Genomic DNA, 70,181 nt, shown 5'->3' with positions numbered 1-70,181 from the left:
GGGGTGCCACCACTGCAGTCTCTCAAACACAGTGAGGCAGCATGGCAGAGCGGATAGAAGCACTGGGTTGGTGGCAGCAGGAACAAGCATACACATCCATACCTGCCGCTACCAATCCAGTGCTCTCCCACCCTTGCTGCTGCACTGACTTGCACAGTCCTGGGCCCAGCAAGCACATCATACAGCACAACTGGTTCCAGGTAAAAAAAAAAAAAAAGGTCCCAAATTGTTGGAAATCGTGAAACAAAAGCTTAAAGTTTTCCAGATAAAATTAGTACTGTATTACCAAGAGGCAAAAGCAAGTTTTAAATTTCCATCATCCAATGCTAATACTGAGTGGAAGCAAGATGGTTTGTAGAAATGATGGCAGGTGGGTGGCAAACTCTCCACTGGAAGGAATATTTGAAAAGTAGGATCAAGAGATTGCAAGCCTTCCTTTCACCCCCAGTATATTTACACTGCCCTCGCCCTGCTTGTCATGCTACCCCACCTCACCTGTTTAATTCTGTTGTATTTTGTTCTTTCAAATGCAGGTGTCCAGTTGCACAGCACCCCCTACAGACTTTCCTCCAGCCCAGCGCTCTTTCCACCCTGCCCCCACCAGCCTGTTCTTCTCTGTCCCTCCTTACACTGGCTTTGTTGACTCTCCTCCTGATCAGGAACAGCCTCTCCAATACAAACCCAATAAAAGGTGAGAAAGGAGGAAGACCACCCCTTTCTCCTTTCAGGACTAGGCTTTCCTTCTAATGAAGATAAGTCAGCATAGAAATGCCTACTGTCTTCCTTTGTATACTTCTCTGTGTGTTTTGTGTATAAATGAAACAACTAAAAGATTATGCATCTCTAATCCACCCACGTCTGTGATTTTCTCTGTATTTTTAATTAAGGATATGGGGGCTGTTTTTAAGGGTGCATCTGCATGAGGTTTTGGTGGTGGCAGGATTGGATGTACTTACCCATCTGCACAGCAGAGGGTAGTTATAGTCTGCTCTGCCTGCAACTGACCATATAAACTAAAACACAGCATCAGTTAATATTTTCTTTCCACAGACTATACCACACCACAAGGAGAGCTTTCTCCTGACCTTCCCATTGGCAGCAGAACACCAAAATGTGTTCAGAATAACTGTTTGTACATATGATCCCTAAAAATGTAATTATTCTGCCATGATTATCTAGAGTCTTCCTTGTTGTGTGTGTCTGTCCATGTCAATCACTACAAGATTAAAGACATTCACACATGCATGGCACATTAGTCTATCAATAGCTGTTAACTGGAACATCCTATATTCAGAGACTGCCTCATTAGCAAATGCTGAGGACACTGCCTTTGGCTTTGTTTATGCATTGGAGAGGATATAACAGAGGCACCTTTTTAGTCCTAAAAAAATAAATTCAAAAATCCGCCGTAAAACCAGACTGCCTCTATTAAAGTAGGCTGATAGGATCATGTTTCTAATTCTTTCTCTCAGTCAATTTCAGTGTGATTACTTTATATTGGAAGTCATGTACTTGAAGTGCTTGTGAAATGCAAAAAAAAAACCCAAAAAAACCCAAAAAAAATTGCTGAAACATTCACCCTCTTCCTTTAGAATTAGTGCCCCATCCACCCTTTTGAAGTGATCAATTCTGCAAGTCTTCCCTCTTTAATCTTTAAGGGATCACCACTGGATAATATTTTAGTGTATTATATTTTAGTGATGTCAAGGGATGCCAACAATAACAAGAAGAAGGTTCTCTCTGCGACTGCAAGAGTCATTCCCCTCTGAAAATTCTAAGCATCTTGGTAACATCTGCTAAATTAGCATTTTAAAGTGGTTCTGTCCCTACCTCCTAGAAACTGTTCTGGTCAGTACCCCAGAGGTTAATCCTTTCCCACTCATCTAGAATCTCTTTGAAAAAGAAATGTCAGCATTTGCCTATTTCCTTTAGGTAGGAAATGCTGGCTGTCATGGTACCAGCAGGGATGTATGTAAGAGGCCACCCTGGCTTAGTAAAGTCTAAGTTTTAGAATTGGCTAAGACCAATACCAATAAATGTAGGCTACCAAGAAGTAACATCTTCTATTTTTGTTTCTTTAGAAGCTGCTTGCTCTCTTTGATGTTTCCTTCCGTATGTGCTCATCAATAAGTGCATCCCTGTGTTTGTGGGCTCTAAAACTGGTGCGAATCTATAGGACGCCTTCTTTTTTTAAAACCATTGTACTGTGCCTAGTTATTTTAGCAACTTAACAAAATATGTCTCTCCCACATCTCTACAGCCACAAGAGAAGTTGCAACCTTCCAACAGTTTGGCTTCACCTCCAAAGGTGCATTCCTCCACTGTCTCCCGAGACAAATGAATGCCAACAAAAATTAATACATAATATGGAAAACAAATAATTGCACACGAGCTACTTTCATATTCATGCCCCAAATGTCTCCTAGATCAGAGAGCGATAAAACAAAGAGGGAAATGATTCTGAAGCAACTTCACATAAACAGTATAACAAGAGAAGCAGCCCCCAAGCTTCTTCTGTGTCTTTTTCTTCATTCAGTAGCCATAAAGCTATTGCCCTATTTTGTTCCACATCAACATGGCTTCTACTATAGTTGAGAATCTTACTTGTATTGGGCCTCATTCAGTTTTATTCCCAATATTGTGGTGATTACTTTCAGTGCCTAATATTTTCAATGGCAATTTTGTCGAGAATGTCCTACTAAAAAAGGGAGGTGCAACACCATTGCTCACTCCAGATACAGAAAAGGAGTAGGGATGGAGTACTTGACCAAAGATATCAGGTAGAAAGATTCCATTCAGCTTTCTGTCATCCTTTTAGACTACCTCAGTCTCCAGCTTGTGGTGGTCGACTTATTATTTGGTATGAGCCTATTTTAGTTTTGCATGTTGCAGAGTTGTCCTGTAGCTTGCTAATGAAATACACATGATTCACCAGATCCTCCCAAGGGGAACCTTCATGCATATAAATTAAAATCAGCAAAAGTATTTTTCCTTCCTATGTCCTTTCTGATTTGTCACATATTACTTACTCTTACCCTTATATAATCAACTACCTTTAACATTCCTTCTCTGCTCCCCTAACACCCAACTGGGCAGTATATATGGTTCTTCAAGAAACCCTTCTTGCCTTTGTGCTGCAGTATGCTCACAAGCATCAACCTTCCCCTCTTTTTCCATTTCCCCCATCTCTCCCTTTTACCTTCCTGGCTGTAGCACTGGCAGCACCCAGAAACAGAAACCAAAGGCTTCTCCATACCTTCCTAGGTAAATACGAAGTATAGTTTGGATTTTCCTTTGCAGGGGTATATTTCTCTCCACATTCTGCTGTCGCAATAGAAATTGGCAATGAGACAATTGCTCTACTTGACTTTAATAGCCAGATATACAGTATATCAATATACAGTGGATCAATTGCTCTCTACTTTTCTTGTAACCCAGCTTTATTGCTTAATCTAGCAAGGTTCTGATTTGGTGGGGAACTGCCATTTTGCTGTTCAAGAAGGGGAAAGGTGCTGCTTGCTGTTGAAGGACAGGGGCAACAGCTGAAGAGCAGTGGGTTAATAAGCCTCTGATTATTTCAGGAAATTTGAAGCAGTGCTCGAGTGGCCACAATCCCAGCAGAATGAAAGAAGACAATTAGGGTTCATCCTTGATAGAGTAAAAGGCGCCCCACCGGGAGATGGGGCTGTACGGCTAACTGGTTACCATCAGAAAACTGGTCAGGTATGGAACATGTGTGGCTCTGTCAATAGCCCCAGTGTCATAGTTGGTGTTCAGCTAGCACCCTGGTTCAGCATTCTAGCAGAACCATCCTGGAGTTCTTTATTATTTTAGGAAGAAACACCAAGAAAGCTTAAAAAGGAAGTTGGACCATGTGTTACATTTTTCTCAAACTTGATTTCAGGTGATTGCCACCAAGGACTCGGGACTGAATTACTGCACCGATTCCATGAGATCCAATATTAAACATGGCTACTTCGTGTTTGGAGAACAGGAGGTATAGAATGGTGCTTTGGCAGGAGAGTGTTAGGCTTGGAGATGGACTTAGGTTTACATCCCAGTCCAGCTGGGAAGTTCACAGAGTGTCCTCAGACAGGTTATTATCCTTGCACTGATTGGATGGTTACTTAGCACTACCATTGCTGCAAGCGCTAGAATACTGTACAGTGGTATCTTGGGTTACAGACGCTTCAGGTTACAGACTCCGCTAACCCAGAAATAGCACCTCGGGTTAAGAACTTTGCTTCAGGATGAGAACAGAAATCATGTGGCAGTGGTGCAGCGGAAGGACCCATTAGCTAAAGTGGTGCTTCAGGTTAAGAACAGTTTCAGGTTAAGAACAGACCTCCAGAATGAATCAAATTCTTAACCCGAGGTACCACTGTATTTGTTTCTCAGAGGCCAAGTTTGCTCAGACCTCACCACAACTCAGTCACCTGTTAGCAGAAATGGTAGACCAGTTCTCTGATGCTAGATAAGTATTTACATTGGTTTAGAGTATTTACTTTCCCCAATCCTGGGGATAATTCTTGTGGATGCCCATGCTTAACTATAAAAGAAGCACTCATGTTGCTTGTTTGCAAAATATGGGCTTTGGGTTTTCTTGCCAATGGTGTAAAAGCAGTTCTGAGCTCCGAGAAAAACATGCTCATTCCTAATCCATGAAAACAGTTAGGTGGTTTTTGAGTATGGTGTATGGCAGAGGGAATTGAAGGGTAGAAGGTGCTGGAAATTATAGCACTACTCTTGGCTCACCTGAACTGCTTCTTTTTGTTTCCTTCAGGAAACCTTCTGGGATGTTGAGCCACAGCAGGACATGATCCTTATTGCTCGCTTTTACCACTGGCCCAGTGGGAGGGTGGCACCCACCCCCTGGGACAAAGGATTCAAGCCTCAACACCAGCCACTACTAAGGAGTGATGAATGGCTGGCTGCCTGGGCTGTGCTCAGACTGACCAAGATGTATGAATCCCATAAAGTGATGGTTACAGGTATGCTGCAGGCATTTCTGGTTGCCTGGTGCTATGATTCCCCACAGGAATTAAGGTTTTCCTATTACTAGTCTAGGAATTAAGTTTTCTGCATTCTGCTTTCACAGGTGCAATGAAGAAAGGGGAACCTGGGATGCCTGTCTGGAACACAGGGACTCATACACTGACTCTGTATCATGGCCCTGTGCCACCTGTTGTAGCTCTGTCAGTGATGGTAAGTCCACTCCTGTAAAGCAAACCAAGGTTAACCAGGTAGGTAAAGTACGCCAATATTAATACCAGCAAAAGGCTGAAGAGATGTTAAGCATCTAATGACTCGTTCAGTCTTGCTGCTCTTATTGATGCAACACTCCTTACTGGCTTACTCTAGTAAAGACTTACAACTGTAATCTTCATAGAGCAATATTTTATATGGAAGCAACAGTATGTAATACTTAAGAGGACTGAATCATTGGTTAAGCCTCCATTCTGTTGTGTGTTGATTCCTTGGACCATATCCAGTGCTGCAGCTCTACTGGAATAAAACACTGCTATGCATGCAGTAGAAGCACATGGGGGCAGAAGAAATGGAATTTCTGTTGTGCCAGTGAAGCTATGTGCACAGAGCACTGGATAAAGCCCCATGTTTAAAGCTGTGCCTTATTATGCTTTCCTCTTGTTTCATTCCCATCTGCACATAATGCTTTGCTCCTAGTCAATGGAAGAGAATCATCAGGACTTCAAGATATATGGTGATGCTACTTTAAGACTGCACGTCTTCAGCACCCAGAAACCTGAGCAGCCTTTCCCACCAGAGTCACCACCTCCACTTGACCCAGCAAAAACCTGGCCTCATGTGAGTGCTGGGCAAGGACGGTTTTACAGTCCCTACAGGGCTTGGGATAATTGGGACAGACCTTCCACCTCCACTCAGTACACAATCTGGCTGCATACGTATTATACCTTTAAAGTGTATCTGAAGAACCTCCTTTCCTTCAAAGAATTCTGGGCACTGCAATTTACAGTTCTTTTATCTGTCCTGGATCTTCCAAAATTCAGCTTCATTGGATCTTCAGGAGTTCTGGTGTTATGAGAGAGGAAGAACAACTTTTCTCTATATACTCTGTGCCATGCTTAATGTTATAAACATATGTCACATCTCATGCACATTTTCTTTAAACTAAAAAGTCCCAAATCTGCAAGCTTCCTTCACAGGGGAGTTGCTCCATTTTCTTGATCATTTTGGTTGCCCTTTTGTGAACCTTTTCCAACACGACAATATCCTTTTTGAGGTGAGGTGACCAGAACGGTACACAGAATTCCAAATGCAGTCACACCATAGATTTGTATAAAAGCATTATGGTATCAACAGTTTTATTCTCAGTTCTTTTCCTAGTGATCCCTAGCATGGATTTTGCCTTTCTCACACTTCCTGTACACTAGATCAACATCTTAATTGAGCTAACTACTATGGCCCCCAGGTCTTGTTCCTGGTCAATCACTGCTACTTCAGACCCCATTGAGAGTATATGCGGCATTAAGATTTTTGCACCAGCATGCATTTCTCTACATTTGTTTACAACGAATTGCATTTATGTTTGCTCATGATAATAAACTGTTCGGGATTGTTAAAACAAAAGGACCTTTAAACTGAGTGAAAGTGCAGTAAAATGACCATTTAGTATCATCACAACTTTTCCCCCCACAGGAAGCTTTTATTCATCATTCCAGGGAGACCCTTCCTGTAGAGCCTTTCAGAGCTGGAGATGGCTTTGATCTATACATTGATGGAGCCCGCTTCCTGCCTGATGGTGTCACTGTTACCAGGGTCACTGCTCGCATCTTCACCAGTGGTTTCATGCAGTAAGGAGGAACAGTTCTCTGGGTTTTTCTTCCCTAAAATGCCATATTTCCTCTGCTTCTCCCAGGCTGCATACGTGCTATGGGTGGAATTCAATGGGGCACTCTCACAATTGTTCTGTCTGTGCAAGCCTTCCAGACAGAATGACCCTGTCTCCTACCCCTGATTTTAATGTTTCTATGGTTATGTCCTGAAGCACGCAAAGGGTTTTGCTTCAGTTCAAGGTGCCACAACAACAGAGGAGCTTAACAATGCCCTCTTATGGAAAACATCTAGCTGAAGGTTGTTTCTGCTTCTTCCTTTCAGAATTGGGCCAGACATTTGCACTGGGATTGACCTGAATAGCAGCATATTTGATCCACTTTACAACTACTCAGTTGAAATCAGAGAGCCAGTGATAGCGCCTTGTGCAACTCTTCTATTAAAGGTTTGTGTTGGTATGGGTAAAGGGCGAGCAAAAAATGCTGCCAATGAATGAAGCATGTCCTGTTGGGGGTCAAGAGTTAGGAAGTTAAGGATCTTTCCTTTCCTGGAATGGAGCTGGAACAACTCCCCTGTGTGGAAAAGTTACATCATTTGGGGCTTTTTAGTTTAGAAAAAAGAGTAAGGAGGCAAATGACGGAGCTGTATAAAATTATGCATGCTGAGGATAAACTGAGTAGAGAGACATTTTTCTCCTCCTCTCATCATATTAGAATTGGGTGCTATTGATGGCTCCAGTGGCAGAGGCATTATACCTCCGAATACCAGTTGCTGGGGAACACAAGTGGGAAGAGTATTGTTGGGGTTAGGTCCTGCTATTTATTTACTGTTTAATGCCAAAATAGGCTTCTAAGCAACCTACAAAATATAAGAGCTGCACAAACATTAAAATATAAACACCCATAATTAAAATGCAACAAAACAGGTGTATACAAAAACAAAGTAGTAGTTAAAACTGGAGACTCAGGTCAAGAGATTAAGAGAATGCCTGTGTAAGCAGGCTGAGGCGTATCTTCAAAAGACAGCAGAATGCTTGCAGGCTTCTTATAGGCATCTAGTTGGCCACTATGAGAACAGCATGCTGGACTAGGTGGGCCTTTGGTCTGATTCTGCAGGGCTATTAATATATTCTTCATGAAGGACATTAACGCAACATCTTCCTGACCTCCAACACAAAACAGAACTATGGGTCTAGCTGCCGGGGTGGGGGATGAACTAATGTCTCTTAGTATTTTACAGGTTTATTCCATCAATCGCTTAACCTCTGAGCTCATCCAAATCGGTTGGGCAGCTCTCAATGTTTTTGTGCAATGTGGAACACACACAGCCCCTGAACCAGAGGCCAAGGGGATGCAGGTGAATTAACTGAAGGGGAGTTCAGGGGAAGCAGCCTCAGTTCTGAAAATGAAGTTAGGACATGGTTTATAATGCTGATAGGCTCCAGTAGGAAAATGCCTTCTTTCTTCATGGGTATTTCAGGAACTCTCTTTTGCTGTCAACCAAAGTGCTACAAGAATGTTTCACATTCCCACTAGATCTCACAGGATAGGTTTTTACTATTAATGCTCATGCTTTCTAGTGCCATGCCAAAAATCCCATCCCACCATAACTCCTGTGTGACCTGGAGCCCTACCCAAAAATCTTGCTGTTTCTCCACAGTTCAGATGCAAATGGTAGGAGGGAAAAACAATATATTTCCCATTACCTGTTTCCCAAGGAGGAGGAAAAAGGGTCTGTGGATAGATGTTGATTACTGTTTTCCTCAGGTCTCCCTCAATGATGGTGCTCATCAGCTCCGTATTTTTCACAACAGTCCCTGCCCAGATCAGCCCTTCTCTACCAGCTCTCTGACATCAATAGGACGGTGAGCCCCTCTCACTTACATCATTTCCAATTCCTTCCCCATCTTATCATCATACAACCTTCCTAATATCTGTCTTCTCACTTTCCCTGTAGGTATGTGCCCTGTGCAACCCTGCTAGTGAGGCTTATCAAGGCGCCTGTAAATTCCAGCCATAAAACTTTACAAAGAAGCATGGTCCCTCAGACAAACTGGGCCAAAGTGGGCCTCTTTCAGTCCAGGCCTGACTATTCTGATGGTGTCTATTATTCAGACTCGGCCAAGCCTACTGCAGGAGAAAGTTGCTTCTATGAAGCCATGACCAACAGGTAAACTGAGTTTCTGTCTCCTCAGTGGCTGTAGGATGGATGGAAGTAAAAAAGGTGGAATCATAGCAATTGTGGAAAAGTCTCCCTTAAGAGGATTGCCAACTATTACTTTTAAGAATTTTTGGTGTCACTGTAGTCACATATATAAAAGCTGAGTCATTATAGTGTGTTCTATGGTGGACTATGTATTTGATGAGCCTATTGATTGGAATTTTTTTTTAATCAAAGGGCAGAAGGAACCTTACAAAACGTTAACAGTCCATCTTACATTCAAATCAGATTAACAGAAGGGTGAGCCAAGCATCTCGCCCCATGCATCAACACACTTTGGTAGGAAATGATAGAATTCCGTAACTGTGGGCTACAGCAAAAACAGCTTTTTGTTTCACACAGGTCTGTTGTTTCAGTGCGGGAAATAGTTCACCAGCTTGAAGGTTCTAAGAGTTTAAGCACAGATGAGGAGATTGTCACCTGGATCCATCAGAAACTAACCCGGGTGCCAGGCAGCAGTCCACAGCCTTTCAGCCTCACCTATGTCTCCAGATACATTCCCACCTACGGCATCAAGGTGAATAGCTATCGCACTCACAGAAATGCTGTTTAGCACAAAATTTTATACATGGCTGGGATAGAATACTATAGAGATGGAAGTAAGCTGTGTTTAACTCAGTAGTCACATCGATAGGAATGCTGGCTGCTTATAACCAGTCTTGAGTAATTTCTGCACTTGAAAATAGTTATCAACCTTTAACCTGGTCTCTGTTGCTGTGCCCTTAGCTACATGTTGATTAACAGGCATTTATCAACTTCTGAAGACAACCACTAGTATTCTTAATTTTCTAAACAAGTTGACTTTCTCAGCTGTATTACTTCATATTGCTAAGGACAAAAATTCCCTGCTCACAGAAAACTGGCATGTCAGAGTAATTTGAAATGGTATAGTTGAGAAACAAATTTAGTATTTAATGTTTGTGAGCAAACTAAGCCTTGGCTGTGTGTGTGTGTGTGTGTGTGTGTGTGTGTACAGTGCTCTTATCCAGACTGACATCTAATCTCTGTGGTATTCCAGTTTGCATTGGACAGAGGCATGAACTTACCATGGTCTGGCTTGACAATCGCCCAATTCTGCTTCAATCCACCTGGGGCATGTTACTTTGGGGCGCAATGGCTGAAGTATGATTACCCCATCTTTGTTGAGGAGCTTGACAAAAACAGCTACCAGCAATGGCCTGTGTGGCTTGATGGCTTCAAGGTATCACATCCTTTATTTGTTGTTCGTCACTCTGTAAGCCACCCTTCAGTCACAGGACTCTGAGAATGGCCTACAACTAAAAAAAGGATGACACTGGGTGTTCCACTCAGCAAAGGATAGGCCGTTGCCTTTCAGTAAGATGGGTCCCATGCTGTAAGAAGGAACCAATCTGTATTTCAACACTGGTTTATCTGGTATTTTTCACAAGTAATCTGCCTTATTCAGCAGAGTCTACAGCAAAGTGGCTAAATGCCTCCTGAGCCTAGTAACCAGTTAACTAAGATGCACTGTGTGGAAGGTAACTAGGTGGAGTTTTAAGCAGAATTATTAGCTCCAGAAAAGTTCAGCAAAGTAGAAACATTCTCTCTAGTGAATTAGTATTGCTATAATTAGGCTGATTCCCTACCACCTATGCCTACTAAATCTAGCCTATATTTTGATACCCTACTGGGGTTCAAACATTTTTGCTAGCAGTGAGGCTCAGGGTTCTTAATTTCTGTTCCACATAAAGGAAGTGTGTGCATTCCTTTCATAAATCCATTGCTGCCCAATTTTTTTACAGAGAAACATGTCATATCACCAGCATTTACTCACTGCCTTATACCAGGGGGCTCCGGGTATGTGAAATTTAATTCTGTGTTAAGGAGATCTGGCATGATTTTGAATGAGGCAGTCTGCCCATGGTGGAGTACAGTGTAAGCTTTCTTACTGATGACCATATTTATTTCCAAACTCATATTTGTGAACATGTACACAACAGGTGGCTAAGCCTTTCCTTTCAGAACCTGCAACTTGTTTTTCAGACCTGTCCCCACAGAGTTTACCATGAATATACAGCCATTATTATTCACCTGTACCAAGGTGTGGTGAATCCTGCCCAATGTGCCTCGGGTGAAAAAGAATGCCAAGCAGCACAAAGAAGAGTCATGCTAAAAGGGGAACAGTTACATTACACTCAGAAAAGTGGGGCATGGACAGCTCTTCAAGTGTTTTCCAGAGGTTACTGCAACACTGGCATTTACCAACTGCCCTTATACCAGGGGGCTCCCAGTCAGGTATAGTTAACCAACCAGCTAAAAGTTAGACATACATGCCAATTTTCTTGCAAAAACAATCAAATTCCAGCAGCTGGGCAGGGGCATGCACTTATTAGCGTGCTCACACACACATATTCTGTACAATGTTTCCCTGCATCACCTGTATATCACCATCTGTCAAGCTGAAAGTTATCCACTTCCCCACTTTTGAGCTTTATGTGAATGCAGCATCAGTTAAGAACTGATGGCTCATCCCCACAGAATTCAGTACTTTCTGAAGTCCCTACTTGTGTACGCTTAATGCCTGCAAATATCTTAGCAAAGACAAAGGGTACAAATGACAACTAGTTCTCCCAGCTTTTGGAGGTGGTGATGGTGCAAATCAATGAACCAGTGCCTATAACTGCTAAGCATTCCCCACCCCATCTTTGGCTTAAGTGTCACCAGCTCTTGACCCACTTGTTTTTATACACTACTATAATTTAGTCCAAAGTCAGCAATCAGTTTCTAATTTCAAGCTGTTGTTTGGGGTGTGTACAAAATTAGTAAGCTTTACAATGTTACTTTGTATTGTTTTGGGAACACTTCTCACTATTTCTCTCACTTAAGGAATCTCTTGCAGTAGTCTACTAACAGAGTGCTGCAAAAAAACAGTAGGTGGTTTGTTCTTTTCTGGTTCAAGGTTTGTTCTTTCCTTAACAGATCATCCTGGCTTCCTTATCTGAAGGGAAATGCAGCAGCATTATGAAGAGCATGCTCCAAAAGAAAGAGGTATGAGACTAGTTAAGCATAGAGCAGTAGCTTCACAAAGCTTATCCAAGAAGTAAAACGGTGAAGTAAGGGGAGCACTTGCAATCCTTTTCTAGATCGTATTATACAGGGTAGTAACAAAAACTGATGCAAAAGATAGACCACACAAATCCCAATTTTCTCAAACACTACTGCAAGTGCAGAAAGTTCCAAGGAGCATGGCTGGCAAAGATTTTTGGGAGCAAGACAGGTGGTTTGCAACATCAGCCCCACCATCATACAAATGGATTCCAAAATGTGTGTTTGTGCTGCAGAGAGATCCTCCCTGAAGACTGCCAAGTCAGATAAACCAATGTACAAGACTATGTTTCTTTATAATGTAATCTTTAAATTGAAAATTTACCTGAACCAGTGGTTCTAAAATGTTTTTCTTTCGGCCACACTTCCAGAATAAAAACTTGCTCACGCCATACCAAATTGTTTGGTAAGAAATACATTGAGAGAAAAGAAACTCAAATTAGTGTTTTTTTGTAAATATATTTATCCATAGTCTGCAAATACATTTTTTTTATACTACTGTATACTACACTGAAATGTTTAAATATTTGATTGTCCTTGAATCTTCTTGCCACACCCTTTGAGAACCACTGCTTTACAGATTCATTTGGGTGCAACGGGGAACATTTATGTGGTCTACTAACCCTGGAGTAGAAGGCTCCAGTATAGAGTAAGGAGGCACTTGGATATTCTGTAATTATATGAAAACCTCAACAGCCTCAGGTATGACAGGCGCCTGCAATCTATGTAAGCCCTACTTTATCCCCAATGTTTCACCATTATTCTTGTTCAACAATCACACATATAAAAGAATGTACTTAATGCTATAGTTTGAAACTTCCAGATCCAGTTGGTGCCAGGTGCATCTGTGGTTGTGCGCATAGCAGATGGAAGATGGGATGAACTCAGATATACATCAGGGGTACGTATACTAGCTAAGTGAATCTAATCATCACAAACTTTTCATTCCACCCAGGAAAACAAAAGGATGAGCATACTAATTAACCATCCACTGGAGAAAACCAAAAGCAACCTCACTTTCTTGTTTACCATTTATCAATTTTCTGTGCAGCCAAATTGTAAAACAGAGCCAGGTGACTTGTTTATAGTGGATTGTCAGAAATCACGTATACTAAAAAGGTTACCAGTAACTGTTCAGAGCACAAACTAACCACACATTAGATCATCACATCCTAGCTGACCTTGTCATTTGTTTCAGAGTATTGATCAATCTTATCTGCCAGAGACAACAGATCTGTACAATAAGGAACCCTCTGGAAGAAAAATTGCAGAATTAATGTTGCAGGAGACTTCAAGAAAACAGGTAAAATTGGGCTATAGCCCTACTTATGAATGGAACAATTTGTCAACTAGCAACAGCCACAGTGCAGCTCTCCTATGACATAAATGAAATTATAATTTAACTGCAAGGTTTGAAGTAACCCATTCTAGTGAGATCAGAACAAATGGAACTTGCTACATACATTTCCTGACCGAAAGCTTTGCTCCATTCTCCATACTGATGAACCTATGCTGCCAATTCTTGTAGACCAGCAAGAAGCAAGCAGCATATAAGCGGCACACAAAGCACTACCAAACCATTCTACATTCTAAATCTTATATTAATAATCCAAAAATTGAGAGAACAAGGTACAAGATCTACTACAGAAGCCACAAACAGAAAACTCATTCAAATTGTGTCCAAAAGTAAGATTCAGGAGCCTGGCTAAAGGAACTTTAAAGACTGAATCTTCCTTTAGGACAAAATTTAAATGAGTTTTCTGTTTGTGGCTTCTGTCTCAATTTTTGGATTATTAATATAAGATTTAGAACGTAGAATGGTTTGGTGGTGCTTTGTGTGCCGCTTATGTGCTGCTTACTTCTTACTGGTCCACATTCTCCATAAGCAGTGCAGGTTTAATTGTGACTTGCATGTTTTTCTTTCAGACAAAGTTAAAGGCACTGGAACAAATTTAATAAGAAGGAACAAGACATCTTAGGCTACATACTAGCTTACTCTACTGGCAATCATTGCAAGACTTTATTAAGTTTATGAAGAATGTCCATCCTGTAGCCTAATACCTCAAGTGGCCACCTGTGTTTTATTAGTGGTTATGGTAAAGTATATTAATGTGGCTGACATCTTGGCAGTGAATGAGGGATGAAGCAGCCATGCTATTTTGCTTTTTTTAAAAAAAAACCCAGGTGTCACTTCCTTACTTGGAAACTGCACAAACATTGGCTGCTGTGCACCTAAACCTGCATCAGTTCTCCGGACTGAGTATTTTCCATATCTTCTTTATACCATTCCTAAGTAGTGGTTTAATTCTAGCACCCATGAGCCTCTCACCCTTATATCATCTCTCCCCAACAGAATCCTACTTTAACCTGGGCTCTTCTTCCAGCTGAGTTAATGTAATGTGTCTGACACACAAATGAGAACATTTTGCATCAAACACAAGCCTGATTCAATTTTTTAGTTTGTCAAAGCAGATCTATTTTAAGTTCCACCCTTTGTCTTCCCTCCTATTTGCAGCTACTCTAGCCTGCACTCTGCTTGACTCCCACAAAATTTGCTAGGAGGCTCATCCTCTCAAAACTATTTCCAGTCTGACACAGTAGACATAAATGGTTTAGTGCAGGGGTCAGCAAACTTTTTCAGCAGGGGGCCAGTCCACTGTTCCTCAGACCTTGTGGGGGGCTGGACTATACATTTTTTTGGGGGTGATGAACGAATTCCTATGCCGCACAAATAACCCAGAGCTGCATTTTAAATTAAAAGGACACATTCTACTCATGTAAAAACACGCTGATTTCTGGACCGTCCGCAGGCCAGATTTAAGTGAATGGGCCGGATCCGGCCCCCGGGCCTTAGTTTGCTTACCCATGGTTTAGTGCTTCCTCAGACTTGCAGTTTCAAACTAAATCCAGGAAGAAATGCCACCAACATTTAGGCCCCATATCTGCTCAGTATCTAGGCCACAATTTTCTAACCACAAAAAAATGCTACTTTGCTTCCTAAACCCTTACAAACCAGACATTTACAAGTCAGTACATCAACTGAAAGCCAGCCTGGCACTGCTGTTGTAGAACTGGCTAGGAGGCAGATGCAACCATCTTTAGGTCTGCTGATGGAGACAATAGGTATTTATGCATGAATACGGCTGAATTTTATCAAAAGGCAGTGTTAAATGTTTGAGTAATCTTTATTGAATACAAAAGTTGCCAAAAGTGAAAAAATACATTATATACAAAACCCACTGGCCTTGGGAGGGAGTGTCCAATATTAAAACTATATCATACAGCACTTTGAACTGTTTCAACTTGTGGCCTTTCCTCTGCCTGTAAAAAAAAAAAAAAAGTAATTTAGGACATGCATTTGTTTTATCTGACCAGTTAAATACAGCTCTTGAAAGCATTCAACACACTTATGTACAATTGATTACACTTAGATAATCTGTCTTAAATCTCTTTCTCTACTTCTGATCATGTAAAGAATTAGGACTCCTACATAAATAGTACTTTAAGCAAAGTTGCTATTTCAAAGCATCCAAGAGATACATACTGCATTCTGCAAGTATACAGAACTAGTCTAGCAGGTTTAGTTTAGACAGATTCCAACATGCATTTTGACACAAGCAAATTTCCAACTTTAAGTGGTCTGGGAGAGAAGACCAACAAGCAATTAAAGGCAGGCAGGAAAGATGAGCCTGGGAAATGGAAAATATACAAAAGACTCCTGACTCGACAGCCCACCTCCTCTTCCTTTTTCTCTGCAACCTCATTTCCACTGGGGGTAGCATCACCACCACCATTGACAGCCGGTTCTGGTTTAGATTTCTTAGCTTCATTATCTCCCTGTTGAGTTTCTTCCTCGGGTTTCCTCTGAAGACAAAATTGTTTAGTCTTCACCAAGTACAATTTCAAATGTAAAGTATTAATAAAGAATATCTAGTGCTATTATGCATTTACTATTAATAAGCTGCCAACTGAACTGTGCTTTAAAACTGTTCTGGGCTACAGCAAAGGTTACAAGGTGCATATTGCTGCTTCAGCTATTGGAAAGTTGTCCTCCAATACTGAAAGCAATCTAGTTCTGGGTTACCTAACAGTCTACACATAGCTCTCAAAATCAGAAGGCAGACTGTAGAAGAAAGAGATCAAATATATGGAGAGATTTTGTTAAGAGGGTATCTTTATTTTTGCCATTCTGTTAACATTGTATCTTTTCTCCTTTCCAATTAGATGCTATCAATAGGGCAGCCATTTTGCATATAAAAAGATTTCTCTTATATTTTTCGGAATGTCTCTACCCAAGATTCCTAACAGAAAGGCTTCTGGTTTCTTTAAAAATGTTAATTTGAATGTTTTTTCATCTCATCATAAATATTCCAAAAATTTTGGACTTTTCTGCATGTCCACCACGTATGATAAAAATCTCCCATTTTTTCTCCACACTTCCAACACTTATTCAAACTATTTTTATACATTTGAGATTTTTGATGGTGTAAGGTACCACCAAAACTGCATTTTCATCGTATTTTCTTTGATGGTGTGACATGCAGTAAAGTTCATGTTAATTTTCCAGAGCGATTCCCATTCTCTCATCATAATGGGACATCCGATATCCTGCGCCCATCTAATCATGACCACCTTCACCTTCTCGACTTCCCAGTCAAGGAGGAGTCAGTACATCCTTGTGATAATCTTGGTGTCATTATTTAACAGCACTATTTCAAATTTAGAGGGCTCATTGGCAAATTCATTTTATTTGTCCTGTCTGAATGTCTCAAAAAGTTGATGATACACAGACTATGTGGAAATGGCTCAATTAACAAATAGGTTAAGAGGTAACACCAAACAACGATTTTCTCAAAAATGGGAAATGTTTAAGAGATACTTACAAAAAAATAACAGTGACATATTATCTATGGTAGTATTTGAATGACCCTTGTGTACATAAAATATTAAGAAATAAAGGAAAATTGGTATGCTAGGTTGTAAGAAAGTATTAATAAAAATATTGTATCAATTGTAAGTACATTCAATATCACAAATGTCAACTATATTGGGAAATCTATATTTTACTTTAATTTGTTGTTGTTTTACTTTATTTTATGTACCATTATATGATTTTAGCTTAGCTGATACCTAAGTGGAATTAGGTTAAATTAACATTCTAAGTTAAACAAATTTAAGAATATGTATATATTGTATGTATGTGTGTGTGTGAAGTTAAATTTGTAATGACATTAATGAATTTCAATAAAGAATTTTTTCATCAAAAAAAGGGGGGGTATCTTAAGATACAAATAGTTTGCTTGTTTTAGAATGTCTTTGCTATTTTAACCAATTCTCCTTTCCACTTGAAATATGGGAACCCAGCTCAGCCTGGCTGTGACATTCAGTTTATATGGATTTCGTGCTACCTGTAAACTCTGAATCTCTACCCTGGACAATTTTGCAGGTCCCCAACACATCTAAATTCTCAAGTGCCTGCAGGACCCACACAATTAAGCTTTGAAATTAAACCAGGGTGAGTCAGATGAGCACAGCACAGCACAAAACCATCAAAAGCTACCAAGTGCGCTAGATGGTTCTCAGGCTGATTGGCTCCCAGTGGAGAAGATATTATGGAGGATTTCTAAAATTTGTAGAAGCAGAACGATCGAAGCTTTTAAGTGATGGCTTAAGTCAGACATAGGCAAACTTGGCCCTCCAGATGTTTTGGGACTACAACTCCCATCATCCCTGACCACTGTTCCTGTTAGCTAGGGATGGTGGGAGCTGTAGTCCCAAAACATCTGGAGGGCCAAGTTTGCCTACACCTGGTTCAAGTACTGCAAGCCAGTGGTTACCTATTTTTGTTAGTTGTATGGGACACAAACCTTTTTTCTGACAAGATGGGAGATGTCTGTAATACACTGAGGAGCTCCATCAGTTTTTTGCCCAGCTGGGATCTGTTACAAAACAGAAGGCAAAATATGAAATACTATAGAACAGCAGAATTAAACTGCTTGCTTTAGGGATTAGTATCACTTACAGCTGAAGCTGGATTGCTTTCAGTTGCCTGTGGAAAACTAGAAGATGATCCACCAACCTGGAAACAAAGAGATCTATCAGTCTAAAAGTCACTATTAAAAGCCTACTGGGACTAAACTATAAACATGTACAATGAAGAGCACATCGGTTTTGAAGAACAATTTATAAAATTCAAGGTGTAATGAGAAGCAATAATGAGGAAGCTGGTCTGCAGTTAATTTTTCAAGCTCCCAATGTTTTTTAAGACCACAAGAGAAGTAAACAGGTGTCTCATCTGTAGTGTGTGAACCCCCAAGCTATTTTGCAGTTGCTATCTGCAGTCTTGCTTTAAGAATAAGGGACATATTCAAGCCTGCATTTCCACTGATGCAACAACTTCCATTTCTATAACAGTGCTTCATCTACTATCACCTCCAGCTAACTTCCTTCAAAATCAGCTCAAGAGTTTGGGGGATCCTCCGGAACAAATTTTACATGTCATCTTATCATTAATTATTCAATGTAAGGTCTTTGAACTCAGTGCTTCAAAAGTCATCTCCTACCCCCCCCCCAAAAAAGTAAAAATCTAGCATTTTCCACTATAAAACTAAGTATCAATGGCATCCTTTCTTCCCATTTACAGCTGTGTATCTCAGCTTAATTTATTTTGCTATCTGCTCCTCTCTAGCACAAGTTCACAAAAAACGGTAGTAGTAAGCCTAGGACTCACCAAAGTTGCTTTCAGAGCCAGTTCAGCTATTCTTGCGCTCTTTTGAGACTCCTTTGAATCTTCTATCTTCTCTTTAATTTCAGGAAGCAGTCCCTCGAGTTCTACAATTTCCTTCTCATCCTCAGCTGATCCCTCCCCTTTTGTTTTTAGTCGCTCAGTCAACATCGCTAAAAAGGTGATATTTAGGTGATATTAGTACTTTTAGAGCCATTTACTCATCAGTTTTGGGCTTTGTCCCAGTGTATGTTAAAACAGATTCTCAAGGATCAGCAGCAGCTGCCAAATTTCTTGCAGTGTTTGCTAGCTGACACATTAGCTCTCTGAACACCTCTTCATGAAGAAACTAGCTCTGTAGCTTTCCCAACACTGTACATTTGGAGCTTGGAGGACACAGTAACGGTGATGCTTAACTAAAACTGCATGAAGAACTGCACTTCACTTACCCATTCTTTTATCAATGACTTCCATCGATTTACTATACTGCAACACTGCTTCATCATACTGATTATCATAGTGAAAGGCCAACCCCAGATGATAATGAGTCTCTGCAAGCAAGCGGTCATGGGCCTCTAAGTACTTCTGCTGAAGAGCCAGGCAAGAACGGAACTCTTCTATAGCTTGAGAGTAGTTTTCTGCACAATAAAAACAAAGTAAAGCACAGGACTTTCATATGAAGGTAGAAATTTGTACAAAGCAGAATTCAATCATAGTGTAGAAAAAAGGTTTTCAATCAATAGTTTTGTAACCTGTCGTGATTCCAGTATCAATTTTAATAATATAGGACATTTTACATTTAATATAGTCTGCAGAGACTGGTGGAAACAGTGGCTAGAAAGCATATCTGGCTTGCTCAACATAGTTCAACAGCTGAGAACAAATGAGGAGACTGCAAGCTTCCTTCCCATGCCTTTCCCCTTATTCATCAGCTACATCCTGGTTTGGTTAAACTCCAATTAGCCATTATATTCAAAACAGGGATCTATAGTTTAAGTTCCTGGTTAGTAGATAGACAAGTTGCATTTAGGAACCAGGCAGAGGGCCTTCTTGGTAATGATGCCGTCCCTGTGGAATGCCTTCCCTTCAAATGTCAAGGAAATAAACAACTATCTTACTTTTAGAAGACATCTGAAGTTTCTAAGGATCGATGTTTTCAGATATGTTGTAAGCCGACCAGAGTGGCTGGGGAAACCCAGCCAGATGGACAGGGTATAAATAAAATTAGTGTAATTATTATTATTAGGCAGAATAGCTAACTGAAATTTAATTACCATTTAACCAGGGTGTAAACACTGAGAAAGGACCAAGGCGAGGGGCCTCTATTCGTTCTTCAAGGCTTCTAAGCTATGCTTTAATAAGCAGGGAATCATGCATCTGAACTACGCCACAGTAGAATAAAAGTAACCAATCTACCAGCGTACTTCCCAATAGTATAGGTAACTGTATTATAACGAAGTACAGTATGAGGTGTCCAAAATAAAAGGCTTAGTTGATAAACTCTGAGCTAGTTGATAAAGTCTGAGCAGCTTTGAAAATATGAATACTGTAAAGTGAATATAAAATATATTACTGACAGTTTATATAATATGTAATGGACATGCAAAAACTAAAATATCATATGCAGTGGAAATATGAATAATAGTATCAGAAATTAATCCACTGCATGCCTAAGCAACTTTAAGGTATTTACCAGATTCGATGCTAACTTCTCCTAGTTTTAGGTGAGCCTGAGCAACAAGGAGCTGAGCTTCTTTCGTGTCCTGTCTAGATCAAGAAGGCAGAGTCAGCAAGATTGTCATAACACCTTTAGTTGTATAAAAAGGCATTATTTGTCAGAACTCCCAGACATACCTTTTGTATATTACTTTTGCTAACTCCAGCATATCCCAAGCCAGTTCTAAGTTCCCAACATCGTCTTCTTCACTCTCCTAAAGCAAAGTTATTTGAAAGTCAAAGAAATGGATAGAAAGGCAATTGCTAAGGATCTTGGCAGACCACTTGATTTTTCTGCTTCTTGTAGCAACTGTAGTGCCCTGTGCTAGATGCTCCATGAATCCAATTGTATTTTTACAGACATAACACAGACCACCTGAATGAAGCTTGTGGACCACTGGTGGTTGATGGACCAACTCAGGAACTCCTGCCTTAAAGCAGGCAACTGAAGAAACCAGTCACCATAGGAAACAAATATATAAACTTTAGAAAAGGAACATCATACCCCTTCCACAAACTCCTAAGCTGAAGCGTTTGTTAGCAAAATTTAGCACTTTATATTAGGGAAATCAGCACTTCTTCCTTACAAAGGTGCCAGTTCTATTGCAGGGAGTCTTGAACACAGCAGAGAAAGCTCTATTAATGTCCCTTTCCTTTAAGTTGCTCAATACAGTGTGCATGGTTCTCTCTCTCCCCATTTTATCCTCACAGCTCTGAGGTAAGACTAAGAGACAGTAAGGTCCAAAGCCAGTCAGTGAGCTTCATGGCTAAGTGGGGATTTGAACCCTGGTCTTCCAGACCTGCCTAGTACCATAGTCTTCACCACAATGCTTCTGCCAGTTCCAGAACCTAGTGTAATGAAAGCTCACCTTCTGGTAGACAAAGAGAAGACTTGGAAGCACAGGTTCTGCAGAAAGACCAATGGCTAGCTAATGATTCAAGTCAAGATTTGTGGACTGTGATTAACCGCTTGACAAAAAGGATTTACAAATAGCTTTAGAGGATTATCTATTTTCCTCCTGTATTAGTTTTGAACTGCTTGTCCTTCACATTGTATCTCACTCCTCTTATGAATTGGCTGTTCAGCCAGCAAATCCTTCACAAGCAGAATTAAAACCAATGTTTGGAAAGTGCAATCAATTTTGCATTGAACACTACATATTCCTTGTCAGTAAATGTGATTCAGAGTAACCCTACTCATATTCATTCTACATTGTAATTATAATATAGAATTATAATTAGTGGCAATTATAATTCTTGCTCCAAAAGCACTTTGCATTTCATTTCAGTTCTTGCGCAGGTCTTTCCTGAGGCTTCCCTGATGAACAGCTCAGCTTATCAGCTGGGTAGCTTCCTCATGTTTGACCTCGCTGTCTTCATAGTTTGAATAGCAGGAAAAAATGCAGTGCCCAGTTCTTTAATGTTAAGGCAAAAAAGGAGATGTCACAAGAGGACATACTTTCAGTTGAGTTAAAAATTGGTTGACTGCAGAGAATTACTTCAGAAGGTGGTGTACTGTTGCAAAAAAGCTGCTTCAATAGCAGTTTTTTAAAACAATAGCAAGCTTCTGATAATTAAGCAGATACCATGCACATTATCAGGCACAGCCCTTTCCCCTTCTGTAGCAAATCACTATTGCTGTGATATGAGGCAGAGGAGATGCAACCTGTTCCCAATTTCCTGTAGGTTTTGGAGGCCTGCTTTTGGGCTTTTAAACAACTGTAATAAAAGACACTCAACAGGTTTAGAGAAGGTGGGAATGGTTACAGAGATTAGTTTAACCATGGGTGCGGTACTAGACGGAGACCACAATGCTTCACTGAAACTAGTTTATGAGTTTCAATGTATGAATGCAAGAGATTTTGATAGCAGAGGGGACAAGGAAAGAAGGGGGGAGCAGAGAGAAGGATAAGGGCTTTTTTTTAAGAATGGAGAACGAACAAGCATCTAGAAGGAAAAACAGGCTAAAGTTTTAACAGACTAAAATGTTAAAATGCTGCTTTGAACCAGAGTACTCAAAGCCACACCCCTACTATAATCTTGAACCTTCGGAAGGAACTGCCTACTTCAGTCTTCCTATGCTCTAGAAAACATACGTAATCGGAAATAGTTTCCATGAAAACAATGTTCCTTTCTCCATGACAGAAACGTTGAACCAGCTCTTTAACAGGCTTGAATGCTCATTTTTATACTTCACCTTTTCTTCAACTGTAGAATCATTTTCTTTATCCTCTTCGACTGCAGAGTCATTTTCTTTATCCTCTTCAACTGCAGAGTCATTTTCTTTATCCTCTTCAACTGCAGAGTCATTTTCTTTATCCTCTTCAACTTTATCTTCTTCTTCTGATCCTTCCATCTCTACAATAATAGTTTCTTATTAATATACAACCAACTGTTTATACATCCATTTTACTTGACTATTAGTTTTATTCAGCTATGAAATTCTTCCACCACTATTACACTTCCAACCTATGTGTTCATGAGGGTTGGCTTGGTAGGTTTCTGTGCAATCTGCAACATGTGTTTATATGAAGTTTTGAGGGGGAGCTACATAGATTAAAATATTCAGCATTAGGATATTCTTTCTCCTTTTTGCTGCTTGCATGGCACCCCCTGGCATGTCAGTTAAAAAGAATTTGAACAAGTTTTAATACTTTTATAGCTTCCCCATAGAAGTTTTGTTTTCATAGTAACGGGGGAGACAAAGAGCTTTAAAATTGCACTCCTTAGAAGTAGTCACATTTCATAGTTAAGACAAAAATATTAATATTTCTAGTTAAGTGTCATTGCATGGCTTCTTAGGGAAACTGACAGGTATGTACTATTGGGTGTCAGGCACAGGAACTTACATAAACTATGGGATAGCTCAGACACCTATTCTGCAGTGTCAGGGAACATATACCCTCTTATGGAGCAAGAAATCTGACCTCCTACCAGCTATTCAGTAATCCAGATGCCCAGCAAGCACAATCTCAAACTGCCTTATGCTCAACAGCCTTCATGTAACAACTACTACAGAAGCCAAGGGAAAAAGTATTGCTGTAAACACCGGACTTCAAACTAGAACAGGGATGGCTATCTTGTATTCTTCTAGATGTTGCTAAACCACAACTCCCACCAGCTCCAGCCAACGTGGCCAAAATAATTAGGGATTATGGAGTTTTAGTTCAGCAGTATCTAGAGGGTCATGCTTTTAAGCTACTCTTGGACTAGAAATGCATAGGACGAGGCTCTAGTTGCCAGAGCAAACTTGCCACTGTACTGTATCCCTATTATTTATTGCAATTATTAGTCACTTTTTTCAAATAGGAACACAAAGTGACTAAATATTTGTTAAACAGTTGTATTATGCAAAGGTTTATCAGATTTACAACTATTTCACTACTTAGAATCTCACTTGTAAACAAACATTTTCAAGGTATTATAAGGTAGTTAAACAGCAATGCTAAAGCAAGAGAAGCAGGACATGAAAGCTGTGATGTCTATTACCTGCACTCGTTTCTAGTTATAGGCCTCAAAGCATGATAGGTTTTAGGTTGTTTAATACAGGTCATTAAGTCAGCATCCTCGTGTTGCTGTATTTTTGTGGATCTGGTTGTCAATATATATTCTAGTACTATGCTTTTAATTGTTCAGAGTTAATCTTGCATTCACATAAAAACATGCAGTGAACATCCATTCAGTGTTCTCTATGAGCCATTGCTTTCTATATTTGCTGCTCATGCAAACCAGTCCCCAAAAAAGCCAATAATTTATTGCTCAACTTGTTAGTTTTGTTTCAATTCAACTGTTTCTTGCAGCTTCAAAATTCTCCTTGGGTGGATTCATCCCTGTGGCACAGAGAATTCTGAATGGATTAGTCTTACTAAGGGTTAGCTCTCTAAATAGATCCACCCACAAGTGTCTTCTATCCCTGTTACCTTCGCCCTCTCCCATCTCGTCATCCTTTTCTTCTTCCTTTTCTACCTTAGGAGCAACTTCAGCTTTTTCTTCTGGTTGTATTTCATGTGACTGCTTGATGCTCCCTGAAGGAGTAGTTTCATTTGGAGCTGAAGGTTCTCCTTCTCTTGAATCCAATGTTTCTTCCTTCTCTTTCAAGTTCACCACCACCTGTTCTGTGGCAGGCTTCATGTCCTCTGTCTTTTCAGCAGTAGCTTTAGCTGGTTGTTCTTTTTCTGCCTGCCCTTCAACTTTCTCAACAGCTGTCATGATTTCTCTCTCTAACTCACCTGAAGCTTTTACCAATTCCTCTACTATTGGATTCTTTTCTACAATTGTGTCTGCCTGCTTTTCTACCTCCTCTTCTCTCCTCTCTTGAGCTGCTATCTCAACTACCTTCTCTTTCCCAGGTGCTTCCCCTGCAGCCACTTCTTTTTCTAAAGTAGTATCTCCCCCAGCTGCTTCTTCAGCCTCTTCTATTACTGGATTAACTTTCACAGCAGCATCTTCAGAAACCACCACTCTGTGTACAGCAGCATCTTCCCTAGCCTCTTCTACCACCACTGGCTTATCTTCTCCAGCTGTCCCTTCTGCATCCACTGGCTTCTCTTCCCTAGCAGCACCATCTTCTAATGCTACCTCAGTAGTTACTTCATTGATGTTTTGTTCTTCCGTAGTTGCCTCTACCTGCTTTTCTGCCTTCTCTTGCTCTTCCTTTTTCTCCACAACAGTGATATCTTCTCCACCCAGAGCTGCTGCTTTTTCTTTTTCTTCCTTAGCTACTTCTTCCTCAACCTCTTCCATTTCAACATCCTTCGGTTGCATCTCCACTCCTGTATGCACCAGAGACTCTTCAGGATTTATTCTGGATTCATCTTTTTCCCCCATGGCATTATATACCTGCTCTCTTAATTCCTCCCTTGCTTCTTCTACATGTTTAAGGAAGATCAAGCACAAACAAACCTTCGAATTTAGTGATAAACATTCATGATCTTCACATCCCACCCTCCATCCCACTGATGTCTTGCTTCAAAGTTACAGGAATCAATACAATCCTTTTGGACCCTTAAACTGAGAACAAGTGCCTTCCATAACAGGGCTTGCAAGGAGTTGCGCTTAAGCAATGAGTTGTAGGCCAGCATAGTAACAGCCAAGCAAGAGATGCCAAGCTTTGTCTAGACAAGACATTGCACTGGATTGCAGAGGAAGATGCTACGAACTGAGGGACAGGGCAAGTATTGAAAATAAGACAAACTATCCACTTTCTTAAGTGAACATGGCCTATTGTCACAACATGATCTTCACAGCATCAAACCTTATTAGATGCCACTGCCCAAAAGATCTAGGCCACAATGTGCTATACACTAAACAGTTTTGCAATAAGCAGTAATACTGGGAGTTACTATTCAGTTTGTTCACAGAACCTTTGCCCAATTAGTTCATGGTTCTAGAAACAATTAGCTGACTGTCCTTAAGATCTTGAAGCATAGAAACCAATGCTTTACTAAGAAACAAAGTGAGGCCCACATGGTTCAAAACAATGCTTTAATCTATAGGTTTGTAGACACACTGGCCTTGTTAAAAGGCAGGTTTTTAAGTTTTTGGTCAATTTTATCATTAAAAAGACTTTTAGAGAGTCTTTAGTTGCGGTTTAAGATTCAAACAACTTGATATTAATAAAATGACCCTTGTCTAGTATCCACTTGGAACACACACAGCTTGGCATCTCTATCATGAGTTAAGACAGCACTACATACCATCTATATTATCAGCACTTTCTACCATTGAGTCTTCTGTTTTTTCTTCCTCTTCTTCCACCTGCACTCCTTCCAAGGCATTTCCCAGCACACCATTTTCCATTCTAGAAGATGTAAGTAGGCATTGCTGTTATCTTTTCCCTCACCAGTTTTAGCGTTCAAAGCTTGAACTCAAGGCTGTATTGATGTAGCATAAGAAGACCAGTTAACAGATCTTGCTCCAGGCGTCCTGGAAGCAAATACATATTTGGTTGACAAGGAAGACCAACCAAAGTTTGTTGACCTGATTATGTAGCTCTAGAATGGCTGCCACTATTCTGAGAAAAGGTTACAAAAGGTAACTTCAGTTCTGTGTGCAGGAGAAACTGGTGAAGTGGATTCCAGTCTATGTAAAATTATATTAGTCTTCCTAATCTAGATTAACTATTCAAACCACCAAGTGGCCCAAAGCAGGTCATATTAACTTACCTTGCCAATTCCAGAAGTGATTTCCCGTAAAAAAAGTAAGCTTCTGCACACTCATTTCCAGTTTCACCATACTTATTAGCCCTAAAAAGAGATTACCAGAGTGGATTAATTTAAGTCATGTTTCCCATTTACACAACCAGCGAAAATTGTGGAAACTTTTGGGGGAAAGTTTATTTCCAAGGTTTGATGGCTCATAACACCACTTTTTTTTTAGTAATACCATAAAATTATGTATCAAAGGAAACATAATTTAATGAAGAATGCACTGCGACAAGGTTTGTTCAATTATCTGTATCCTATCAAAAGTTAGAGCCAAATAATCAGTAAAATGAATGCATTAGAGAGCCAATCAGGTGTCATTATTTAGGAAATGATGGCTCATAACATCACTTTTTGGGGAGTAATACCATAACATTATATATCAATGGAAAGATAATTTAATGAAGAATGCAATGCAATAACTTTTATGAAGGATTGTTTATTACAACAGAAATAAGGAGGACATTTGTCAGTGTGCTGTGATTGCTATCAAGTTGGTTGGGTTTTGTTGTTTTTTGTTCTTTCATTTAGTCAGCTTGTAAACCTAGTCAGATAGGTGGCATATAAATAAGTTGTTGTTTGTTATGGTGGTGAAAGCAGAGTCAAGCAGAAAGCAACAACACTGGAAGGAAGACACACACAATTGTCGAGTGTTCACATTCCTGTATTTTTGTACTTTATCTCAAACAGTCATGGCTACTGGTCATAATGGAATATTTTAACGACTTTCCCTCTATAGGTTAACAAAAATGAAATCTTATAAAAGGTGTAGACTCCAACAAATAGGAAAAAAGCCTGGTTGTACCAAATAATGGGCATTTAAGTTTTAAGGCAGCATTTAGATGTCAGATTTGCCCCCGTGTTCAACAAATATATGAAGTAATAAACTAGTGGCCAAAATTGTTGTATTTCCAAGGTTTGATGGCTCATAACGCCACTTTTTTTTGAGTAATACAATAAAATTATATATTAATTGAAAGATAATTTAATGAAGAATGTAATGGAACAAGTTTTGTTCAATTATCTGTACTCTATCAAGCATTATAGCCAAATAACCAGAAAAAGCGTTTAGAGAGCCAATCAGGTGTCATATTGTTTTGGCAATGATGGCTCATAAACCACCTTTTTTTGGAGTAATACCATAACATTATGTATCAATGGAAAGATAATTTAATGAATGCAATGCAATAACTTATTATTACTGAGCAGACTAGAGATCATTTTCATTCAGTGGAACTAAACATTTATGTTTGCTAATTGGACTGTAAATAATCATTTGAAAAAATGATCGAACTGGCTCTTGATTTAAATAGGAAGCCTCTGTTAACTATGTAGCTGGTAGAGAAACTACTTCATTTTAAAGAATAACTGTAGCAAACATGCTTTGGTTAAGATATATTATTAATAGCACGGTTATTTGAGAATTTATTAAATTTAAAATTCCAGAAAATCCAAACCAAGTTTTAAAATCTATTTAAAAATACACCTTTTTAATCTACCTGCAGATTATATCCCCTGCCCTTTCCACATAGTATCAGGAAGTATTAAAATGGACAATATTTTATTTAACAGAAATACTGACACATACATACACAGGCCATATGGCTTGAGAAAAAGTTTTGTTCAAATTATTTGGGGGTGGGGAGACATACTTTGGAAGTTCTCCTGAATTCCATCTTTTCACTGGAGTGGCTTCCACTGCTAGGTGGTTATGCCCAGTTAAGTCTGGTTACTGGACCAGGATAACCTAATGTCAGTTGCCTAAGCTCTAGTGACCTCCTGCATGGAGGCTTGGAAACTAAATACAGTATCTAAAAAATACTCCAGTACCAATCATCTCAGTCCCTACAATAAGCAGGTGATGCCTTGGTGATGCAACCACCAGATCTGCTTGGTTTGCACTGACCCACAACAGGGCTTTTTTGGTGTTAGTTTTCTTTCCAGTGAGTTGTACCTATTGCCATTATTAACTTTCATGAGAAATTTGAAAATATTCCTGGTTATGCAGGAATTTGGTGGCCGAATTTCCTGGCAACCTTGAGATCACTGGATGGAATAATTTTTTTTAAAAAAAAAACTAATTGTTTTTATAATGTTCTAACAGTTTTAGAATGTTTCTGCTTTCCTTTCTGAAGTGTGGATCTGTTTGCCACCCTGGGGTTCCTCATGAGGAATATAAAGTCAATAACTAAGTAAACAAATAATGTGCTAAAGTTACTTTCGTTCATTTTCCAAAACAGGAGCTGTGTTAAAAAAAAATATTCTTCTACATACAGTGAACCCTCTGGATACTGATTTAATTTGTTCTGGGGGTCCATGCGCACCCCGAAAAATCCATAACCAGAGGCGCCACTTCTGTGCATGTGCAAGCGGTGTAACACAGAAAAATACTTCCAGGTTTGCCACGTTCGTGACCTGAAGGTTACATATCCAGAGAGGTACGTAACTCGAGGGTCCACTGAACTTGAGAGTAACCTGTAAAACCCAGTAGGGTTTACTTTTCGGTAGATCTACATAGAATAAATTCTAATTTGGGAAAGAAAAAAATGAAGCAGTCTTTATTGCAGGTATTAATTCAGAATACTTGTTTCTGGCTCTGTGCACCACTAGCATGCAGTTCTCCACTGACTACCCCCAAGAGAATGCAGCCCATAACAGAAAGAAAAAAGGTTGTTATCCCTAAGATAGGCTAAATTCCCTTCATCAAATGAAAATTCAACTGAAGGGATAAATCTCATTACTTACAACAGAGAAGCAGCTTCCTGAAATGCATTAACAGCAGCTGGAATATCTCCCATTACCAGATTTTTCTGCCCCAAGCCGAGGTATTTCTTGGCTTCTGCATCCACATCCATACTAGAAAAATAGAAACAAGGTTCTAGTTACAGGTAGGTAGCCGTATTGGTCTGCCATAGTCGAAACAAAATAAAAAAATTCCTTCCAGTAGCACCTTAGAGACCAACTAAGTTAGTTATTGGTATGAGCTTTCGTGTACATGCACACTTCAGGTAAATTAACTTAGTTAGTCTCTAAGGTGCTACTGGAAGAAACCAGGTTGTTAGCCACAACATATAGCTGTTAGAAGCAAGCTTGGTCATTATTTGCCTTTTTTACTATAGTAAATCTAGAGTGTCAGTGTTTAAAAACTGCTCTTGTTTCATTCATCTATTCCAATCAATGTAACTAGTAGTAGCTGACTATTACAGGAAGATAGTTACACTACTCTATTTCAAACGCACATGCACTATTCTTACATCTAATTATATCTTACCTCTCAGTTTTGTCAGCAGAAGTAGAAGGAGCAGCAGATTCTTCTGCCATTCTGAAACTGAAAATTCTAAAGTTAGAATACTTAGGAATGTAACTGTATAAGAATACTTAGGAATGTTACTGTAACGTTACAGTAACCGTAATGTATGCTTTATAAATAGAATTATAGCAAATTAAGAGTAAGGACCATCAATGGTACATTATGCCCTACATAGGCTGCAGATGCAAATAACTATCAGCTGGCTCCTTCATGTATGCCACAACCTTTCCCTGTTAAGTCAAAAAGCTCCCAATCAAACAGCCTGTGCACTGTTCAAGAGGCATGCTACAGTCACAGAAAATTATTTAAGAGTTTCAATTTCATTTTAAAGGAACTTTAAAGGATTTTTGTACAGATGCCATTCTGTCAGTAGTAGAAGGTATACAAAGTGCCAGTTGAAATTACAGTCCTAACTAGTATATTTATATGGACTCCTCACACTGGCTTGTTACCAATGTAAAGAGCATACTCCAGGAACAAAAGTTGCCGCTCTCGTGGAGTTATCAGTACCAGTATCCTTGACAAACCAATTTCCAAAATTCTTCAGGCAAAACAATGTGCTTTAAATGCGTGCTGGATGCATTTTAAATCATTTGACAGGTCTAGCAAAGCATAAATTCAATAAATATTGGAAACAATGAGCAGTATTACAGTGACTTAGAAGTTCTCCTCTGCTATATTGCTGAGGACACTTGCTCCATAAGGGGAGGTGTAAAAACAAATCAAGTCTGTTATAGTACTGTATAGGCTACACCACACCACACAAGGGCTGTACAGGTCTTTTATCAATATCCAGATGACTCTTGGCTAGGGAACTATCACTATGCGAGTTTCTAGACTCTTACAAGTTACAATCTCTCCAGCAGAAAATAATAATGAAGGCCAATTAGTCCTAAGGCGAGTAACAGAATAGCGCTTCAAGGAACGCTCCCGTTTCTTTAAGTGTTCACTCGTTAACTGTGGTGAGATGAGAAAACGTCGACGTACAGTTCCTTCCAAAAACTACAGTAAAGAAGGCATTTTCCAATTCACCCCGCAGTTCCGCTACAACCAGCTACTTTTCGGTACCACAAATGAATTAACCCAGAGTAGACCCGACAAGCCTTAAGCACCCCCACCCACCTTGGAGCGCACGAAAAATATACCAGAATACCAATATGCTCAGTTTATCGAACGAGTTAAAAGGCAGAGCGTTAAAAGCCGCTCTTAACTCCTCCCCCGGAGCCGCCAACGGCGCTAAGAAAGTTCTCTCTGCGAGAAAGACGTTTACCTCAGCAGACAATGGGGTTCGTTTCCCGCCTCCGCCCCTCCCCTCGTCAGATCTTTTGGCGCCGAATCTCAACGGCCTCTTTCTACAGGCCGAGGCTGCCTACCACGTGACGCGGCTCTTTTCCCCCCTCTCCCCCCCGCCCCCTTATCCCTCCCTCCCTCCTTTGCGCGCGCCGGATTGATGGGCCTTGAAAATGGCGGCCTAAACTCCGAGTCGGGTCACGTGGCGTCTCGGTTTTTAAGGCGAACCGCCGCCTCCGCCCCCCACGCCGTGAGAAAACGGCATGCACCAAACCGCCGGTGGGAGTAATAGGAGGTGAAAGGATGGAGGGGGGGGGAGAGAATGAAACAAAACGCCACGAGGTAAAAGGACCAGAATATGCCGCCGAAAGCGAAGCTGAGGGAGAACAAATTCTACGAAGGAATACCTGTGTGGCCGCCGCCGCACAACTCGGCGTTCCCTTCGTCCTTACCCAGTTCCCGAAAAGACAAAACCTGAGCCGAATCCCGCCAGGGGCGGCGGCGGCGCCAAAGGTGATGGCAGCCCCACAACTCACCTCAAGACCCCGACGGAGTGACAACAATCAGCCGAGAAACGCAGCCCACCGCCCCTCCAGATGCTTTTATAGCCCCCTGAGGACACGCCCCAGCAGCGCGAGGCACGCTCTCAAGGCAAAGGAACTACGACTCCCAGCATGCCTCGCGCCTCCCTGTGAGGGCTTTCGGGAAGCCGGAACTCGTCCTGAGGCGAGTTGAAAATAACCGCAACCCCCTTCCCCAAAAACCCAACGGGACGAATGTCAGAGAAACCGTCGAGCCTGTTGGAAACGTCGCCTCACTCCCTCTGTCCCTCTGGTTGCTGTTTCGGGAAACGTAGTCCGCGGACTCGGAGTAAACCTAGACCACTACTTTTGTACCATGCCGGAAAATGTAGTTCCAAGTCAGAGTGCTTGTAGTCCGTAGACGGTAGAAGAGCATACTGGGAAAGGCTGTGAAATAAATAGCATCCGTTCAGAGACCTGTTAGCTCTGCGGGCGGCTAAAGACAAGAGTCAGAAACTGTCTTAACCCTCTGAGCTCTTTAACTGCTCTGACACGGATCATCTGGTGTCTGCTGGGCAACCCCCTTCCTCCAGCGTTTTTTATAAGACCATTTGTGTTTATGTATCTTTAAAAACCAAGGTCCTGGATCACACCACGCATGCTTCAGGTGTGACGAATGAACACAACACAGGGCAGCTCCCGATCCCACAGAGTTCCGTGCATCAAAGTAAAGAGTGTGACCGGGAGCGGGTGGAAGTGGCGTGACTCACCTGACCCTCATCTCTGACGCCGGGGTCTCTACCGGCAGAGGGCAGGGTTAGCCTGGCAATGCAGTGGTGTCCCCAAGTGCCCCTCGCAGTCTTCGGCTTAGAGGGAAATGGAAACCATTCGCTCAGGCTAGGAAAAAATAAAGCACTGCGAGCGGAGGAAACAACGCACATAGGATAATACCTACCCAGGTCTTCCCTACTGAGATGTGTGCATACTGGATGTCATATTTCAAGCCCAGCAGACTGGGCTTAGAAAGTGATTGACCCAAAGATTAAGCTTCGTAGCTTTGTGAGGATTTGGGACCTATTTATCTGCGGTTCTCTTATTTTTCAAGCCTTGGTTCCCAGGCTACAATTCCCAACCTCCTTGACAATTGGCTAAGCTGGCTGAGCAATACTTACCTGCTGCATCACTAGCTCTCAATAACGTTGCTATTGATAAAAGATTGTATCTGAACATGTGCAGGCTATGTAGTCTCCCTAACAAGTATGCTTAGGATTGCAGCATTAGAAATTAACCTTACTGGTGCATGCCAGTAGCTAATTAAGACCAAGAAACTGACAAAACGTCAAATGCTGCAACATTTTTTCTGGTTCAGTACCAGCCTTATAAGAATGGCCTATTGTGTTCATTAGGCTTTCTTCCAAGGTCCACAATCTCCCTATGCAAAGTTAAGCATGCCTAAACATGTTTATTTCAGGGGTCTCAGGCACACCTAACTGCACAGGACTCTGCTGTAAGTGTGCACAAATTGTTGCCTTATGGGAGTAAACACAAACTGCTAACATAGAACAAAATCCTACTAACAATACTACTAGGAGTTGTCTCTAGAGAACAGTTAACAGCTCTTGAAAGCGTATATTACTAATAACTGGGTTAAAAACAGGACAGGATTCTGCACCCTTAATAGTTGTGTAGGGTGGAATTTTAGCAGACACAAGCTTACACCTGCTGAAAATTCTTCTACACAACTATTAAGGGTGCAGGAGCCTTATCTTGTATCTGGCCACCTAGCAAAAATAAGGGAAACTGCACTAGTAATAACAGCAATGTCTTTTAGGCACCAATAATTCCCAGTCAAAAGATACTGACCTAATCAGTATTAATGCAAAGTTGTCTAAAGATTACAGTTGAAGTATAGTTTTGTCTGTAGTTTGTTTCCACATCTTCTTCCATAAATTAAGTCTTGTGTGTGCTTGACTGTTGGCTGTAAGGCTTCTGTGAACCACCCACCAATCTGAAACTTTATGTTACCTGTTGTATTGTCATCTATGGTATGAACTTCAATATACTTTTTCAGTTAAGAGTATTTTTTTTTAAAGCTGAGTCTCATTTAAAAACAACTAGTGATGGAGAAGATTTTTAAATGAGTAGACATTGACATTGATTATGCAGCTAAGAACCTCATCACTGTTCTGCTATCAACAGCTGCTGCTCCTCTCTTGTTATTAGCTCCCTGCTAAAAGCTTCTACCTACCCAAATGTCATCCTGCTGGGTCTTTACTTTCATAGGCTGAATAATTAACTTCATTCATTAGATAAGGTAAATTGCCTGCCTAATGCAAAGGTTGTAGATGTTAGCCATGGAGGAGACAGTGGTTGTGGTGCACGTTGGCACCAGTGACATGGGAAAATGTAATCTCAGCCTTTTCTCCTTTTTTTGGCTAGTTTAACTTTGCACATCTTCTCTTCAGTCTCACACCATTTTTGATTCTCCCTTACAGCTTGCATAGACATGTTTCTGAAGTTGTGCACATCCAGAGCCTTCACACCTCCTTCCCAAAGCCCAGTGCTCAGTAACTCGAAGGGGTCAAATGTTGCAGAGGACCACCCCTGCTGGGTCAGGTGGGCCTTTGATGTGATCCAACAGGGTTCTTGTGTTCTTAATCTCACGTAAACATGCAGCAGTTGCTCACTGTATCAAAGAGTGCACTAGCTGCAGCACATTGCAACCTAGGTGAATCTTCCTTGGGAATAATTTCAGACATATACACACTTGCTAGCATATACAAAACTGAATATATTTACCAAAAAGACAATATAGGTTTTCAGACAAGGTATCTTAAGACCCCAACCAAGGGAATCATTATATCAATATACCCAGACAGCTGACAATTTTACTAAGAAAAATACTAATAACAAAACTGTTGCTTGTATTTTGGATCTGGATCCCTGAAGATGCAATATATGTCTGCTTCTAATTCAAAACGCTTTAACCTACTGCAGCAATCCGAAAGTTACCTTAAAAACACTAGTACCCCTTCAAACTCCAGTATAAGATACCTGTGCACATGTTTGAACATAATGTTCTTAGTGTATCAAAGTCACCAGGAATACCTGAGGATTTGATTGTTTCAGCCCCGCACATAAAATACAATTTTTCTATACAAGGACATCCTGAATAACACTGAGTTGGATTTTTGTAAGTTGAGGGAGGAGGGGAACAGGGAGCTAGAGAATATGAAAGGGAGTGGGTGACTGTGCTCCCTTTTGTAAAATAAAAAATAAAAAAAATCAGAATTTCATGGATGTAGACATTTAGCTTAATTACTTCTCCATGGTGCGGCACTTCACTGAAGGACTGCATAGCTAAATCCTGAGCACCACTTCGGCAGCAAAACAGCTGGTATTTCAACACTAAAAATAATTTTCAATCCCATCAATAGTACAATGTTCAGAAGATCAGTTTACAGTAGCTCTTATGAGGAAGTGGCTCTTCACAGGAGACAGACTAGCAAGTCCTCAGACATTTGGACTCCATAATAGACCTGTTTGCACGATGGGTCACTATGAGGTCTGACCTGTTACAGGATTCTAGTGATGATTAAGATTATGTGTACCCCTTTCTCTACTTTTCCCTCTCCCTTTCTGGTTTCTTTTTTGTTCTCTTCTTTATGGGAAAGAATAACAATTTAAAATCAAATAAAATTAATTAAAGAAGGTCTTCCATTACAAAGTACATGCATATATACATATGTAAATAAGGGAGGGCATTTTGGAAAAGATTGACAGAAAAATGTGAAAAGGTTGTTTTAAACTATCCTCCTGAGAGTTCATACACGGCTGGAGGAAATGGTTCAGTTAATACACAATGGGGTTAGCGATTTCCATCTAGCATTAAATGCAGTAGCAGTATCAAGCAAATTCTGTTTCAAATTATGTTCACTGTAAGCAGGCTTGTGATATTAGAGCACATTCAGTGTTAAATCAGGCTAAGACTGCTTGTCATAGCATAAGCATAATTTTGGACCAAGGTGGGACTTACAAACTTGTGCATTTATTTTTAATGCTTACACATGTCTCTTGCAATTTATTTCTATTCCTGTCATTCATTTCTTTATAAACATGTAGAAACAAATAAAGGCCACATACACAAAAATCCCAGAAACCGTCTTTTTAAGTCTAATAACCCATGGCAGTCTTGAGTGAAATTCTATCTTCTGTCTTCTAAACTACTGGAGTTAATAGGGATCATTGAAAGGATAGAGGGGGTGTCCAGCGTCCCTTGCAACAAGTTTGCCCTCGACCTGTAGAAGATAAAGATAAAGTGAAAAGGAAGTACAATTGTTACAGTTATTCTAGAAAATGAATGCTAGCTTTCAGGTGCATGTGCATAACCAGTGGGGAAACTGTCACAGCTGATAGAAGCTGACCAAAGGAGCAGCTATCTTCTATAGCAATTGCAACTTAAAGTAATAGAATGTTGGATATACTAGCAAGGCAAAATTAGAATTAATCCTACTGAGCTGAGTACGAGCCATGAATCTAATAAAACAGTATTGATCCCAATTTGAGCCCCTTTTATAAAACACACTGGCAACATGGGAGCATGCGGACAAGTCTCCAATGAAGATGACAGAAAGTTTTGAACGTATTTTGCATATGGTAAATTGAGATGGTTTATAGGTGTGAATACGATTACACTGGGGGAAATGGAACATGTTTTGAAGGATACACACACACAGAGCGCAGAGAAAAGGAAAACCAATAAGGGTGACAAGAGGGCAACATGATGCTTTTATAGAAAGCCTTGGATAATGTACAATAAGGTTCTGTTGATAAAAAATAGTTTTCTTCCTCATCTCAGGAGCCACTAGGGGGCATGCAACACAGGCAATACAGCTTGTACCATCACAAATGCAAATTTAAAAATTGCTTGTTCATTAAATATTGCATTAGGGGGGCGGGCAGAGAGCAAAAAGAAACCTACAGAACTTCCCAAGGACAAATTAGTAATTTATTCTCTTTATGCATCGCTCTTAGCAAGGAAAAATATCTGATCTATTTTTACACAGAAGGAAAATCCTCTGTATCTTTATCACATATCCTCCTCTACCAGGGCCAGCCCTCTCATCAGACAACCTGAGATACTTTTCTTGCTGCTGTTTGGAAAAGCACATAAATCTGACCTTTGAAGAATTTGTAAGTAAACCATTTTCAGTTTACCAAACGTGGTCTCTTTCACAAAGAGGAAGTAGGAGCTTTGAAAGAAACTTAGAAGGGGATATTTTAAAGATCTAACAGCCTATATTCCGACACTTTACTTTACTGCTCGTTTTGTGATTTAAAATCTTTTCTGGGGCTCTTTCACCAAAGAGTACTTGCCCCAAACCTGGATCTAGGCCATCCAGGGAATTCTCATTTTATTATTTTAATCCTAATTTACAACTAAAAACACCAACACATTTGATACCTGTTTTAAAAATTAAATCAAATGATGCACTGCTTGCTAGTCAATAGCATTCACAAGAAGTAATCGTGTTAAGTAAATAGCTTGTCATCTACACAATGGGTTACCCCAAGTTCTACTTCAGCTGTTTTGTTTGAATGCCAGTTACAAAGGGATAAATGAATAAGAAGGGTTAGAGTGTTGAACACCCTTGTGGGAGGCGAATGATACAAAGCCTCAATTATGGTGAAAATGCCTTAGAGAGCAAGAGGCAACATTACCGTAACCATTGGAACAATATATCGCCAGTTCTTATTCAGGCTCCCAATAAAGCTCATCTCTTCCGCTGTCAGTTTGAAGTCAAACACCTAAAACCAGAAGCAGATACTTTAAATAATAATATTTTTTTATTTATACCCTGCCCTACCCGGTTTAAAAACCGGGTTCAGGAAGGCTAACTGCAAATATAAAACATTGACTAAAATGCAACTTAAAAACAGCATAAGATACAACATAAAATGCAGCATCAATATCAATAAAATTCAAAAATTCAGGGGTCATTTTGGGAAAAGAAAAAAAACAACAACAGTCAGTAGACATCAAATGATCACCAGGGCTAACTGGCCAAGTTGGTCCTACTAGGGCCAGCAAGGAAACCAGGGAAGAATTTAAATGTGGGGTCTCATAAAGGGTTTATTCATAGAAGAGGAAAGGGAAAAGGGAATAGAGGATCAGGCTAATTCAAACTGAATTATTTAAGATATGATTTTCACTCACACTAATCGACAACCCTCTCTACCCTGCCTTTCTAGTCACAGTGCATTCCTTATATTGAGCAGGTTAGCATTAACCTTACATTGTGCAAAAGATGGACCATATAAGCATTTTCTTTACTTACTGCTATCTTATTTTTTTAAAAAAACAGCTTTAATCCACTATAAGATGTTTTCAGCTACTCTGCATTTCTGGTGTATAAGAACTTAATTCCTTCTGGAGGTCTGTTCTTAACCTGAAACTGTTCTTAACCTGAAGCACCACTTTAGCTAATGGGGCCTCCTGCTGCTGCCGTGCCGCCAGAGCACGATTTCTGTTCTCATCCTGAAGCAAAGTTCTTAACCTGAGGTAATATTTCTGGGTTCGCAGAGTCTGTAACCTGAAGCGTATGTAACCTGAAGCATATGTAACCTGAGGTACCACTGTATATGAAGTATGCTTCTTTTCTGTATCTCCTCTACTAAAGACTAAGTGGAAAAGAAACAAATTTTGCTCCTCAGTTATCAGCAAATCTCCTTAAGGAGCTGAATAGCAGAGATTAGGTGGAAGTAACTCCCTCTGGGTTGACAGGAGGCAGAATTAAGATGGATGACTTCCTCCAAAAGCAAGGTCTTCCTTGCAAGGAATTTATAAAACAGACCCAGCCTTTGGAAATGAGACAGAGAACCATTTGTGCACAGCAGCTTGCAATGGAAAACAGACACTAGGTAAACCCTCTCTGCTCACAAGCTAAATAATTTCAAATAGCCTGCCCTACAACCCTTGAGCATGTAATAAAAGGCAGGACAGGCTATTATTGCCTTCCTCGAGGTAGAGGGCAGTTTCTTCCTCAATAACAGAAGCCTGAATTTGTTGCTAGACCTAAGAATCAAATTCCCTAGGGAAGACTTATTTAGTGATATGAGGCTTGGCTACCCTCCACAAATCTTCAGAAACAAAGATGACCAATGAAAAAAGTTCTGACTTCCATCAGGGAGTTCTCATTCGTAGGCTTCTCAAATCTAGTTAAACACCAGCTGAAGGCAATGGTGACTGGGTAGTGGTGAAGGGGGGTGCAGCAGGAAGAACTCTCATAGGCTTCTTCAGCAAAACCAGTGTTGCCCAACACAAAGCCCTCTCATTCAGTAGTGAAGTTGGAACGAAAGTTAAATGATCTGCTTCTGAGAGAGTTCCTGTCCAGCTCATCTCTTCACCTGTCCTGCCTAACTTTGCTATGCAGGAGATGGAGTTGCTGTCACTGTTTGGTAGTTGTCATGCAATTTTTGTGTTTTGTTTTGGGTTTTTTTAATCTCAAGCAAAAGCAAAACCTGCCGTCTTCCTTGAAATGAAGGTAATCTTAATCCTGCCTACTGTCTTCCTAGAGAGTGGAACTTCCTAGTCACTCCACTCCAACACAAACAATCCAAAGCATTTGGGAGGATCTCCCTGAAAACACTTTAATATTGCCAACATGATTCTGAACTTCATTTTAATAGCACTTGAAAAGCCATGTTCTGGCTTAGTGATAAAATTACGGAGTAATTTTTCAGCAATGCTCTCAAAATGGGGGGGGGGGCAGAGATTTATTTTTGCCTGGACTATAGAGAAAAGCCCTGGAGAAAAAGATCAAAGATTATGATGAACTCATTTAAATCCAAAAGGAACATGCACAATTAAAATTGTTTGAAGTGAGGCTTTAAGAGAATACAGCCACCCAAATCAAAGCTGAAAAGGAAAATCCCTTTGAGGCACTGGAAACAGATGGCAATGAATGCACACAATTGAGGGTCAGCTTCAGCAGACTGAACATGTAGATTACAAAGACTGGATGTGCTAAACTAGTATGCTCCAGTCTCTAAAAATCAGATACCCAGATAAGCCTTTGCTGATACATATAGTAGAAAAAGAGTTGATCAACCACTGCACTGTGTGGCTGCTGCACAGAATGAACTGGAACTGGAAAATATGCATGCATTGGCTATATAAAACTACTACATGGTAGGACCACACCTTACTTAGACAATGTCAGTAAGGACAGACAGGGAGAACAGAAGCCTTAGTACTGCAAGCCAAGGCAGTGCTGTTTCTGAAAGGCCTGGCAGGAGGCCTCACTCACCTGGAGATTCTGGAGTATGCGAGCAGGAGTAACGCTCTTGGGAATGACGACCACTTTGCGCTGTACTTGCCATCTATCAGAGTTAAAAGGAGAATCTGTGATTCCTAAATCCAAAACAGTCGATCCAGATAGCAAAATAGTATGTGCCACAGCCACTGCTGCCATCCTCGTTGTTTCTGCAGGCCTCTCATGCCTTCTAAGGCATCTTTGAGGCTCAGAGTGTGACACAGCATAATCTTAAGAAGACAGAGCTCCAAGCTCTGGGAAAGCTCAGTTGTTGGGGAGCAAGACAGAGCTCCAAAACAGCTCCTTTAAGAAAAACCTCAGAATGGATTCTCAAAATGAATGGTTATTTTTGAAAAGTTGAGCCCACTTGGGCCTTGATAATGCTTGCAATATAGCCAAGAAATCCCAGCATATTCTCTGATATTACGTTCTCCTTTCTCGCTTGGGGAGCTTTTGTTTCCTCCAGTATCTCTTCTCTTAAAAGGATCTGACTCTATCTTGAAGAGTATTGAATCCGCTTAGAGCCTACCGCTCACCATAACCTTTCAGCCTTTTGAAGAAATGGGAGAGGCAGCTGAAAATGCTTTATTGCCATTTAGAAACCAAAGTCAGCTAAACAGACCATTTTGGCTAAAACAAGGATGAGGAACCTGTGGACTCTCCAGATGTTGCTTGACTACAACTCTCAGCATTCTGGACCACCTGCTCAATTTGCTGGCTGGTTAGACAGGAGTTGTAGCCCTGCAACAGTTGTCCAGGGCGGGCGGCAACTGCAGAGGTTTCCCACCCCTTGGGCTAAAACAAAGTTCATAGTGAATTCACACAGAAACCAAAAAGATCCATTTGTTCCAGGAGGTCCTCACCATGTCCTCTACCAATTTCTAGCCTGCTATTACCTGAGCAGAATCTGAGCGGGAGATTTGCTGTATTTTTCAGCTAGCTTTTTTATCCCAGGTTCTTCCAGCAACACAGGTTCATCTGGGTGCTTCCACATCCGGTCAGGGGAACCAAGAGGGCTGTAAGCAGTTACCACCAGCCCTTTCTGATGGCAGTGAGCTATCAGTTCATTCTGGGCAAGGTAAGGGTGACATTCCACCTATTTAAAAAAGCAGTATATAGTAATGAGAAGATTGCTAAAAGTGGGGAGGGGGAACACCCCCCTGCACTGCAGAAGCAGGAAAGGCAGGTGCAGGTCAATTCATATATAGGCAGAAACAGAAGTATGGCATTCACAAGCCACATAATTTCTGCTCTTAGAGGAAACCCTCCCACTTGTGGCATAAACATGCTCAAGCAGAAGTGCAAGATTGATCACGGTTGGGGCTGGATTAACTGGGAGTAGAATAACCCAAGTCACTGACCATTTCTTTATCTCCACCCTGCAGGGGCTGATAACATTTCCTTTACTACACATACTAGCTACAATCTGCAATCTGTTTATTCTGCAGCAGTCCTGCTTATTTTAAGACAACATGCAGATAACACACTCTCCAGGCATAACAGCTTTGAAAAACCATTTATGCCATTATAGAATTTTTGTATAAAAAAGTATATATTTTCTGAAACAATCAAGTTTTGGCTTCCCTTCCTTTCTCAAGACACCTGATCTTAAGGATCCCTATTGCTTTACAAAATGCCTTCTATTACCAGACTCTCGTTTGCAAATACTGTAAGGAATGCTGTGAGACCGGTTGTGTCATGCTGAAATCAATGTTGAAAGGAGAACATTATTAAGAGAGGGTTTTTTAAAACAAATGTCTCTGTTGCAGAGGATCATGCAAGCCACTCAAGAGTCTGCAGCACTACACCACCCTTTCCTTTGCCATAAGAATTCTGGTTATTGATCACATGTTTTAGCAAATCGTTGATAGCACTTCACCAGGATCTATCACAGTTAATTCTCAAACTGGGTACCAGAACCAATAGTATGCTATGAAAAATAAGTACAAAGATAATTAATGGCTCAAGTGAGTCTGAAGTACCCATTCACTCAAATGATCACATCTTTTTGTCAAGAGATTCACTATAAATGCATCACTTCTCCCTCCACTCCTCATTTTCTGCCAAGGAGAATACAATATGTTGGGGGCCCAATTTAAATTAGGGAAATGGAGTGAGGAGGAAGAGTCAAACCTCTTACTTTAGTACTGCTTCTTCAAAATAACAGCCTCAAACAGCATGGGCAAAACTAAAAACAAAACCACCAAAGGAAAGAGAAATCTTGATAACGTAAGAGTGGGAAAGCTGGGCTATTTTGATCGCATTTCTCATATTAAAAGGAAACCAACCCTTAAGAGTAAACAGTCGCTTTAAGTAAAAACTGCAAGTCCCAACTACTTGAACCTTTCTTAGAAGAGTCAAGCGGGGTTTTTTGTACAGGACGTTCCATTCTGCAGAGGCAGTTCCACGGCACAGCCACCCCACGCCCAACAGAAACAGAAGCATCCATCCTTATGGCCCACCTTCTCTCCCCTGCCAAGAAAACCATCTCAGAAAGTAACCTGCTCCCTCTTTTTCTGCATCTGCCTTACCTGTAGCACAGCTGGCTTTACAGAAGCTATGCCAAGGATATCATCAATCTGACGGCTATTGAAGTTTGATAACCCAATGGCTTTCACCAGACCCTTTTCCACTAGCTTCTCCATCGCCTTCCAAGTTTCTTTGTAGTCAGTGTAGTCATAGCGCATTGTGCCATCAGGATTCTTGGGGAAGAGGTTGTCCCCCCGCCTATTATAAAAAATGTGCAAAGCAAACAGATAACTAGCACAATCTTAAGTCTATTTAAGTTCAACTCAGTAGAAGCACTGCTAAAATCCATGTCATATGACCCAGATCCAGATCCAGCTCTTCTCCTTTCCCACTTACAATGTGGTCAAGTAGTTGATATGATATTGTTAACTAATTGTTAACTACAAACCAACCCATATAAATTTATGGCCGTATAAATTGAGTTATGACTGACCATCTTAGGCCTTGGAAAAGTAACTCCTATAAATCCACAGCTTTGGTTATAACAGCACAGAATCTAGAAGCTGGCAAAGAACAGGGTGGGGAGCCTATGGTCCTCCAGTTGTGGTTGGACTACAAGTCTCACAATCCCTCACTAGTTGGTTGGGGTTGATGGGAGCTAGCATCTAGCAACAACTGAAGGACCACAGGTTGCTTTTCAATAGGCCTCTTAAGAATTCGTTTTCATTCATTAGGCTTTTGTTTCCTCCCTTTTTTCCCCTTTGCAAAAGAAAGAAGAATCTCAAACCCTCAACAGTGAAGGCAAACAAAATGAACTGTGTTTGCTGTGTATAAACCTGAGGAACAGAAGGGGCAACAGGGCTGGCTCATCATTCTGTGACAACAAATTCCTATCTGTGCAGATGGTGAAAGGTATCTGACCCTCCCATACCCTCTAAGTGCTGCTGTGGTTTCATGTTCCACATTTCCTTCCTACGGACACTCACTCGAAGGCGTGTGGCCAGTGCATGAGGTAGAGGTCCAGGTACTCCAGTTTTAGATCTTCCAGGGTCTTCTTTAGAGCTGGCTCCACATCTTCTGGGTGGTGCTTGGTGTTCCATAACTTGGAAGTCACAAACAGCTCTTCCCTCTTAATGGCCTTTTAGAAAGAATGGGGAAGGGAATCTTTTCAGTGCTCAAGAAGTTTCTCATCCCTTGATTAAATTTTTGTGTGTGCCTTCTGTGCTATTATGCTAAGGAAGCTTCATTTCCAGAGTCAACAGAACAACACAGACATCTTTTTAATGTGCCCTGTGAATTTTTTTTGCAGCAAAAGGACATTTAGCAAAGGGATAGGCAGAATGTCAAAGCAACAGAGCCCACTAACACACAGCAGGCAGCAGGAACAATAGCTGATTGCCATCTTGGTAGGTTTATATGGAGATGTAATTACACTTTGTAAGCAGAGCCAATCTGAAATAAACATGAAACTTCCACCCACCCAGCCTTTTTGCAGCAGCAATATTCTCGCTCCTTTTTTTTACCTTGTCATTTCCAACCATCTCTTGGAGAGCATCACCTATCTCTCCTTCATTGCTGTAAGCCGGAGCACAGTCAATGTGGTGATAGCCAGCACTAAGGGCATATTTTACTGCCTCCTTTACCTGTAAGAAAAATAGGGAGATTGTTGAATAAGAATGTGGAGACATCTGCTTCATTTTAGCCGACGGTGCCATTCCAAATCTACAAGAACTTATGACAAAAGGCCTATACATCTTGGAGAAAGTTTCATAATTTTATAAAATGAGAGATTTGCACTTTTTTATCCTTTTCCCTTTACACTTTAAGGTGATTCATGCCAAATAGCAATGTAGTGTAGGGGTGGTTAGAATGTCAGACTAGAACCTGGGAGACCAAGGTTCAAGTCTTCACTTGGCCATGAAGCTTTACTGGGTGACCCTGAGCCAGTCACTACCTCTTTGCCTAACCTACCTCACTGTGTTGTGGGGAATAAATGAGGAGGGAAGAATCATGTATGCCACCTTGAGCACTGACATCATTTAACAGTGAACACCATACACATACTACCACAAGTCGCATTGTCTGGTTGCACATCCACAAAGAGATAATGTGTATGTAAGTGATTCTCAGCAAGGTCAATACATTTTCTCTCATTCTCTCCCTGTCCTCCGCCCACCAGAACTATGCCTATTTTATTTTTTTAAGCAATGTTTTTATCCAGTTCTCCAATGAGAAGAACAAACAACATTTAGCAAAGGTTTCAGTGGCAATAATAGAATAAATAATATACCTAGATGATGTTTCATCTGATAAAAGCTCCTGCATTTTTTGTTTGAAAGGAGATGAAACAATATTCACAAAAGGATGATAAGAGCCTTTGGTTTTAGGTTTTTGTTAGGGTTTTTTAAAAAAGAAAAAGATCAGAGCCTCTGATGACTCTTAGATTTAATTTCCTTTTGCTTATTGGAAGCCTGGGCAATGGATAAAGTGTGTCACAAATGCTCTGATGTTCTAAAAAGCCACATTAATTAGAAATCAGTTTCCCTTAGTCACAATGATAAAATAATTCTGTTTCCCTCACTTTAAAACCAGCTGCAAGATTTTTCTTTCCTCTAGTAATGGTGACCATAAAATGAATCATGCCAAGGCTATTCAGAAAGTGGAGACATTGCTATAAATACACTGTGAATGGAAGTTCAGCTTATTAAATTATTGCAACACACTTCAGGTTACACAAGGCGTTGTCATCACTAAAGAAAAATTAAATGTGGTACACTACCAAATGAGAGCAATTCTACCGAAGATGAAACTTGCAGATGCCTTTAAAACTTTGTAAACTGCTTTGAGGCTTTCATTTTGTTTAACAATCAAGTTGTATATACATTTCATTTTATAAAGTAAAATAAAGACAAATAAAGCTTTAAAACATGTTGTTTAAATTGGTTGTTCTGTCTCCACCTAATAAGCATTGCAGTTGCAATGTGATTAAGAGCAGGAGAACCAGTTTTGGCTGCCAGCAATTATCAATAAATCATTATTTAGATTTTAAACATTTAAAAACACATTATGCAAAAATGTCACCTCCATTATCAGTGCCTGAAGATATTATTATAATTATCATTATTAATTAAATTTGTATACTGCCCATCATCTGAAGATCACAGTGTGGTTCACAACAAAAATGTACAAAATGAGAACACAAAATACAGAGAACAAACCAGTAGCCCCCTCCCTTCCCACAAACACATTTAAAATACCAAAGAATGTTTAATCTCATTCTGACTAAGTTTCCTTCAGCTGGCTCCCTTTTTTTGTGCAAAGGAGAAAGTGAATGCAAAGCTTCATGCCTTGTGACTGGAAATTAGTCTCTCCTCAGAATCCATGTTGAAGCTACTCTATTAGTTACAGGAAGGCAAAATAAAGAATATGTACTCCCTGCTTGTTGGTTCCTGATAAATCCTTATTTCCCACTCCTCCTAACTATTTTTCTTCCAAGTTGAGGGAAGAAAAGTATCCTCCCACGAAGGCTGGGTCAGACAGAGAATGAGACAAACAGACTGAAAAAGAGACTAATTAAATTAATTGCGACTAGTAACATGACTGGCCTCCCTTCAAAGGAATATTGGACCCCACTAAGTTGTAAGAATCTATAACTGCGCTGAAAACCAGAGCCAGGAAATGGCACTTCAGTGAAGTGGAGACTGGCTGTTTAATAGGACCTATAAAATTTATGCAAAGTGGGTGTTCTTCCTCCTTCTTTATCTTGCTTTGGAATGTGCAGAATCAATCAGTATAATGAATAAAAGATGGTGCAAGAGAATTCAGAGGCAGAGACAGTTCCAACCTATGTTCAAATGGACAAGCAAAGATGTGGATTAAGGTCACATTCATACCACATGGCTTCCCCCAGAGAATTCTGGGAACTGTAATTTACCTCCCACAGAGCTACAATTTCCAGAAACGCTCTGCAGGTCTGTGGCTGAGGTAGAATTTGACTTCTGGACTCTTCTGTGATGAACCTCAGCAGCACATCTCTCACTGCTAGATGAAAGTGAATCACTAAGTCATGCCACTATTGCACATGGACTCAGACTCAAGTGGCCACTACACCAAACCCATCCAACATCTCTGCCCCTGTCCAGCTAAATCAGAACATGCATTGCTATATCTACATTCAGGATAGCCATTTCAGTTCAATATCCATTTGTACTTTCATATCAAAAAGAGGAAGGCAAATGAAGAGAGAAGGGGGAGGTGCAACAAGTAGGTTAATGCTATCCACGCACAATCTCTATTCTTCATGACTGTTCCACTTGGATGAACACATTTATTCAGTATCATGCTTAAATGCCAGAAAAGTAATTGTGCTCTTCTCTATTACACCTTGCTCCTAACACAAGATGCATATGTCTGAGGAAAACTCCCGGTCATTTAATCACAATTAAGAAATCGAAAAATGTTCTATCTGCACAGAGTACATACAGTAGCTTCTGGTCATGCAACCTCACCTTTCTATGCAGCCACAGATTAAAAGGAAAAGAAAAAGAATCAATGGTTTTAGCATAGAGTTCTAGAATTCCCCTCTCTCAAACACTAAATTCATGGCTTACCTGTCCAGCGTCACTCTTCCAAGTACCCAATCCAACAAGAGGCAGCTTTTGCCCAGTATGAAGCAAAGCATAGTTGGCCTCAGAAGACATCTTTACCTAAAATAAATGCAATAATAAAAATATTAACTAGGACGCTATACCAATTTGTTTCACTACACAGAACAGAATGTGTAGTAGACTTGATATTATTCTTATTTAAGCTGAATCTGAGAGAGTGGAATGCAAAGTGTAAATATATAATAGGATGAATTATATTACATTTTATCCATGTAGAAAATTTAAATCCTGCCCTTCCATGGCAGACTCCATGTTCACAGTGGCTTACAACAATTTAAAAACATCTACACAAACACACAAAAAATAAAAATCCATATTTGGACAATACCTTTATTAAACCAACAGCATATTAAGAGGAATCACTGTAGACGTAACCTGCAGGATGGGAGAGTTGTGCCTTTGCTGATAGTACTGTAAAGACAGGCTTTCCCTTAAATAAGAGGTGCAGCTCAAGTTATTCTTTATAAATTAGAAGAGCTTGCTTTATTCCAAAAAGTGAAGCATGGGTGCTGCAAGTCTGAGTTTAGAAAGGACTGACCACAAGGATTTAGGCATAGTATTCCCCAAGCTCATACCCTCTCCTTCCCCTATCATGTACCTTGGGATGTAACCTGAAGATAACGTAAGTCTGTGCACTTCAATGAATAAATCTGTGCATAAGCTGGCTGGCAGGTCTGTACCTGTAGCCTGATGCTTGCTTGTTATCAGAACAAGATATCAGTTTATCTTCTGACAAACTTAGAGAAGCATATAAAGCCAAGGTCTCTTGGTCTGTCCCAAAGCCACGGTCAGAGCCTGTTTCATAACAAGCAGATCTACAGAGCAATATCAGGTTTTCATTCTCAACTTTCTGTTCGCTGTCCAAAACTTACACAATATACCACCATTAACTAACTCCTTCCCTGTTTCCTTCACACCTATTGCCTGAAAGTTGCAGATTCAATGGATTTTTATTCAGATGCAGGTTTCACTGAATTCAGCTGCAGTCTTACTCCCAAATGCACGTGCATGGAACTGAAAGTAATTAAAAGGCATTCTGCTCAACTCTTTGTTGGATTAGTTTAAGGTAAAGGAAAGGTAAAGGACCCCTGAACGGTTAAGTCCAGTCAAAGGCAACTATGGGGTGTGGCACTCAGCTCACTTTTCAGGCCAATGGAGCTGGCATTTGTCCACAGACAGTTTTCCGGGTCATGTGACCAGCATTACTAAACCGCTTTGGCACAATAGGACACCGTAACGGAAGCAGAGCGCATGGAAACACCATTTACCTTCCCGCTGCAGGGGAAGGTATTTATCTATTTGCCTATTTATCTATTTGCACTGTTAGGTTGGCAGAAGCTGGGACAGAGCATCGGGAGCTCACCAACCTTCCGATCAGCAAGCCCAAGAGGCTCAGTGGTTTAGACCACAGCACCACCCGCGTCCCTTGACTTACTGTACGTGTTTGTGCTGATTGAAAAGTATTTTGTTTATGAAAGAGGAACATCCTACAATGCGATCTAAAAGCTGCTTTGCTGGCTGAACTGTAAAAGGAAATTATGTTTCAAGAGATTCCAGTCTCGTCAACTTCCTCAGCTTTTGCTGAGATCAGCTGTATAGCAGTGTCCCATGAAACTGCTTCCTCCATTTAAGCACCAGCTCCTTTAGACAATTAAGGCAGGATGAAAATTATATTCCTACTTTTACTATTAAATTTCTAATAAAATAATCATAAATGCCTATTGGTTACTGCCAATGAGGAAAATGAGCTTAAGTTACAGGGCCTACGTGCAAACAATGGCTTGGTGTGCAGAACTAGTCTCCCTCTTTAAAACTCTTATCTACACTATATATTCACAACACATGTATATTCATAGCTTCCCTGTCTTTAAAATCATAGAACTAATTGTTAACAATGTGGTGACAGAGGAATTTAAGATAGAGAAAGGGACACGACAAGGTTGCCCAATTTCCCCACTGCTTTTTATTTCGGTCCTGGAGGTTCTGCTAAACATGATCAGAATGGACCAATTGGTTAAAGGTATACAGGTCGGAGCCAAACAGTACAAATTAAAAGCATTTGCAGATGACTTAGTATTGACATTACAGGAGCCAGAATCTAGTACTAAAAGAGTATTGGAATTGATTCAAGAATTTGGTCAAGTTGCAGGATTTAAGCTGAACAAGTTAAAAACTAAGGTTCTCGAGAAAAATCTAACACCGATTGAGAAAGAGAGGTTTCAGAAGGAGACAGGTTTAGCATTGGCTAAGAAAGTAAAATATCTGGGGGTTAATATGACTGCTAAGTGGTGCCAAAGAAGGATAGAACTTTCTTTATGTATGCTACAACAGCAGCAAGAATACTTATTGCAAAGTATTGGAAGACACAAGATCTACCCACCCTGGAAGAATGGCAGATGAAGGTGATGGACTATATGGAACTGGCAGAAATGACTGGCAGAATCCGAGACCAGGGAGAAGAGTCGGTGGAAGAAGATTGGAAGAAATTTAAAGACTATTTACAGAAATACTGCAAAATTAATGAATGTTAGAATGATGTTGGAATGAAGTTAAGTGGTTTTAGCAGTAATGCTATAAAGGAGTATGAAAAAATGGATTGTTAACAGGTGAGAATGTAAAGTTATAATATATTAAGATAAAGGATTAAGATAAAAACAAAGAGGGAAAGGATTTGCTGAATTAACTAATTGAATTGGAATACAAAAAAGGGAGGTGTGAGGAGGTCAGGGAAACAAGTAAATGAAAGTCAAGACATGGAAAGATTGATTTGTTTTTTAATTGTTTTTATTTTTCTGTATTTTGTATTTTTTTGTTTCTTTTTTTTCCTTTTTCTTATTTTTGTAATCTTTTCTGAAACTTTAATAAATATCATTTTAAAAAAAATTAAAATCATAGAATAGAATCATAGAGTTGGAAGGGACAAATATATATATATAGGTGTGGAGGACAATCCTATACATAATCATAAGCAAGTCCCATTCAGTTTAATAGGCTTTTCTCCCAAGGAAGCATGCACAGGTTTGCAGTGCAACCCTATACATGATTACTCAGAAGTAAAGTCCAATTGAATTCAATGGCATTTACTCCCAAGTGATTATGACTTGCAGCCTCAGCCTCAACATTATTCCTGGGGAGGTCCTTGAAACCAGCATGCTAGGATTCAAACTCATGTACAAAGCTAGCATATTAACCACTTGGTTACAATGATTCATTGTCCTTTGAAAATATGACATGGAAGCCTTTAAGAGGACAACCAGCAAAGAAAAGTACATGTTATTTTAAAAATGCCCAAGAATCTCATTTGACAAAGCATAATTAGCACCTATATGATTTGAATTGTGCACTTCAGTATACTAGCAGAGGCTGATGAGCAGACTCTTGGGCTGGGGTACTGTTTAGGGTTTTTTTTTTGGAGGGGGGTCTTGTTGCTGTTGTTGCCAGTTATTTTGTGTTTATTTTAGTTCTTGTGATTTATGTGGAAATTATTCCGTATGGTTGTATATTTTTTGAATGTTTTATTTATTGTTTATTATTACTTGTGTTATTTTGCAGTTCTGTATTTTTTTCATGTTGTAAGCTGCCTTAAGCATAAAAAACTGTGGAAATGTGGCATACAAATAAAGTTATATATGCACTGTATGTATACTATTCATTCCAGCTCTGCACTTTAGATATGATACACATTAATCTAAACTTTAACCTGGGGCAAGTTATAATATATAATCAGTAATTTGATCAGTAGATGCCAGCAGTTTCATCCTATTTCACCTGACACAGAGGCAAATAAACCCAGTTCCAACTGCAGCTATAGTGCATAGATTGCAGAATTAAAACAGCAAAGGCTATAATTGATTCTGTTTTGAAGACAAGTTATATGAATTTTTTCATTTATGCTTTGGTCTAGACATCTCTCCTAAAATTATTATCCTTTAAAGTGCATGGTTTACAAAGTCTATCATATTACCAAGAGGGTTCAGGGTTACTCTATACAGTGGTACCTCAGGTTAAGTACTTAATTCGTTCCGGAGGTCCATACTTAACCTGAAACTGTTCTTAACCTGAAGTACCACTTTAGCTAATGGGGCCTCCTGCTGCCGCCGGAGCACGATTTCTGTTCTCATCCTGAAGCAAAGTTCTTAACCTGAAGCACTATTTCTGGGTTAGCGGAGTCTGTAACCTGAAGCGTATGTAACCTGAGGTACCACTGTATCTGTAAAATAGAAACAGAGGCTGATAGTGACTTTTTTGTTGTTTAGTGACTTATCCAACACCATAAAGTTAGTCCAATCTAAGTTAGGAACTAAGTTCAGGGTTCCTAGGAGCTAGTTTAACCCACCACCAGCCATGAGGCCACACTGGTTCAAACTGCTTGCTTTAGAAAGCAAGTACAGTCCAGCAGATATAATAGTGGATTTAGAAGCGCTGACTTTAAATCACTGCTGAACAGACTTGGGCAAAGGGCACACAGGACTTTGGGCGGCAGGGGCAGGAACAGTACAGAAGCTGTCCAAAACAAAATTACCAGCTGATAGTATTACAAGTAATAGTTGATTCACACAACATTATTGATGTGACAGTATCTTCTAAAACATATGAGCTGCAGTCTAGTTTGGGGTGAGAGAAAAGACATTCCGTGAGAATGCACACAGCTCTCTCCTGCAAGTGAGGGGAATGGGGTCCTGAGGGTGCTGTTGCCTCCCCACCCCAAAACTCAACTATCAGCATATTTGTGCACTGAGCAACAATCCTATGCACACCCAATTTTTACTGAACATTACATACGCAGGAGGAAACTACAAGTCTAATTAGTTTGCACACTAATCCCAGAAAAAAATGCCCTCTGGTTTTACTTAGCTTTCTTCTAGACAAATTTATGATTAGGATAAAACCTACAAAACTTTTTCTTTAAACACTCTGTTAAATGGTTTCTGAATCAGTTTGAATTGTGAATATGATCAACCAGAGCAATTTAGTTTTTTCAGTTTAGATATAATTGAACCAAGTACAAATTGAGGCAGTCTGAATAATTGAGACAGCAAAATAATTAAGAGAACTTGCTCAAGCAAATCTTCAGGGAATCCCTTAGCACCTCAACTTGCCATAGTGCTAATTGTTACACCACACTCCTAGCTATTGGATGCTTGTCATTTGCCTCAAGGTTTATTGCAACCACTTGCAACAGAAATGCATGGGGAGTGGGTGGTTGCTGGCAAGAGAACAGTTTTGCCCAGAGGCATGTGATACAAAATGTAGGCTCCCTGCATTTTGGTAGAGAATCCCCCAACTATGTTACTGTACCTCCATTTCAAAATTAAAAAGGCATTGCACTCAACCCACAAACATTAGTAGTTTAACCTTTTCTGTTTCTCCAAAAAAAAAATACGGTTTACCCATGCAGACATTATTGGCAGGCATTACCAAGGATTTCTAAACAGGACTGCCAAGGGGTATACTAAGCTACTCCGGGGTGGTGCGTGCTCAGTGGTAGTAATCTCCAGGAAGAGTGGTTACAGCACCCATAATTAAATATCTGTTAAGCGCTGCAAAGTACACTACAGGCACGGTTGTACTGGTGTGAATACATGCATCGCCTGCCATAGTTCTTAATGCAGCCAGATATTTCTACACCTTCACGGGGGGGGGGGGGGCTACAGCTTTCAATGGGACTTATTTCCAAACAAATACTGTATACGTAACTCCTATGCACACTTAGTTGGAAAGAAGACCATGTGGAACTCACTTCAATGCAAACACGTGTAGTTTCACTCGCCACGCATAATACCACGTTGCGCTTAATGCACGTTAGTGGTACACGTTGTTGTTGTTTTCCCCCCTCCCTCCTTCTGTTAACAGTTTTTCCATCCCCATGCCCACCAAAAGCGGAAGGGAGACAAAATAAAAAAAGCAGAGCCTGCGGGACAGGAGCGATTCCTCTACTTTCTACCCCACCTCCTGATTATACACGAATCTGACTGACGCCAATCAAGCCAGGCAAAGCAAGAGATTAGCTAACCACGGGAAACTCACAACCAGTTTGCAGCGCGCCACGTCCTCGAGCGCTCCCTTCCCTCACCGCAGTTCAAAATACTGCACATCGACAACTCCCCCGGCCTCCAACTTCAACGTTTCCGTTTCCGGGTTTGATATGTAACCGTATACTCCTCACTTTTCAACAGTTTCCAGCTCACGTGGGTGCGATGCGTTAACAGTTATTGCTCTGTATTCCCCCTCTTTCGGAAAGGCTTTGGTAGAATTAAATCGCTTCCATTACAATCTGGCAGAAAGCTTTACTGAATAAAGTTTTGGGTATACTGTATTATCTACGACAGTTGGGGTGGACTTGCCTGGTCATGCTGCAACCAGAGTATGATAAAAGGGCAGGATCCCAGGATTGCCTAATCTCAGTCAAAGATAGAAAGATGTTCATAATTAGATAAGGAATGTGGCGAAATCTACTACCAGGATTGTCAGTGGTAGCAATAACAAACAATGCCAAAAGGTATCTTTACTCCTGCCTGACTCCATTTGCAGCAATTCACTTACACGGGAGAAATGTGCATTCAAGGGCATGATGAGACTGGGACTAAAGGCCTACCGGTAACTGCCTACCTCTGATAGTTTCAGTTTCTTTCAGATTTGCTGGTTGCAACCTATTTGTTCCATATAATTTAATAAAGAAAACAGAACATTTCCTTGTCTGAATAGTTCCACCCAGTGCTTTTTTTCTTAAAAAAAAAGTTTAGAGGTACTCACATTCTCATACTCATTTTGAAATACTGCCTCTCAATGAGGCCAAACTTAGATTCACAAAATGTTTAGGGGTATGTGTACCCCTGCGTCCCCCCAGAAAAAACATTGGTTACACCCCTTTATCTGCACATACCCCACCTTATATTCTACTTCCAGTCATGCTTGAATCCACTGGCTTGAACCCACTCACATCCATTTTTTAATGGTAAAGCAGTTTGTGGAGGTTGAAGTGTGTAGTCCTGTCACGGGTCCCACTACCACCTCACATACATATGTGTGCAGGTAGAGCTCTTGTTCCACCCATGGTTTTTGGGATCCTACACACACAGACACACACACCCCAGGCTGTGTAAATATATATGTCAGTATATGCCAAGGGCTCTTCACGTGAATGCAAAATGCATAGCTGACAGCAAATTGAACTACACAGTACTGACGCCGCATCTCCCACATGCATTCTTTCGATGTGTGAATGGGCTGAAGTGACACGTCCCTCCTCCCCAGTATGACAAAGAAATAAAATTTATTAAGTGTTTGTAAAATACAAACATTTCTTCCTTATCTTCTCCACCTATCATAATAATAGGCATTGTTTTAGTCATAATTGCACAATGTGGTAAGGAGTCAGATCCCTTGGCAATGGAGGCTGGGTCTAGTCTCTGGAGCAGGCATGTTTTGCCTTCCCCACACAGTTGTTTTCAAATGCAGTACTTTACCTTTCTCCACAGGTAAAGGGACCCCTGACCATTAGGTCCAGTCGTGGCCGACTCTGGGGTTGCGGCGCTCATCTCGCTTTATTGGCCGGTCCCTTTATGGGGCGCTTTTGTAAACCTCATGCCTCTGGTGACATTGCAAAATCTTTTTCTCAGATGCCTTTTGAAACTACCCTCCTGTGTAAGCAACTCGGCTATTCGCTTAGAACTTAAGACCCCCTCCTTAGAGATCCTGATGTGGAGACATGCCTTTAATTACTGGCTGTCCCTTTGGCATAAATTGCCCAATTACCATCTTATTCAGTGCCTTTGGAGAGATGAATTTACCAGCCCATGGGCAACAAAAATCCATTCCAAACTGTTGTCTTATGGAATCTCTCCTTCCGATATACTAAATTTAGATCTAATTACAGCAAAAAAGGTCATCAAACAAAGATTGGAGGAGGTTGATTTGCAACAAAATCTTACTACAGGTGGAGGTACATGTTCCCCGATAAATCAGGGCATTACATTTAGGTCCCAGATACCTCGATATCTGTCTACCTTATCGGTTGCGTCGCATAGATTCGCTTTTGTTAGAGCCAGATTTAATGTGTTCCCCTCAAACGTGCTGAGCAATAGATTTTCTAACGGTAAAACCTCTGTTTTATGCGCATGTGACAACAAATCAATAGAATCCCTTTATCATATCTTGTTTAATTGTCCTTTATATATTGTTCCCTGATCAAGGATTCTGAGTTCAATCATTTTGGAAACTGTTGCTAAACCACCTGAATTACATCTAGCCTATCTACTCCAGGACATTGACTCTTATAGAACATTACAGGTTGCCAGATTCCTGAATTCAGTTCTTTCATATAAAAGACTTCATGGAATGCTGCATGACTATTAAAAACTAGTAAACTCTATCCACCATCTTTATATTCAAGGCCACAATATGGTACATCTAGAGATTGTATGTAACATGAAGGAGATTATGCGTTGAAATATTTTAGTTGATATTTTAGAATGTAAAATGCTATTTTATTTATTTATTGGTTTTACCTTGTGGGCTTATAGCTGAATAAAGTATTATCTATCTATCTATCTTTCTCCACAGGTGTGAATAGAAATAATTCATTTATATACTGTATACAGGTAGCCAGATGCAAGAGGATAGGACTCCTGCACCTAAGAGTTGTGTGGATAAAGGAATTTAAACAGACACCAGGCCTCATTTACGTAGATGGGTTGGAGATCAAGAATGCAGTACCAACCATGCCTACTCAGAAGTAAACCCTACTATATTCAGAGTGGACTTGCTACCAGGTAAATGGAGTTAGGATTGCAGTCTCAATCTGCTACTTGCTTCTGACAAACTCAGCCATTGATAATCAAGTCTATATTTGTCCCCATACCCCATGCCTTGCAGGACATCTTAGGGAGAAGATAAGGTTAAGAATTAAACTACACAAATCTGGATTGGAATCCCTAAAATGGCTGGATGGCATCTTGTACAACTCCTTCCAGCAACTCCTGCAGCCAAGCTGGTGCCCAATGTATTGCCCTGCTTTCCTTTGGATCACATCAGCGAGGCCAAGAAGTGGGGCTTGTCATCTGGGCAGGGCCAGATTAAGACTTTTAGAGGCTCTAAGCACTTAAAATATTTTGGTGCCCCCATATATATCCAATTCATAATATGAACCATAATAAATTATAAAATAGTTAGAAACACTGTATCTTGGTATACAGTAATTCTTATTATGAATGTAGTTCCTGTGACCCTTCATGAACTCCCACTGAAGAGATTATATGGCTCACATGAGGAGACCACTGGCATATGAAGTAATTTAAGGAGATAAATAATGTGCAGTAACACCTGCATTCTTCTCCCCCCACCCCGAACCTGTTGTAACATTAAGTAGAGTGAGGAAGCAGCCTCAGACAGATGATATTGCGTGTCATGAAAGAGTAGCAAATTTTTAGCCATTTAATGTATTGTTATTGTATTTTTACTGCAAGGGAGAAGTACTACATGTGGGATTTTCTGCCTCTGGTGTCAAAATAACTTGGCCAGCCTTAGGGATTGGGTGGTGGTAGTGTTTTTTGATTTGCTTTTTGCATCAGGCAGCAAAAAGTATTGTACTGGCTCCGGTTCTTTCACTTAGTTAAAAAAAATTCCAGATTGTTTTCTAGATCTCCCTAATTGATACTTTTAATGGATAGTTTCTAGACCTCTTTAGATTATGAATTTACACAGAGAGATATTATATAATTTACATTTATGAATAAATACATGAATACATTATTTCCTTTTGTATAGGGAGTTATATGTAACACATTCCTTACTATTTTGCACACTTGTACATGTGGCTTGGACTTTAGACATTAATTCTGCTGTTACTGATTAATCCATCATTCCTTTCCCCCCTCAGATTAGCATTTTATAGTCGTGAATTTCAGATACACTATTCAAATCATATAAAATAAAGTTAAACATAAACCAAAAAGATAAGAATATCATCCTGTATAATATTATGCTTTTAAAAGAATTAAACACTGAGTTTCAGATAATTATTATTGCAACACAATCCATAAAAAAATCATAGTGGATCAGTTCAATCATCCTTCTAATATAGCACAGTGTTTCAATACTAACCTTGGTTACCCAGTAAGCCTCAATGAGTTCAAACCTACTTGGAATTGTGCATTGAACTTTTTGTGTGTCTTACTTCTTAGTAAACATTTATTGAATTAGTTTGCCCATCTCGTTTTTCCTCCTCCTGGATTGTATAATCACCAGTCCTGAGTGTCGTTATTCCATAATATGTACTAATTCAAACTGTTGATTTTTTACAATAATGTTATAGCAGCATGTATCTGAGAAGTAGCATAGCATTAAAACTGAAATATTGTTTCAATAAATGTTTAAAAAATGGAAACACTGACATGCATTTAAAGGCAACTGGGACTTGGGGCAGGTGTTATTTGCCTCTGAAATGATTCATTATTCCTCTCTCAGTCGACCTTCGTGATTACTGTAGTCATTTGGCCCAAATCCATACATCTCAGAGGTACAGAAACAAATCCCCATTTGGCTTCTCACATGATTACTTCTCCACAGTGTTATCTGTCTCTTGGAATCAAAGTAAAAAAGAAATATCCCAGAGGAAAGGAACAGAAAAGTTGCATAAGGAAGAAAGTTGAGCAGAGAGAAAATAAAGCAACAATAAATACCTGAATTGAAGAGAACAGATGAATAAGTTATTCGAAGTAGCATGTATGAGCCACTGACAAGATAATGGCTCATGTGAATAAGACTAACTAATAAATAGCAGAGGTTTTAAAATAATTAACCTTAAAATAGGAAAAATAGATTATCCAGTAACATGCCACCTCCCTGGTTACAAGGAAATATGGCACTGGTATCTTGCAAACACTGTTGATAATGTTGTTTTTGGCTGAATCAACAAAATACTGAGTTTCTGTTTGCTTGCAGTTACAGCTTAAGTGACTGAAAATGTGGCTTTATTTGGTCTTGCAGGATAATGTGCACATCAATGGTTAATAATAGTATATGCCTCTGAGCGTAAAGTAACATTCTCTCACCACTAACAGCCCAAGAGTAATATAGGATTATGAACAAATCCACATCCAGGCAACTCCCATTTTATAAAACCTGTTTGAACAGAACTATTGGGTATTCAGTGTTGTAATTCCAGCAGAAAACTGACTTAAAGCAATTTTATTGAATTTTATACTACTTACAATCAGTGCATTTTCTAGTAAAAAATTAGGTGCTAATTTTAAAATTCGGCTTTGTAATTCGGAATTTATGTGATGTGATTTGATTGGTTGGTTAATAAAAAATATTTTTTAAAAAATAGGTGCTAGTACTACTATGGGGATGTGGGTGGCGCTGTGGGTTAAACCACAGAACCTAGGACTTGCCAATCAGAAGGTTGGCGGTTCGAATCCCCGCGACGGTGTGAGCTCCCGTTGCTTGGTCCCTGCTCCTGCCAACCTAGCAGTTTGAAAGCACGTCAAAGTGCAAGTAGATAAACAAGTACCACTCCAGCGGGAAGGTAAAAAGCATTTCCATGCGCTGCTCTGGTTCACCAGAAGCAGCTTAGTCATGCTTGCCACATGACCCGGAAACTGTACGCTGGCTCCCTTGGCCAATAAAGTGAGATGAGCGCCGCAACCCCAGAGTCATTCACGACTGGACCCAACTGTCAGGGGTCCCTTTGCCCTTACTACTCATATTGTTAACAGTGTGTTGTCTGGGATGCTTGGACACAAAATGGATAATTTTGTGTACAAATGCTGCTTGTATTCAGGATTTACAGGCCATTGTTTTTTGCTTTATGTGGAACAGCAATTTTGAGTTCATTATAGAGGAAGATGGGAGACTGTAGGTAGCTATTGTTAGTCATGTTGATTATATATCACTTACAGGTTCAGAAGTACCTTGATACTTCTGCTCTAGAGCAACAAAGGCAGAGGGATGTTTTCACCTCCTGCTTTTGGCCTCCCAGGGGGCACCTGATTGTGCATTGGGAGGAACATGATACTGGACAGGCCTTTGGTATGATCCTTAAATAAATATCTTATGGCTATTCCTATGTCAGCAAGGAACAGGAGTTCAGTTGTAAATTGTATGGCAGGAACCCAAGTAGTCTGAAGCAATGTACATGTCTACACCAAAAAATAAAGTTGTGAAATGAAGGATCCCAGGAATGCATAGAATCCATGAGGTTTCCACATTTTTACAACAAAGGGACGTGATAGTTTAAATCCCAACGTGTTACATCTATTTGAAAACGGAATTCCTTATGTGACTCAAGTTTTGCTCAAGCACCATCGTCGTGACCGAGCTGTGGTGTTAACTGGGCAAATCCCCAAGTCCTTCCCTTTCACACAGCAAACTGTCTATTCCACATGACTTTGCATTTTCAATTCAGATCGGTTGCACAACACGGTTTCAGTGAAACGACTGCAACCATCTTCGCCGCCGCTTTGTAGTCATGCCTGGTTTGCATCACCCATAAAACCCGAGTCTGAAGCTGGAATTCACGTTTCTTCCCTTCCCCACGCGATCTGTCGAAGGGGAGGGGGCACCTTCCCCCCAAAAAACTATCAAGATCTGTGCAGTACAGTTGGCCCTGATTCCCGCCCACCCACCAGCTACAAAAAACCACAACACCCGATTCTAAAACCAGCACCACCAAAAGTTATGCTAGCGAACAAAAAGCCACAAAATGCAAAGTCATGCTGGCGCAGCAGCTACGCCAGAAAGCAGGAGAGCCAGGAAGGAGGCGCCAACCGACAAGTTCTTCGGCTGCATGCTCTCGCGAGAGTTGAGAAGGTATAAAACAGAAGGGGCACTGCCTGCAGGGCTGGATCTTTTTTTGTTTCGAGCCGGGAGCGGCAAGAGCATATTTGAGGAAGCAGATAATTTCGCATTAGGTAAAACATACCTCTCTCTCCGCCGTCCAAAATGAGAATCTGGGGCAGGGCAGGGCTGGCCTGCAGTTCGTACAGGTTTTGTTCGTTTGCTGTAATAGAGTGTGCTTCCTAATAGTATTTGAGATCTGCTGTGTTGTGTGTCAAAAAAATTGTAGACAGTTTCCTGATGGAGATCCGTGTGTGTGTAACTTAGCTGGGCTTTGCTCCCCGGCGCTTGGTAGCCCAACAGGTGGAGGGAGAGCTGAGCTGAGTTTTTCTTCGCCTCGGTTTCCTGGCGCAACAAAAGATCCCGGTTTAAAGAGGCTCGGAAGTTGGCAAGTGCAGCCTGCAGGGTGGGGAAAAGCTCTGGGTGCGATCGACGCCCGAGCTATTAAGTGAAATTGCGCTATTAAGTCAATGAACTTCAAAGGACGTCGCGGTTCTCGCTGCTGTTGGGCTGGCCGCCGGCTCCTTCCGCTGGTCGTTTCAATGGGCTGATGGTGGGTTTGGTTGGGCGTGAAGCTTGCATTTATCTTGGTAGGGAGAGAGGTTGGGATGCTTGGACACAAAATAGGGAATTTGGGAGTTGGAAGGCTGCTGCCTCCGCGGGTCAGGGGCCGTTGTCTTGTGTTCCACGAGAGATGGCAGTTTTTAAATGTAATTATAGAGTAAGGTCGAGGTTGTAGCCCTGGGCTCAGGTACCTGAAAAGGTGCTACTGAGCGCCATGGAATTCAGCGAATGAACAGGACGCACAATGTGCAAGAGAGTTGAAATGGGCGAAGGCTAGCTAGTTATGAACGAGTTTCCTCTTATCGGTTTCATTTCCATACAATTGCGTAATGGAAAACCAAACCGTTTAAAGTTAACTGCACTGATTTGAGTAGTGTTACTATTATTTTTGGCATATTGGGGGTTAAGATGATCATCTGGAACTCTGATTTGTGCACCGTTGCCTGTTTTGGGATGTACTAAGTTTATACTTTGAATACTTCTTGTGCATTACACAGCTAATCTCAAGGCTTACTTTTAAAATAACGCAGCTGTTATTTTCTTGTGCTAGAGCCAAGTTGTATGGGGAACAGTGTTAGAAACTGAGATATGAAAGCTCAGAGCTAAATGTCGCCTTAAACCTAGGTTATGGGTGCAACAACGGAATGTTTAGGCACACTTTTTTATAACAAGAATACGAAGCTGAAAATGAATGATTTGCAACTAAAATATTATGTTAATTTTTCACATGGTCCAGTCCTTTCCCTAATATTCTTAAGAGGGTCTCTTCTCCAGTTTTCAGAGAGTAGCTAGAAGTGGAGAGGCAGAAAAAGGTCCTCCTTTTCTTCCACTCTGTAGTTTTAATCTGAAATCTTAGATGCAGGACTGCACCCAGAGCTCAGAAACTGCTTACCCTAATGAAATTCCCTGTCGCAAAATGCGCCTAGAACAATAGGAGTTTCGAACACTGATGGGGAGCTACTAAAGCCACTGAAATGTATTGTGGTTTAAAATTCCTTTTTAATTTTTTGGCCTAAGGGCTGCACACACGTTCACATACATGTGCATGCACATACAGTCAAACAACCCTCCCTATGCAGCTGTTCCAGGCAGATCACCTGAAGGGGAATTATTGCTCCTCATGTGGTTATCAGATTGCTCCTTTGGGAACTGTTTGCAGCCATCCTTATTAAATATGCTTAGAATGCATATTTCACATTACCTTTAATTTTATATTTTTAATAGTTTTGCATTTTATTATATACTTCTTGTATACCGCCTTGATACTTTAGCAGATGGTGGTATATAAATACTTTTATAAATGATTTTAGTCTAGAGGGTACAGTTTTCCACTCCCCAACCCAGTTCTGCATCTAATATTTTTTTCATTTTGCCCCTGCTGCCCCATGGGTGATGGTGGGAAGGGGGAAATGCTTGTGGGAGGGTTGGATTAGGCCCTAAACTGGAGAATAGCCACTCTTGTTCTACATAATGCTGTTAAGTTTCATGTTCCTATTGTTAGTATAGATTATCCCTTGAAGTGTCTCTTGTTGGACAGTGGAACAGGCTTCCTTGGGAGGTTCTGGACTCTCCTTCCTTGGAGGTTTTGAAGTGGAGGTTGGCTGCCCATCTGTCATGGATGCTTTAGCTGAGATTCCTGCACTGTATGGGGTTGGACTAGATGACCCTTGAGGGTCTCTTGCAACTCTGCAGTTCTGTGAATCTGAAAAAAACAAAATTGATACATTTACACTTGACTGAGTGCTTCCCTCAGTATCTTTCCAGTTTGCTTAAAGATGGCAGGAGGCACACATCTAATCTTTTTTCTGCTCTGTTGAGACAATTAATGTTGGCATTTAAAGGTGATTGGTATGTATTCTTGAGTCATATTATATCTTAAAAACTATGCTAATGCATAGTTGGCTACAATCACAGTAGAAAATTTGGTTGTGTTAAGGTTCAGATATTTAAAATTATGTGGCAACATAAACTTAGTTGAAGTACATACTTTAAAATGAATTTCAGGCTGCATGCATGATGGCATTTGGCCTTGCTCATCATTATTTATGCAAACCTTTGGCAGAGGGGCCCTATGACTCCTATTGAGACTTCATATTCTGCAGTTCAACTTTGGCGGGTGGGGCCGCTTTCCTTTGCCCATGTATGTACGGTAGTTTGAAATCAAAGAGTATGGGCGTGGCTTGCTTGCCTGAAATAACCTCTTGGGCTGAAGGCTCCCCCGTGCTGCAGAGTAGATACTGAAGGGTAAAAGTAGAGTTTACTTACTTGTACCCTTGGAGTTTATAACTCAGCAGATACTGCTTAAATTAAAGCATGTGGAACATTTAACATCTGTTTTGTGTGCTACATTGATTGTGTTTTTAAAAAGTATTGAATATACAGATTGTGAAGGTTCTTTTCCTTTTGGTCCAAATACTGAGGTAATGAAATAGTTGTTCCTACAATATATTGACAAACCTGCAGTAGTTCTGTTCAGTCCAGTACATTCTAAATTGTATTTTAAATGTATGCCAAACTTTTGCTAATGGGTTTCCTTTTCTGGGATGGGTCAATGTAAAAGCCACAGAACCTAACAAGTTCAAACTTTCTCCAGCTCCAGTCAGAATGTCAGCAGGAGATGCTCACATTGGGAAGCCAGCCCCAGACTTTCTGGCCACGGCTGTAATGCCAGATGGGCAATTCAAAGAAATCTCACTCTCTCAGTACAAAGGTAAGTGCAATAAAGCATGTTGTATTTGTATTTGTTGGCAATGGTTTACTGAGGTACTGATAAGTATGTGACATGTATAAAACCCTAACTTAACTGTCTGGACTAACAACATAACCTTCTTTGGTTCTGAAATGGAAGTTTTGTTGGCATTCACAAAAATGCATTGGATAGTATTGCAAATAAGTCCTCAGAAAGTTACTAACATATCTGCATGTAGGTATCCTATTCTGTTCTAGTATGTATGTTGTCCTTGCATGTGTCACTTCAGCTAGCTTGGAAGAAAATAGTTATGAGTTTTATTTGCAGCACTTCTTTTGTTTATTTGGAGATCAAGGAGAGAAGAGAGCATGGGTGGGAAACCTTCAGCCTACAGTCCAAACTAGGCTCACTGGGCTGTTTTTCTTAAACCACACCCACCTGCCCCATATGTGACCTCAGGTGTGGCAGATGCCCAGGGAGTTCAATCCTGCTTTGTGATGAATATATCTCTCTCATCCCCTCCCTAGTGGGCCAACTCACCTGTCAAATCAACTGGTGCCAGTATGACATCAGATGACTGACAAGTAAGGTGATCGTGTGCAAAGTTTGCTAGCCATGGTGGCAGAAGATAAACAACTGGCCTGCCATGCCAAAAAAGGCTCCTCACCTCTGGGGTAGAATGCCACAAAGCTGTTAATGTTTGGAATCAGAAATTTGTGACTTTTGAATTGCTTCCAGCTTTGCTATGGTGGGAATCTTCATGTAAGAGACTAATTTGTTACCTTCTTCTCCAGGGAAATATGTCGTGTTCTTCTTTTATCCACTTGACTTTACCTTTGTCTGCCCAACTGAGATCATTGCATTCAGTGACAGATCTGAGGAGTTTAGAAAAATCAACTGTGAAGTGATTGGTGCTTCTGTCGACTCTCACTTTTGCCATCTTGCCTGGTAAGAATATTTGGACCTCAGCCTTTTTATTCTCAAGGGGTCTCCCACATTAAAAGTTATAAGCCTGTTAAATGGGTGAAAGAAGTAGCTACCAACAAGTGACTATTGCCAGCTATTTCTTTTTTCCGCTAACCCAGCCTCATGTCCTGTGCAAGAGAGAGAAAACACCATCCTGCTCACAAATGAATTTGTGCTAGAAAGGGGGTTGGTTAAGGGTTTTTTGCCCACCCTTCACAATCCTGTTCTGATCTGGTCCTGTAGCTTTTTAAGTGTAGTCATCTTAAGTCCCTGAACTTGAGCAGCTTGAGCTGTAACCTTAGACCCAATGAAGCTGCTTCTCTGGTAAGAACCATTATGGTAAGAACCGTGTGGGTTTCCTTTATTGGATATTGTAAGAGCAGTGCGGAAGCGGACCACTAGGAAGCTGTTCCCACACCACTCCAGTAACATGGATTGGGACTTGAAATAATTCCAAACTAGTGCTTGAAACTAGACAGGAAGTTTTGGGTCACTGCCTCTTTTGCAAAGACCACTGAATCTCCTGTACTTTAGATATTCTGCTGTAGTCGAATGTGTTAAGTGTACAGAAGGACAAGTACATTATTGAAATACTAACCTGCATTATAAAATGCCTTTCTTCTTGTTGTTAACAGGATCAACACACCCAAAAAACAGGGTGGACTAGGCTGCATGCGTATTCCCTTAGTGTCTGACACAAACCGTGAAATTTCTAAAAAGTATGGAGTATTAAAAGAAGATGAAGGCATTTCCTACAGGTAAGGTTACCACTGCAGCCTCTTAATGACTTGTGACTTAGTGACTTGTGGTATATAGAGCACTGCATGGTAAAGGTTCCAAAATATAAAACTTAATCAGAGGGAGAAGCCCACAGAAAATAAGTGATGCAAGTTTTGAGTCAACATGCACACTTTACTAGCCCTGTTAATAAGGCTGCCCTTAATTATGAATATCCTTTTCACTGGGAAGAGGAAAGTGAATGTGTGAATATGTGCAATCTCCATTTGGCATCTTCCCAGATCCGCTATCAGCACCTGGGTTGAGAAACACCAATTCAAATTTAAACTCTGTTCTTTAGAATAGTGCTAGTATCTTCTAACAAAAGTTTGAACATTCAAATTAGAAGTCTCTTGAAGGGTGAAAGGTAAAGAGGCTGTATGTAGGAAGTTTTACCTCATTCCTTTATGAAATGTTCTATATAGGTTTTAGTGCTTGGAATTGCAAATGAATCTCCATATAGTTTTGCTTTTAATTTATATATAGGGTGGAAGTTGTACCAGATCTTAAGAGAACTGGTTTTGATGTTTTCAGAAGAACTAAAATGGTACAGAACTTGGTATTGAATGCTAGCTTGTAGTTTTGTGTATTCTGCCACCATACATTTAAGTGTTTGTGTGTGTGCCTTCTCTCTTTAGGGGCCTCTTCATCATTGATGATAAGGGAATCTTGCGCCAGATCACAATCAACGATCTCCCTGTTGGTCGCTCAGTTGATGAAACACTCCGGCTAGTTCAGGCTTTTCAATTTACAGACAAACATGGAGAAGGTAAGACTGTCAAGTTCAGGCTAGGCAAGCATGAACTGCAGTAAGTTTCTCAGTGAAAAAGGGGGATGCACTTAACAGTTCATGGTGTATCCTCTTCCCTGCAAAAGGGGACACTATGTTTAAAGAAACATAAATGTGAAAATCTAGGACTATAGTTCTGTCTAAAACAGTATCTCATTGATAAAAATCCAGTTCCTGAGTAGCATCTTGTATGGCTAAAAAAAAGTCCAGGAATAGGTAAATAGAAATAGGCTTTTAAGAGTCTCTGTGGTTTCTAGCCATGTCTACAGGACAAATAAGAGATAGTATTGACAGCTGGTAGAGGGGCAGAACATCTTTCCACCAAGAAGCTAGAGTCAGAGGTAGACAGTAACTACTGTCCCTGTAAAGACAGTATCCCATATACACAGTAGCATTTTTCCACATAAGTGAGTAGCTACCATTCATTCCCATGGGAAGAAATCTCAAATGTTGCATTTGGGGACTGCTGTGTTAGAGAAAGCGTTGGCACCTCACATTATTTGCTTGTCTTCTCTGTGGGATTCTTGTTGAGGCCATTTCCTACAGAACATACTGTATTTTTCCGTCTATAAGACACCCCCATGTATTTTTACAGCAACAACCAATCGCCAGTCCAACCTTGGCACTATCCATGTATAAGATACCCCCTAATTTTAAACATTATTTTTAAGGGAAAAAACCTAGACTTATACCCAAAAAAATATGGTATATTTTGTGCCCCCTCAAGGCACAACTTGCATCCTTTTTTCCTTCCCTACTGCCAACAGATAAATGTCAGTTATAACCCGTATATATTACTATTCCGCCACATTGCCACCATATTGTGATATTCCCAGGCTCCCTTGCAAGGTTTATTTCCAGGTGGGCACTAAGGGCATTCCTCCTTTTTCACTGAATCAAGATTTTCCTTAAAATACCTGCATCAACCACCTATTTACTTACAGAAAGCAATAGGGCTCCTCCTTTATATTCTTAGTGAGATATATTTACGTTAGACTCTACCCTGACCAGAACAGTTAAAACAGAAACATGTATTTACTTAAGGAACATAATGTCCAGTACTGTGTACAGACTGTTCTAACTTTCATAATGTCTATGCTTTTCTACATGTGCCTCTCACTGGCTCTCTAATCTCATTCCCATTTCATTCAGTCCCTCAAAGCGACTCTTTCAGCTGTTATTTTTTAAAGGACACATAATACTAGTCTTTCGCTCTCAGCTCTGGCCTGTATTCCATCCAACCTCCCTGCTCTCAGTCATTATTTCAGTCTTTTGTTGCTGTCAGGCATTTATTTGGCTATTATTTTAGATGCATAAGCTGTGAAGCACTTCAGTTTTTCCAAGAGGCAGCTGTCCTATACAACTCAGGTACACAATTGCATCAAGAAGCCCATCTGTAGGAGAGGTGGGGTGGTGACTGCTGCTAGTTCCAGAAGATGACGTCAAATAGGTGACGGAGCTTGTAGTGATCCAAGTCATCTTGTGTGAAGTCTAGTGATGGACATAACAACTTAGTTCTTTGTATGCTGTTTTTGGTCTGTACTACTGGAGTAACGTAAAAGTTAATATTATTATCTCCTCAGTGTGTCCTGCTGGCTGGCATCCTGGGAAAGACACTATCAAGCCTGATGTTCAGAAGAGTAGAGAGTACTTCTCCAAGCAAAACTAAATGTGCTGTGTGATTGTTTTTTTGTACAAGGCATCTATTCTGTAACCTGTATAAGTAAAAGCAGACCTGTACTTGTCATTCTCTTTATTTTTAATAGTAAAATTATTGTGAGCTAACTGGTTTATAGTTCAGATGCCATTTATTCTGGATCAATCCAATTTACATTACTAGGACAGCTTTGGAGTAAATGGATTATGAACTGAAACATTGATCAGTACTTTGTTAAGAGTATATGTCCTTTTGATCAGAACCAGGAAAGGGAAATTGCTCCTTGTGCTAGTGTGGATAAAAAGGACCAGTACCATGTATATGATTGGCCCAGGGATGCATGTAGAACAGTCGGTTTTTCTGATGTTTTGTACTGTCATTAAACTCGGGGGAAATCGGAATCCTATGTCTCTAATTAATTGAGTGATCTCAGTATAGCAGGAACATGCAATAGCTCTTCTGAAAGGGCATTATTTCTGTTAGAAAGCTTGTCTTTGTACTCCTTTGAGGGGAGATGGTATTTCTGAGCTGGGTGTGAAAAGATAATCAAATACCGTACATCTGAACATGTAAAAAACCCTAAGCTTTATGCAACCCCTGCTACATAGACTTTGTTAACCATGTTGCCAAACCCTTTTAGCCATGTAACAGATGCTGCAGCCTTCAGTCTAATAACTCATGACTTACAGACCTTCACTATCCAAAACCTGAACTGCAAGCCCAAAATCATCCATTGATCTTAGTCCTTGCATAGTCCTAATTGTCTTCCTATCAGTACTGGCTCTGATATGGTCCTTTCCCTCTCACAACATTTTGTGTACTTACGCAGTTCTGGAATTTCTCTACATTATTTATATATTTTCTGTTTCCAAGTGTATGAACTGCCAAGTCATAGAAAAAAAATCATGGCAGTGTACAGTACAATAAAACAACATAAAATACAGATCAAATTACCAACAAGGAATCAAATAAATCATTCTAAAAATGACTGGAGAAAGCAACTTTTATCAGTGGCAAATTATCAAAGTGGTAAGTCTTGAAACAATGCTCCAGAGCACCTGTGCTGCTACGCCAAATGATGGTTCCCGTAGAAACTTAATCGATGTCAGGAGGGCTTCAGAAGAGTGCTGTGATCTGGCTGGTTTATAAGGGGTAAGGTGGTCATTTAGGTAACCTGGTAGATGTTTAGAAGCATTGGGGATGTGATGGTACCGTGAGAGACCCAATAGTAAAAATGACAGGGGTTTATAGTCCTCCAGAGTCATTCTCTGAAAGGTGCTGCAGAAAGGAACAGAACCAGTGAAGTAAAGTGCCACAAATCCCCACCCAGCACTGCTGGTCCAAGTGGGTACCATGATTGTTGTCAAAAAAGAGTGAGCTGCAGGGTCACACTCTCCTATGTCTCCTGTGATCAAGGTCATCCATCAGGACCACTGATGCTGACTCGGTCCCAAAACAACCTGAAGCCAGACTGAGGTGGATCAAGATTACACCTGTGCTCAGTAAATTGGAGGATCAACATACTTCCCAGAAATATGAAAGGAGTAATATATGATATATAAATTGATAAAATAGCATCTTAAAAGCAAACTTCTGTACTTGTCCAAGCATTAGAATACAAAACAGCTGCCAAAAGTGCTTGATCTTGAGAACCCATTCAGGTTGAACATCCTGCAATTTAGGGGATATCCCGAGGAAGAGGGAAACAGTACTTGCTGCACTAACTGATAGAACCCACAATGTGGCACTGCCACCTAACATAAGGAAATACCCCCACAAGGCACTATATTAAAAGGACTTGATTTCCTAAGACTGCAGAGCATCAGTTGAGATGGTGATATTCAAATACCTCCTATAGCTGGGACCCTCTCTTAAATTGATAGCGTCAAGTGGATTAATGCAGTAAGGATTACTAGCAGACTTCTGGTTAATTCAAAGTACATTCTTCTGAGGCAGTCCCTTCACTTTATCCCCCTTGCCCTGCTTCCATGGGTGCCTCTAAGAGTACTGGCTGAAATGTGCTGGCACACACCCAAGGCTTCTGTAGCTGTTTTATATTTTCTGTGAGCTTTGTACCCAGGGCTAAGTGTTCTTTGGCTTTCCTTTCCTTCTGATTCTCCATGTTTGGTATCCTCACTTGCCATCATACTAGTCTTTGCTGTGTTACACACCTGTTACATACCTTTGAAGGTAATAATAGGCATCTGGTGTATCACAGACAAACAGAATTAAGTGCTAGAAAAATTAGAGGGGAGCTAACAAAGGCAGTGTACAAGGAGTAAGATTAGTGAGGATTAGGAATCAGAAGAGCTTCATACTTCCGTACCAAGAACAATTGCCACATTGATCCTTGCATGTGGAGCGCACAACTTTTCAACATCATTATGATATTGGCAGATAACACTGTAGATTATGGATGTAGAAATCTAGCTTACCACACCTCCAAAGCACGTGAAGATAAGCAGGATAAGAACTGGTGCCACAAAACCTGGAGATTAATCATTATGCTTTTTAAAATTATATGTTGTAAGCTGTTCTTAAAACATTTTTTGTAGGTGTGGGATTTAAAATTGCAGAAAGTTGCCAT

At 40.4% G+C, this 70,181-nt stretch overlaps 5 protein-coding genes across 13 annotated transcripts in view; 3 read left to right on the top strand and 2 right to left on the bottom strand.

Annotated features, from left to right (window-relative positions):
- Positions 1-1,528, top strand: part of CCDC17 (coiled-coil domain containing 17) — a 12,356-nt gene extending 10,828 nt beyond the window's left edge. Inside the window, exon 14 of the mRNA XM_053392636.1 lies at positions 534-1,528. Coding sequence (XP_053248611.1) covers positions 534-695 — 162 coding nt within the window. The 3' untranslated portion in view covers positions 696-1,528. The remainder of the gene's footprint in view (positions 1-533) is intronic.
- Positions 1,529-3,174: 1,646 nt separating this feature from the next.
- LOC128415869 (uncharacterized) lies at positions 3,175-14,235 on the top strand. Its single transcript, XM_053392635.1, has 18 exons — positions 3,175-3,264; positions 3,582-3,723; positions 3,905-3,997; positions 4,784-4,991; positions 5,099-5,205; positions 5,686-5,826; positions 6,679-6,833; positions 7,138-7,258; positions 8,053-8,169; positions 8,580-8,677; positions 8,770-8,982; positions 9,376-9,550; positions 10,052-10,234; positions 11,038-11,289; positions 11,974-12,042; positions 12,923-13,000; positions 13,298-13,402; positions 14,026-14,235. Exons 3-18 carry the CDS (start codon positions 3,950-3,952, stop codon positions 14,053-14,055), a joined length of 2,100 nt encoding a protein of 699 aa, XP_053248610.1. The 5' UTR covers positions 3,175-3,264; positions 3,582-3,723; positions 3,905-3,949; the 3' UTR covers positions 14,056-14,235.
- Positions 14,236-15,265: 1,030 nt separating this feature from the next.
- NASP (nuclear autoantigenic sperm protein) lies at positions 15,266-31,994 on the bottom strand. Of its 6 annotated transcripts, none has more exons than XM_053392629.1 (15): positions 31,879-31,994; positions 30,014-30,070; positions 29,488-29,598; positions 26,704-26,784; positions 26,236-26,339; positions 24,460-25,311; positions 22,737-22,897; positions 20,678-20,754; positions 20,517-20,590; positions 19,273-19,461; positions 18,830-18,996; positions 18,122-18,178; positions 17,967-18,038; positions 15,835-15,984; positions 15,266-15,420 (listed from the first exon to the last, which is right to left on the bottom strand). In XM_053392629.1, exons 2-15 carry the CDS (start codon positions 30,061-30,063, stop codon positions 15,376-15,378), a joined length of 2,190 nt encoding a protein of 729 aa, XP_053248604.1. In that variant the 5' UTR covers positions 30,064-30,070; positions 31,879-31,994; the 3' UTR covers positions 15,266-15,375. The 6 variants fall into 6 exon arrangements, with proteins under 6 accessions (XP_053248604.1, XP_053248600.1, XP_053248603.1 ...); XM_053392625.1 differs by having other exon boundaries at positions 24,460-25,407; positions 31,879-31,993; XM_053392628.1 differs by having other exon boundaries at positions 15,835-15,963; positions 24,460-25,407; positions 31,879-31,992.
- A 2,640-nt stretch (positions 31,995-34,634) lies between these two features.
- Positions 34,635-58,029, bottom strand: AKR1A1 (aldo-keto reductase family 1 member A1). Of its 3 annotated transcripts, none has more exons than XM_053392639.1 (9): positions 57,994-58,029; positions 47,258-47,353; positions 44,171-44,290; positions 43,634-43,785; positions 42,710-42,905; positions 41,075-41,274; positions 40,173-40,245; positions 37,585-37,671; positions 34,635-36,161 (listed from the first exon to the last, which is right to left on the bottom strand). In XM_053392639.1, exons 2-9 carry the CDS (start codon positions 47,345-47,347, stop codon positions 36,096-36,098), a joined length of 984 nt encoding a protein of 327 aa, XP_053248614.1. In that variant the 5' UTR covers positions 47,348-47,353; positions 57,994-58,029; the 3' UTR covers positions 34,635-36,095. The 3 variants fall into 3 exon arrangements, with proteins under 3 accessions (XP_053248614.1, XP_053248613.1, XP_053248615.1); XM_053392638.1 differs by lacking the exon at positions 57,994-58,029 and adding an exon at positions 53,342-53,443; XM_053392640.1 differs by lacking the exon at positions 57,994-58,029 and adding an exon at positions 53,328-53,348.
- Positions 58,030-60,130: 2,101 nt separating this feature from the next.
- Positions 60,131-67,995, top strand: PRDX1 (peroxiredoxin 1). Of its 2 annotated transcripts, none has more exons than XM_053392646.1 (6): positions 60,131-60,225; positions 63,315-63,425; positions 64,199-64,352; positions 65,006-65,128; positions 65,786-65,916; positions 67,521-67,995. In XM_053392646.1, the coding sequence occupies exons 2-6, from the start codon at positions 63,320-63,322 to the stop codon at positions 67,604-67,606; spliced, it is 600 nt and encodes a 199-aa protein (XP_053248621.1). In that variant the 5' UTR covers positions 60,131-60,225; positions 63,315-63,319; the 3' UTR covers positions 67,607-67,995. The 2 variants fall into 2 exon arrangements, with proteins under 2 accessions (XP_053248621.1, XP_053248622.1); XM_053392647.1 differs by having other exon boundaries at positions 60,136-60,225; positions 63,309-63,425.
- Positions 67,996-70,181: the final 2,186 nt, after the last annotated feature.

The sequence above is a fragment of the Podarcis raffonei genome, chromosome 6, assembly GCF_027172205.1.
Source record: "Podarcis raffonei isolate rPodRaf1 chromosome 6, rPodRaf1.pri, whole genome shotgun sequence".
NCBI lineage: Eukaryota > Metazoa > Chordata > Lepidosauria > Squamata > Lacertidae > Podarcis > Podarcis raffonei.
Note: the sequence above shows the minus strand (reverse complement) of the source record. Positions and strands in the feature narration are given on the sequence as shown.

Coding starts and splice junctions, on each gene's coding strand:
- LOC128415869 (XM_053392635.1), top strand. CDS start 3,950: ATGAGATCCAATATTAAACATGGCTACTTCGTGTTTGGAGAACAGGAG. Junction 5,827..6,678: donor CAGCAAAAACCTGGCCTCAT/GTGAGTGCTGGG, acceptor TTCCCCCCACAG/GAAGCTTTTATTCATCATTC. Junction 13,001..13,297: donor AACTCAGATATACATCAGGG/GTACGTATACTA, acceptor CATTTGTTTCAG/AGTATTGATCAATCTTATCT.
- NASP (XM_053392625.1), bottom strand. CDS start 30,063: ATGGCAGAAGAATCTGCTGCTCCTTCTACTTCTGCTGACAAAACTGAG. Junction 20,755..22,736: donor ATTCTACAGTTGAAGAAAAG/GTGAAGTATAAA, acceptor ACTTTGCTTTAG/GAGAGTGAAGAAGACGATGT. Junction 18,039..18,121: donor AAAGCAATCCAGCTTCAGCT/GTAAGTGATACT, acceptor GTTTTGTAACAG/ATCCCAGCTGGGCAAAAAAC.
- AKR1A1 (XM_053392639.1), bottom strand. CDS start 47,347: ATGTCTTCTGAGGCCAACTATGCTTTGCTTCATACTGGGCAAAAGCTG. Junction 41,275..42,709: donor TAAAGCCAGCTGTGCTACAG/GTAAGGCAGATG, acceptor TTTTTTAAATAG/GTGGAATGTCACCCTTACCT. Junction 40,246..41,074: donor CCCGCTCAGATTCTGCTCAG/GTAATAGCAGGC, acceptor TAACTCTGATAG/ATGGCAAGTACAGCGCAAAG.
- PRDX1 (XM_053392646.1), top strand. CDS start 63,320: ATGTCAGCAGGAGATGCTCACATTGGGAAGCCAGCCCCAGACTTTCTG. Junction 63,426..64,198: donor CTCACTCTCTCAGTACAAAG/GTAAGTGCAATA, acceptor CTTCTTCTCCAG/GGAAATATGTCGTGTTCTTC. Junction 65,917..67,520: donor TACAGACAAACATGGAGAAG/GTAAGACTGTCA, acceptor TTATCTCCTCAG/TGTGTCCTGCTGGCTGGCAT.